At 37.5% G+C, this 72089-nt stretch overlaps 3 protein-coding genes, 1 long non-coding RNA gene and 3 other non-coding genes across 10 annotated transcripts; 3 read left to right on the top strand and 4 right to left on the bottom strand.

The window, feature by feature from the left end:
• Nucleotides 1-17978: 17978 nt before the first annotated feature.
• Nucleotides 17979-20763, top strand: LOC109193554 (probable arabinosyltransferase ARAD1). Of its 2 annotated transcripts, none has more exons than XM_019344405.1 (3): nucleotides 17979-18220; nucleotides 18353-19619; nucleotides 20084-20763. In XM_019344405.1, the coding sequence occupies exons 2-3, from the start codon at nucleotides 18660-18662 to the stop codon at nucleotides 20603-20605; spliced, it is 1482 nt and encodes a 493-aa protein (XP_019199950.1). In that variant the 5' UTR covers nucleotides 17979-18220; nucleotides 18353-18659; the 3' UTR covers nucleotides 20606-20763. The 2 variants fall into 2 exon arrangements, with proteins under 2 accessions (XP_019199950.1, XP_019199951.1); XM_019344406.1 differs by having other exon boundaries at nucleotides 18319-19619.
• A 13433-nt stretch (nucleotides 20764-34196) lies between these two features.
• Nucleotides 34197-38193, top strand: LOC109193555. 3 transcript variants are annotated; one of them, XM_019344408.1, is made up of 8 exons: nucleotides 34197-34364; nucleotides 34848-35132; nucleotides 35441-35512; nucleotides 35643-35707; nucleotides 35881-36031; nucleotides 36175-36261; nucleotides 36348-36437; nucleotides 37825-38193. In XM_019344408.1, exons 2-8 carry the CDS (start codon nucleotides 34869-34871, stop codon nucleotides 37951-37953), a joined length of 858 nt encoding a protein of 285 aa, XP_019199953.1. In that variant the 5' UTR covers nucleotides 34197-34364; nucleotides 34848-34868; the 3' UTR covers nucleotides 37954-38193. The 3 variants fall into 3 exon arrangements, with proteins under 3 accessions (XP_019199953.1, XP_019199952.1, XP_019199954.1); XM_019344407.1 differs by having other exon boundaries at nucleotides 36348-36465; nucleotides 37828-38193; XM_019344409.1 differs by lacking the exon at nucleotides 37825-38193 and adding an exon at nucleotides 36651-36666 and having other exon boundaries at nucleotides 36348-36509.
• A 1493-nt stretch (nucleotides 38194-39686) lies between these two features.
• On the bottom strand, nucleotides 39687-64344 carry LOC109193558. Its single transcript, XR_002056305.1, has 3 exons — nucleotides 64264-64344; nucleotides 55940-55944; nucleotides 39687-39697 (listed from the first exon to the last, which is right to left on the bottom strand). It is a non-coding gene; the product is annotated as an uncharacterized LOC109193558 (long non-coding RNA).
• TRNAK-CUU lies at nucleotides 46904-46976 on the bottom strand. The gene has a single exon. It is a non-coding gene; the product is annotated as a tRNA-Lys (tRNA).
• LOC109193557 (protein DCL, chloroplastic-like) lies at nucleotides 57291-59716 on the top strand. Its single transcript, XM_019344410.1, has 2 exons — nucleotides 57291-57716; nucleotides 59009-59716. Exons 1-2 carry the CDS (start codon nucleotides 57363-57365, stop codon nucleotides 59369-59371), a joined length of 717 nt encoding a protein of 238 aa, XP_019199955.1. The 5' UTR covers nucleotides 57291-57362; the 3' UTR covers nucleotides 59372-59716.
• TRNAK-UUU lies at nucleotides 62267-62339 on the bottom strand. The gene has a single exon. It is a non-coding gene; the product is annotated as a tRNA-Lys (tRNA).
• Nucleotides 63952-64024, bottom strand: TRNAK-CUU. Its single transcript has one exon. It is a non-coding gene; the product is annotated as a tRNA-Lys (tRNA).
• Nucleotides 64345-72089: the final 7745 nt, after the last annotated feature.

Genomic DNA, 72089 nt, shown 5'->3' with positions numbered 1-72089 from the left:
AAGAATAATTATAAAATAATAAATACGGGGTGTCACAAAAACTCTCTTTTTCGTTTTTATTTATTTTGTATAAATAATTAATTCGAACCTACTAGTTTCGGAGTTGGGATTATTTTTGTAAAATTATAAATCTCTCTTTCTCTCTCTTTATATATATATATATATATATATATATATATATTTGTTTTATCGACATATTCACCACCAACATTTCTCGTCTTCCTCTTTACTTTACCCTATATTATTATGGCCCTGTTTCGTAAATGGATGTTAGTTGATAGTTGTTAGCTGTTAGCTAATTGGGTTAATTAGAGGGTATAATAACTAGTTGATAACATTAGCTGATGTAGAAAGGTGTTTGGTTGTTTGGTAAATTTGTTGTTAGCTGATTGTTGTTTGATATAATTTCTTTTATCAAAAAATTAATTGAAAAAGTTGCTTTGAACAGCTTTTTGAATTTTAGCATTTTGGAGTTACAAAAAACTAATTAACCAAACACTTATATTGATTTTTTAACCAAATCAAAAAGTTAATAATGGTCAAATATAATAAGCCAAAATTAACTTATAAGCTAACTATTTTACCAAATATGGCTGTCTATTACTTTCTTTAGATGGGAACTATCCATGATTCACACGCTACGTACGTAGGAATACGTCTCAATTTTTTTTAAGTATACCTAGAATTTTCACCGTTTGACTATTTCCATCGCTAGATTGTAGGCACCTCTTTTTAGTGGGACAGCTGGCCTGAAGAGAATACGTCTCAATTTACAAGGAGGCTCTATATCTCCTCTGCATCATGCAATTTCCCTTCTTATAAATTTAATAAGTGTACGTTTTCTAATGCGGGTTAATAGGTTGTTGCCCCTACGTACCGAGTTATATGAAAACCAAGTTGACATTAATAACAAAACAATTCCGTTTTAGAATGTCAAATGTCAATTTTTTTCCTTCTTAAATTCATCTCGCGGCTAGGGAATTTAAATTATGTTCAAAGTGGACAGATTCCTTGTACGAGACATTCAATTTTGTCGGATGAGCTATTGAATCACCGTTATTTATATCATTCTAAATGCTCTGCCTAATTAGGGTCTTGAGGTTGGAGATTCAACGTTTTGAAGAAGAAGAGTTCAAATTAAAACGTAATCTCATTGGATAAACTGAGAATATTTATATTTGTCAACACTTGTGTTCTGACACGATTTGTATACGTTTCTCTGCCGAAATTTAAATTTAGATTGACATTAATACATTTTGTTGAGATAGGAAAAGTACTACTTTTATCAATTTTATTATCAGCTCATCTAATGTATCTATTGTAGGAAAGATTTTATTTTCTCAGAAACATCACTCAACCAGTGATACACGACTGCGCATAGAGGAAAATTGAGCCGTATAGGGTTTATCTTTCTTCGTGATTTGTGAACTATTATACAAAAGTGAGATTTATCACATGTACATTATCAGATAATGGTTACAAGTTTTTCTCTTTACCCAAAAAAATGTATATATATGAATAGGTTCCAATCGTTATGCGTTGGACCCGTGTCCAGCATGCATGCTGGACACGGGTAACAATGTCGTTAGGCACTGTTATCTCCTCTTTTTTTTTTTTTTTCTTAATTTCAGACCGCTTCGTTATAGGAGTATATGTTCATAATTTTATTACTATATGTTAATAACTGTACATTCATAACTCCATAACTGTACGTTCATAACTCTATAACTGTACATTCATAACTCCATAACTGTACATTCATAACTCCATAATTGTACATTCATAATTTTCGAAGCTCTATGTTCACAATTTTAGAGCTCTATGTTCATAATTTTATCACTATATGTTCATAATTGTAAGTTCATAATGTCAGAGCTCTTTGTTCATAATTCGATCAATAACTGTACATTCATAATTCCATAACTGTAGATTCATAATCTCATAACTGTAGATTCATAACTCCATAATTGTAGATTCATAACTCTATAACTGTACATTCATAACTCCATAACTGTACATTCATAATCTTCAAAGCTCTATATTCACAATTTTAAAGCTCCATGGTCATAATTTTATCACTATATGTTCATAATTGTAAGTTCATAATGTTAGAGCTCTGTGTTCATAATTTCATAATTGCATAACTGTACATTCATAACAGCATAATTGTACATTCATAACGGCATAACTGTACATTCATAATCCATAAAAAAAAAAAAAATAACGCCGTTAACGGCAAAACACGCGCGAGTTTTTTTTTTTTTAACTAAATGACGCATTTTTTTTTTAAAAACGGCGTCGTTTTGTGCCCGTGTCCACAATGAATTGTGGACACGGGTCCAGGGCATAATTTGCCAATAGGTTCAACTGAGAATAAACTCTTTTATAAAAATTGCGGATTAATTAATTTCATCCATCTATATATTTATGATGATTAAAAGCTAAAAATTAAGAAAAAATGTAATATATTTTTTTGTAATTATTAATGTGCGTTTGGAATCGCTTGATAATGCATTTACAAATAATTGACAATGCACTCAAGATTAATAATAATGCACTCTCGTATGCACTATCAGTTATATATCAATGGATACACTATTAAGCATTTTTCAATACATTGTAATAATTACGAGATATTACCATATTTTTTCTTATTTTTTCCTTATTTTCCAATCGTTAATCAACCAAAATTGATGGATGTTATAATCCACATTTTTTATAGTTGGAATTTTTTTCTCATATGATTCTTCCTCTCTCTCAAGAGCTAAGAAAAAGGTCTAGAGTAATATTTCAATTCCTATACATTTTGGAACACGTAGCCATAATAATGCTTTTTTTATTTATATATAAATATTTTTCAAATTATACATATTTAACAAAAAGGTGAACAACATTTAAAACTCTCACTCAAAGTATTTTACCATTCACATGCATATATGCAATTTTGAGACACAAATATGTATTTGTGAATTACATATTTATTGTTTGAAAAAAGTCATATATCTATAACTGTTTCATCATTATCATCATGTGTTGCTATTTGCACCACCCTTTGGTCAAAAGTAAATATAAAGTATCTTGAAATTGTAAAAATGTGAAAACTTTCAATAATTACATAGGTGGTGTAGATGAGGATATAATATTTCTGAATAAATCAAATAATAAGTCTGTACAGGAATATATATAGTAGCGAATAGCAAACCTAATACAAGACTAATACTAGTAACAATAGGTAACGAATACTAATAATAATAGATCCTAATACTCCCCCTCAAGCACAAGGTGGACTAGCTACAACATTGAGCTTGCCGCACAGAGTAGAGAAACGCGGACCAGGGAGAGCTTTAGTGAACACGTCAGCCAGCTGATCCTTAGTAGAAATGAAGCTAACCTGCAACTCTTTCTTTGCCACTTTGTCACGAACAAAGTGATAGTCAATTTCCACATGTTTCGTACGAGCATGGAACACCGGGTTGGAACAGAGATAAGTTGCACCCAGATTATCACACCAGAGAGTGGGAGGAGCTGCCAACGGCAACCGAAGTTCATGCAATAGAGAAACCAACCAGGTGACCTCAGCAGACACGTCAGCTAGTGCCTTGTACTCGGCCTCTGTAGACGAACGAGCAACCGTACGTTGCTTCCGGCAAGACCAAGAGATCAGATTATCACCAAGAAAAACCGCAAAGCCGCTAGTAGACTTTCTGTCAGCGGGGTCCCCAGCCCAGTCCGAATCCGAAAAAGCATGCACTGCAACAGAGGAGGATGGGCGAATAAACAGACCAAAATGCAAAGTGCCTTTAACGTACCGCAGAACACGTTTGAGCATTGCCCAATGCTCAGTAGTCGGGGAATGCATATGCTGACAGACCCGATTCACAGCAAAAGATAAATCCGGGCGAGTAACAGTAAGATACTGTAGAGCCCCAACAAGACTGCGATACTGCGTGGGATCGGCATAAGGAACCACAAATTCAGAAACGGGTCGAGTCACAGGCACCGGAGTAGCCAACGGCTTGCAGTCCACCATACCTGCACGGCTCAAGATATCTCGCATGTATCGCTGCTGAGAAAGAAACAAACCATCACCACGAGATACCGTTTCAATGCCTAGAAAAAAAGACGGAGCACCCATGTCACGAATCTTGAACTCCGAGGCTAAGTCAGTCAGAAGCCGAGTAACACGCGAAGCATCAGATCCCATAACAAGGATATCATCCACATAAACAAGCACATATAAAGATACAGAGTCACGAGTGTATATGAATAAAGAGACATCAGTCTTTGAAGGTGAAAAACCAACCGACACCAAGAAAGCATGTAACCTGTTAAACCATGCGCGAGGAGCCTGCTTAAGACCATAGAGTGACCTCTGTAATAAGCATACATCATCCGGTCGTGACGAGTCCTCATAGCCAGGCGGCTGTCGCATGTAGACTGTCTCTGCAAGATTACCATTCAGAAAGGCGTTGTGAACATCCAACTGCCGAATAACCCAACCGCGAGAGACAGCCAAGGAGAGAAGAAGCCGCACGGTTGTGGGTTTTACAACAGGACTGAAGGTCTGAAAAAAGTCCTGTCCTGTGACTTGATTGAACCCCTTAGCCACCAACCGAGCCTTGTGCCGCTCAATCGTGCCATCAGCCTTGCGCTTCGTCCTGAACACCCATTTGCAGCCTACAACATTCATACCAGGTGTGCGACTAACCAGACGCCAAGTGTGATTATGAAGCAAGGCATTAAACTCAAGATCCATGGCCTCACGCCATTCCGGATACCGAACTGCCTGAGAATAACAGGTCGGCTCAGAAACAGTCATAAGAGCCACATGCTGCGTCGGCCCCAAAGAACGAGTCGCCATAGCATGAGACCGGGGTGGAGTCGGTTTTACCGTGCGCCGACCTCGCTTGGGCGCCTTAGGAGCACCCGAGACTGCCACATCTGGAGCCACGGCAGTCTCGGTGCGGGAATCAGAAGCAGCACCAGCAGCCCCAGAATCCGTGTCCATCTCCGGACGAGGATCCGGCCCAGCAGAACAAACACCGGAGCTCGCGTCAACCTGAACGGCGCCAACACCCCACGGCTCAATCGGGCGAGAGCTAGAGACCTGAGAGGGGACAGAAGAAGCAAATGGAAATATGGTTTCATCAAACCGCACATGACGGCAAATGAATACCTTGTTAGTAGCAGGATCAAAACAACGATAGCCACGAAATGAAGACGGATAACCAAGAAACACACACGGAGAAGACCGATACTGCAACTTGTTACGATTATACGGGCGTAACAGAGGATAACAGAGACAGCCAAACACACGCAAGAAAGAGTAAGAAGGACTAGAACGATGCAACCGAGAATGAGGACTATCATTATCCAAAACCCGAGTTGGCATCTTATTGATGAGATAGACCGCAGTCTCAAAGGCATAATCCCAATATCGTTGTGGAACCGAAGCCTGGGCCAAGAGAGCCAAACCCGTTTCCACAACGTGACGATGCCGACGCTCAACTCTACCATTCTGCTCATGGGTATATGCACAAGACTGCCTATGATTAATACCCAAAGAGACAAAAGTACGGTGCAACCGTTTATACTCTCCCCCTAAATCAGATTGAATAGAGACAATCTTACGACCATATGAACGCTCAACTAGTGACCGAAACTGCTCGAAGATAGCATACACATCAGTTTTCAAACGCATAGGATAAAACCATACATAGCGCGTATAGTCATCAACAAACAAAACAAAATAACGAAAGCCATTGACGGAAAGAAAAGGCGCTGGGCCCCAAATATCCGTATATATAAGTTCTAAAACATGAGACGTAGTAGTATTGACACGAGGCAAGGGAAACCGTGAGGATTTCCCAAGCATACAAGCACGACACAATTCCGAAGTATCACTGTGAGCATATATCCATTAATGTGTATCCAACTATGAGCTTAAGCTTTTACTTGAGATGGAGCACATACTTCAATTTGGTATCAGAGCCAGACCAAAGGTCATGGGTTCGAATCTCAACGCCACTCATAAGTGACTACGGTTTACCGGTCCACGTGTTGGTTGGAATCCACCGTACACGTGAGGGGGCGTGTGAGCATATATCCATTAATGTGTATCCAACTATGAGCTTAAGCTTTTAGTTGAGATGGAGCACATACTTCAACACATTAATGGATATATGCTCACAATCACTAAAACTAAACTGAATAGAACATGAATTTAAAATCTGCCGCAAGACACGCGGGTGAGGATGACCCAACCTGTTATGCCACACGTCAGAGGAGACTCGAGAGGCCACAAACGCAGCGGGATTTGAACGAGAGACAGGCCAAGAATAGAGACCCCCCGAAGCCGGCCCTTTATATAGAACTTCCCTGGTTGAACGATCCTTCACAAAGAAACAATCAGGGTGAAACTCAAAAAAGACATTATTATCACGAGCAAACCGTTGCACAGACAATAAAGACGCAGAAAGCCCAGGAACATGAAGAACATCAGACAATCGAAACAGTGTTTTAGATGCGGCTAACGAAGATGAACCAGTACTAACAATAGGTAAACACTTACCGTCACCAACACGAAGATGATCCGGACCATTATAAGGAACTGCCGAGGACATTAAAGACGGATCCGGAGTGGCATGATTCGACGCACCAGTGTCAGGAAACCACTGCTGAGGATTAACCGAGGCCGAATCACAACAGAATATGCAACATGTGCCCGCGGCCCCGGAGCGCCAACATAACGACGACAGCACGAAGCGGCCGAGTGGCCTTCGCCGGAGCAGATCTGGCACTGGACAGCCCCGGCGCCACCTCGACCGCGACCTCGGCCCTTGCCACGACCTCGGCCTCGATTGCCGCCGCCACGCTGCTGCCCGCCCGAGCGACCGCCACCTCGCTGAGCCGCCATGGCGACCGGAGCAGCAGCAACGTCACCACCATCATCAGCACATATAAAGGCCTGCGAAACAAGAAAATCGGATAACTCGGGTAAAGACACCGGAGCACCCCTCGTCAGCGACGCCACCAAAGGGCGATATTCGGACCGCAAGCCCCGGAATATATACATATTCTGATCTTCTAGTGTCACCGGACGGTCGGCAAGTGCCAAATCCTCAATAAGCACCTGAGCACGCCCAAGATAATCCGGGATCGAAGCATCCCCCTGCCGCAATCCTTGCAGTTCGCCCACCAACCGAAGAGCACGGGCCCGAGTCGTCGAACCAAGAACCTGTTCGATCGCCACCCACAAATGCCGAGAGGAGGTTTTATCGATGGCAAGATGTATCATCTCGTCGGACAAGGACGAGATCAACAGGGAGAGCACGACCTTATCTTGACGAAGCCATGCACTCCGAGCGGCGGACGATACGGCCGACGAAGACACGGCAGCAACAGCCTCCTCGGCAGAAGGTACCGTAATCGCAGTAAATGGGGGACACACAGACGTTCCATCGACAAAACCCAACAATCCTTGGCCATCCAGGAACGGAAGAAGCTGAGTGCGCCAAAACAAAAAATTACGGGATGTCAATTTGATGGAAACGAAGTGATGAGCCGAAGAAAACGACACCCCGGACTGCAGGGGTGCCACAAGCGCAGCCTCAGAAGCAGTCCGTTCAGAACCGCCATCAGAACTGAGGTGCGCCATAGAGAGAGAAAAAAAAAAACCTGCTGATACCAGATGAAGATATAATATTTCTGAATGAATCAAATAATAAGTCTGTACAGGAATATATATAGTAGCGAATAGCAAACCTAATACAAGACTAATACTAGTAACAATAGGTAACGAATACTAATAATAATAGAGTCCTAATAGTGTAAATAGCCAAATGGGGTTCATTTTGCTATTTGCACCACCTTGGTCAAACTTCATTTATGAGGTGTAATTAATAATTTTTTAATTCAAAATTTAATTAAAAGAAAATGGTACTTTTCCCCCTAAGTTATATACTTATAGCACTTTTTTCCACTGAATTATTCATGTTAACATATTAGCCCCTCAATTATTCTAAAAGTGACGATTCCCCACCCCCCGCGATATATTAAATTGACATTTCTACTCTTAAAATAAACATTTTATTTATTTTTCTTCTCTAACAAATTATTGTGTATACGTAGGGATGACCACGGTTCGGTTCTAACTAAAGCGAACACTATAGCAATCGAATTAAAAGTTTCCGGTTAAGGAAAAATTGTACACTTTTTCCCTCTGAGTTATATGATTATAGCACTTTTTTCCTCTCAGTTATTTGTTTATCCACATTTGCTCCATCAATTATATTAAAAGTGACAGGTTTTCTCCATTTTATGTTAGGTGAACATTTTTACCCTTAAAACTAAATATTTCATTTATTTTTTCTTCTCCAACAAATTATTGTTTATATGTACGGATGATTATGGTTCGGTTCGAACAATTTTTTATTTTATTGTCAATTCAAAATTTATTTATTTATTTATAAAGAGTGAATTTCATTTCTGGTCCTATTATTATAAGGGCTTTTACAATTTTAGTCCACTATAATTATTTTTGACATATTGCGTCCACCATTATTAAAAGTGTTCCAATTTTAGTCCACTTTAAGATTTTTCGTGGACTAAAATTGGAACACTTTTAATAATAGTGGACGCAATGTGGCAAAAATAATTATGGTGGATTAAAATTGAAATGACCCCTATAACAGTAGGACCAAAAATGGAATTCACTCTAATAAATTCTATTTCGTATTTTTAAAATAATATAAATTCAATAATTATTTTATTTTATTTTATTTCATTTTTTCGATTCTGAATCGTAAGTATAAGAAAATAAAGTTGTGTTGTGCCTTCACAATTAGTTATATTTGTTCTATATTTTCTTAAAACATTTTTAACCCTAAGAATCTAAGCTCCACTCCCAAAGTTCGGACCTATGACCATTTATTTGAAATGGTAATTGAAATGTCATCATATTACATGATAGTTGGCTTAATCATATTATATATAATAATCATATAAAACCAATTGTTGTTAAATCAAAGTAATTGTAGATTGTTTTAAAAAAAAAAAAAAGTAATTGTAGATTACTAGTATATATGTCCTATAATGAAGATGTGCATTCCCCAAAAAGAGAGAAATCAAATATAATCTTAGATATAAATCACACTCCAAAATGCCATTGGAACATATATAATGGATTGTCAACTTCAATATGACTGCGAAAGTCTAAGAAATCAATACTTTTTCCCCCTTTTAACTGGAATGAAGTTCGGAAGAGTAATATATAACATGTGTGATTGCAAATTAAAACAAACTCACTTTGGCTTTGCTTACGATTCAGAACCGAAAAAATAAAATACAATAAAATAATTATTAAATTTATTTTTTTAAAAAAATAAAATTTATAATAAATAAATAAATTTTGAATTGACAATAAAAAAATTTGTTTGAACTGAACCGTGACCATCCGTACATATAAACAATAATTTGTTGGAAAAGAAAAAATAAATGAAATATTTAGTTTCAAGGGTAAAAATGTCTATCAAACATAAAAGGAAGAAAACATGTCACTTTTAATATAACTAGGAGGCAACTGTGAATACATGAATAACTAAGAGAGAAAAAATGTTAAAAGCATATACCTAAGGGGAAAAAGTGTCATTTATAATAAATATTTGTTAAAAAAATAATGTTTGACTAAAATTAATGAAGGTGGTGTAAATAGCAATTAGGGTGATGGTGCAAATAGAATTCCCCTAAAATTTATATATTTAATTACAACATAATTCAGGAAAAATGATGATTTTTATTTTTGAATTATAACAAAATATCATATTCTGTTCATTAATTATACATGTAAGCACTTCTTAATTGCCCCTCAATTGCTGCGAATAGTATGAAGTGGATTCTTTCACCCAATGCTAACAAAATTCAATGATGAAAAAAATCACTTCGCAAACAATTAAGCAACAAAAAGTAATGACGGATATAATTGAGGAATGAGAAGGGTAAATTTTTTATAATTCAAGGACAAAATTTGTCATTTTCCCATTTACTTAATATTATAGATTATGATTTAAAAAAATGACATTTTTGGCTCTCAATTATCTACAAAGAGACTTTTTTAAACCTAACCCAAACAAACTCATAGACAACAACAATAACAACAACAACAACAACAACAACAACATACCATTTATATATAGGGAAGGGTTCAGGTGCGGAGAAGGGTTACCGTGCAGTTGTGCGAAGGACGCACCTTAAGCATTAAAATGACGCACTTTGAGTACACAAATCACGCACCTTAAGAACACAAATCACGCACCTTAAAACACAAACCACGCATCTTAAACACACAACAAAGCACATTAAGAACACAAATCATGCCCCTAAGGTTTTAAAATGATTCACCTTAAGTTTCACACAACTGACGCACCTCAAGCATACAAATCACGCACCTTAAGAAGGAAAACAACGCACCTTAAGAAGGAAACTCACGCACCTTAGGTTTCAACAACTACTTACATTAAGCACAAAATCCACACACCTTAAGCACAAAACCAACGCACCTTAAGCACAAAACTCACGCACCGTACCTTAAGTTTCAACAACTACTCACATTAAGTACACAACCCACACACCTTAAGTATAAAACTCATGCACCTTAAGCACAAAACTCACTCACCTTAAACACAAAACTCACTCACCTTAAGCACAAAAACCACGCACCTTAAATTTGAACTAGATGCAAAAATTACCAAATTACCACTGCATTTTTTTTTTAATTTTGGTAATCCTAAACGTTGATTTAATCAAAATTAATGGCTCTCCTCTCACCGCACAACCGCACATGGGCGCACCAATCGCAACAGAACCTAATATTATATATATATATATATATATATATATATATATATATATATATATATATATATATATATATATATATATATATATATATATATATATATATATATCTACAAATTTAATAAGAGCCAATAATGTTAGGCCCTAACTGGAACAAAAAAATATCGGTATAATTGTTTCTAGAAATGAATGGTTCATTTTATTTTGATTTTAGTATTTTTTTAATGATTTTCCTTATTTACCCTCTATTATATTATTTTCTTCTCTTAAATAACCATAAATTCCGTTAGTATAAACTTTAGTAACGGAATATTTCGTTAGCTGTTTATTATCCTTAACTTACTCATTAATTTATATAAGAAATGTCTTAGGTTCGAACCTCATCCCAATTAGAATTGACATAATTGTTAAACATATACTACGAATATGTTAAAATATATTAAAAAATATATATAATATAAAATTTAACATAAACTTTGGTTAAATAATTAGCCCGACTAAATGCATAGTATTCAAAATTGAGCATCAAGGATTATAAATCAGAAACTTTAAAAATCATTTGATTTTCTTGTTTAAAAAAAAAAACAAATTTAGGTTAAATTTTTTTTCGTTTAATTAATCTTCTTTTGATTATTTAGAACAAAACTTAATATTTCAATTATGCTTTTGAATTATTTGAATAATTTAGATAATTATGGTATTAATATTTTTGTGGTACAATTGTACATTGCTTTACAAATATTATACTATTTTTTTTATCGGACAAAATTGTTCTTACATCATTGTCAGACCTGTGTGACCAAACTACAAAGTTGTTGATCATCAATACAATTACACCTTGATTCTAAAACGGTAGGACCATTATTCAACGAATTGACAATGTTGACATCCCACTGGCTCTGATTGAACAACTTTACACATCATAATTTTATCAAAACTTGTAAAAAATTTGTAAGTTAATTTTTACTATATCATTATAACAATATCTATTATAATTCCATATATTTTGAATTATTTATTATCATTCTCTATTGACAGCTGTAGCAATTGTCATTGACAAACTCTCAAAACAATTTGTCTCAACAACGAATGGGAAATTTAAAAAATCAATGATTTCATTATTGTTGATGAAAAAATATGTACACCACTTTATTACTCTTATTAAATTAACTAGTTTTTTACGCGCATTGCGCGATCGGGATAATGTCCAATATTTTTTTTTTTAAATAAGTACTTTAAAGTGTATCAAGGCAATATTAAATTAGAATTTTTCATGCATAAATAATTTAATGTTGAATTTGCATATTTAAATAGGTAATTCTAAGTTTACAAATGCAAGATAATATAGTCAAGATTGATTATAATTGTCAATAAAATAATTGTATAGGTATGGTTGAAACCAAATACGGGACATAATGGAGAGGCTATAAAAATTAGGGTATAAAATATTAAATATATACTAATATTGAAGAGTTAAGTACTGATTACCAAACAAGGACATTGCGAGTTAGTTTCCCACTTCAATTTGTTGTGTGATTTGAATACTCTTCTTGTTAATAAATCTCCCAAGTAGTTAATATGATTGACTTAATTTTATTTTTTTATTTTTTTATTTTTTAAAACAATTATTATTATTATTATTATTATTATTATTATTATTATTATTATTATTATTATTATTATTATTATTATTATTATTATTATTATTATTATGTATACCCTTCGGTCATTTTACATGTTAATCTAAACAGCTAATTTTTTCAAATATCTTTTTACCAACCGTTAATATAATTCGCTTTTCAAATCCACTAATATAATCCGCTAACGTTAACCGCTAACTACTGATTGTCAAACAAGGACATTGCGAGATAGTTTTCACTTCAATTTGTTGTGTGATTTGAATACTCTCTTTGTCAACAAATCCCTCAAGTAGTCAATATGATTGGCTTTATTAATTATATATATATATATATATATATATATATATATATTTATTTATTTATTTATTTATTTATTTATTTATTTATTTATTTATTTATTTTTTCATGCTATTAATAAAATACTTGGTAAATAAATATATAACATTATTTTGTATTATTATAACTTTGATATTTAATTAAAAAAATAGTGCACAAAAAAAAATAATAGACAATGTAGTGAATATAATCAATTGATCAATTTTTTTTGAATGCAATTGATGAATTTGAATGTAAAGAATTTTTTACATTGGAGAAAAATAAAGACAATATAACTAATAAGATTACTTATCTTAATAATTTATTGATAATGAATAAAGACAATATAACTAATGAATTTATTTCTGTTATTTAATTTATTTATAATGAATAATTTTTTTTATGAATAAAGACATTATAGACGCATAATTATAAATTAAAGAATTGCATATGTATTATTTTTTGTTGTAGTTACTAAATTATTATTTAATTTAATAAGAGAAAAATAGAGTACTAATTATGCCAACTTTGATTGGGATGGGGTTCGAACCTAAGACCTTTCTTATTGAAATCAATCAATGAGTAAGTTAAATAGTTAACGGTGAAACAACAGAAATTAACGGAAAAGATAATATTTAACGGAAAAGTTAACAGATTATCATATTCATTAAGGATAAATTAGTAAATCTCAAGAAAAAATTATAATCTGATCAATCTGAGCCATTCATTTGATTAAAAAATTTGACCGCCATTTTTTCTACCCATTATAGGTCTAATTCTCTTGGGCTCTTATTAGTATAGTAGATAGTAGATAGAAAATAAATAAATTAGTAGCTACAACAAAAAAATAATGCATATACATTTAATTAATTTAGAATTAGATGTCTATAATGCATTTATTTAAAAAGAGATATAATTTCATTAATTATATTATCTTTATTTTCTACAATTCAAAGATTCCTTACGTTCAAATTTATTAATTTATTATATTCACTACATTGTCCATTATCTTCTTTTTACATTATCTTGTAATTAAATATCACATTATTTCTTCAAAAAAGATATCAAATTTATAATACAAAATATGTTATATTTATTTATTTACCAAGTATTTTACACAAATATAATATTAATATTTTGTTGAATACTTTCACATGATAACCTACAACACACATCTCATAACACATGAAACATGTAGGGGAAAAACTATCACTACCAAACATCAGTAGGTGCTTGTAAGATAAAGAGTTTATAGTACAACTAAAAATCTAAGATCTCAACCATATACGCAACAAGACAAATCTAAAATTTTCTACACCATAATCTAGTTGCATGATGAATCTCTCTATGCTACCACCAGTAACACAATTGGACATGACACAGTACTAATAAAATTTTTAAAAAAAAAAAAAAAAGGACATGTATTGAAGATGAAGACAATGCCAATGGTACCCAAAAGAGAATTAAGAAGAATTAGAAAAATTTAAATTAAAAGTAGTATTTATTTAGACTATCGCTTTTAGGCTAGCGTTATTATACAGTTGCAAACATTTATTTTAGTGACAATTATAATCAATCTCTCATATATTATCTTGTATTTATATACTTTAAATTACCGATTTAATTAAACAAACTTAATATTTATTTGTCTATGCATGAACATTTCCTATATAATATTACATTGATATATACTTTGTAATACTTATTTAAAAATAATCATTGAACATTATCTCATTCGTGTAAAAAGACTAGTTATTATATATATACACACAGAGACACGCGGAAGTTCAAACTTGTTTATGGGGGAAAAGTAAGAAAACATGCAATAAGACACCAATACTACAAAGATAATTAGAGATGAGGAACTAATACATGGAACAATCTACACCAATCACTCTCACACGTTTTTGATGTACCATTCACGAAACAAATTGATCTTTGGCAATATGTGTGTGAAACCGGCCTTTTAAAAAAAATTAAAAATTAAAAATTGCAGTATGACTATATCATTTTTATACTTATAATCAAGGTTGAAAAAATCGCTAGCGCCCTCTAGGCGTCTGAGAACCGTCTTGAGCGCCTAGAGCGATTAATCGGCGCTTAAAGCGCCTAGGTCGTCGACCGCCTAGCGTCTAGGTCGCCGACCGCCTAACGCCTAGGCCCGATTTTTACAAAAGTACTTATAATAATATTGTAATATTCTATCTATATTGCAAATATTTGATCACCACAATATTTAGTAAGTAAATTTTCTCTCTTAATCTTAACTTCTTTCAACCTGATTTTTTCCTCTCATATTTCTTTTCTCTGATGAAGAACATTATTTTTCTTCCTAAATTTAACTTCTAATATTCATTTATGTTGTTTTAATAACAAACTAGTATTTGTCCCGTGCGATGCACGGAAAATATGTTATCAAAATATACCCTATATGAGGTTTATTCATATATAAAATTTTTGTTATTTAATAATTATTATGTGTGAATTCCTATGATAAAATTATGAACATAAATATATTTACAATTAAAATAATATTTAAGGTGGGTGATTACTACAAATCTTAAATTATATTAAAAATTTAGTACATTGTATTTAATATTACAAAATTTTAAGAACTTAGTAAACTACAATAATAATTGAATTACAATTTTAGAGTCACCACGGATCAAAATTTTTAGACCTTTGAGATTTCTAACTCTAGATGTAGCAACATACAATTGACCTTTAAAGACCAAAATCACAATCTTAGTTCGAACATTGATTTTTTCTTCCAAATACTATCGATTTAAGTGTGTAATCAATAAAAGATGAGAACTAATAATTCGAGAATATAATCTTAATGTTACTAAGCCTACTTCATGTCAATTAACTTGGAGAGTGTTGTTGGATAAAATGGATAGTATCCGATGAATCCACGAATAACGCATCCTTGTCTCGGTAGTCCTCAATACGCACATCAACAATCTTAAATATTAGGTCACTTAGCTATGTTATATATTAATTTCAAACTTATGGACTTTGGGGTTGCATGCATGCTTCTTAAAGCCATATGATCTTGTGAAAATTAAATATTGGTATTAACAACATTTAATTTTCACAAGACCATATGGCTTTATTATATATAGGATTTTATGTGTCCATATAAATAAAACTACTAAAATATTATTCATTATGTAATTAAATTAAATAAATGACAAACGAGATCAATACATCATGAATATTGAATAAATGTAAAATTAAAAAGAATTTATGAGTGTACACGAAAATAAATATAATGTCTAAATTATTTTATTTAATCGTATTAGCAATTTACAAGGGAACAGGAAAAGAAGAAAACAAAATTAAAAAAAAAAAAAACAATTATAAATATACAAGATATAAGTACATACAAGTTATCACTACAATTAATTATATTAACACATTTTCTATTCATTTTAAAGCGTAATCATTATTGACCTTCATGTAATTTTTATATAATTTATTTTGTTAAAAACAAAAAGTCTATAAACTAACTATAGTGATATAGAATTTTTTTTGGTTTAAAATAATTATTCCGTTTTTTTTTTTTTTTTTGGAGAAATAGGATTCTCATTAATATCATTATTATATTAACTTATCAAATAAGGTAATAGATCAAATTAATTTGTGCACTACATTCACCTAAATTTACCAACAATTTACCACCCAAGAACTAATTGTTCCACTTGTTCACCTAAAACTTAGGGGGCGTTAGTTATGTCCGAGTGATACCCAAATTTTATTTTTGATATCCAAAAACTTAGGGTGATGTTTTTGACCCCGATATCCGAACCAAATTTAATTCACATATGTTCAGTTCTGTGGAATTATTTCCGGTTAGTTTGGATATACCCAAAATTTTATTTTTATCAATGTTGAGTTTTTTTTTTTTTTCTAATATTTTTACTATTTTTGTATTTATATTTTTTCATATACTATCAAATTAAAAATAACACAACATACTAATAATTAACTAAGAGACTTTTGAAAATTAATATATTATTAATTATGAAATACATGTAAAACTAAATATATAATTTATATTATTATATTTATAATAAAATTTTGGTTAATTTGGGTTTCGGGTGGGATTAAAATTTTAACACCAGATATCCAAACCGAAATTATAATTGAATATACCAAAATTTAAAATATCTAAACAAATAACTATTCGGATTTACCCGAAATTTAAAATTCAATTTGAATTTCTGGTGTTAATTTGGATCATTTGAATTATACCAACCCCTACCTAAACGGTAAATTATGTTATAGACCGCGGGTCCACAATGCATTGTGGTTCAGGCATCAACACGGTGTCGTTTCTTTTAATGAAAAGAAACGGTACATGTTCTGCGCCGTCCGCAAAAAGTAACTTTGATTGTAGAACATATTTAGTTTCATTTTGTATACACTGCAGTTTCATTTTAACACAATTGTAGTTTCATTTCGATATAACTACAGTTCGATTTGATATTATACACTCAAATATGTGAAATTGTTATTCAGTTTTATTTTATATACGCTATAATTTCATTACAACACAACTACATTATCATTTCGATATAACTACAGTTTCATTGCACAATATACACTCGTTATTCAATTTTATTATTATATATACACACTGCAGCTTCATTTCAATACAACTACAATATCATTTTGATATAACTACAGTTTCGCTGGACAATATACACTCAAATATGTGAAATTGTTATTCTGTTTCATTTTGTATACATTGCAGTTTCATTTCAATACAATTACAGTTTCATTTCAATTTAATTGCAATTTCATTTGATAATATAAGAATAATACGTGAGGCAGTGTCAGTTTAGATACACTGTAATTTCATTTGGTAATTAATATACAAAAAATACGCGTTCCGTTAAACTGTAACGGCTACCGTATTTTTACTTTAAAAAATTGAGTCGTTTTTGGACCATGATTCACGATATAATTATTGTACCTAAACTTCTATTAAAATATTGAATCTCCAATTCTAAGTGCCCACACTCGGATCCGATTGAGAACCCAACCTAAACTTAGGTTTATGAGTGCTTGATTTGATTTACCAAATAAGTTAAACCCGTTGCCTAAAACAATGGGGTGGAATTGCTTTCGTGGTACGATAAGGTTCGTATCGTAAAAGAATTGTGAACAGTCAATTCAATACTTAAAGAAAAGAGGTCAAGTTGTCATTCACAGAGTGGGTTTAACAGTACAGCACTTCAGCAGGAGTATACTTCAGTCAGAAAACAGAATAATGGCTCCAAATCAACTCTGAGTTTTCAGACCGACAAATTTCTCTGTAATGCCCGACGTGCTGGAAAAATTGAACCTTTCTCACCGGGAGAACTTCAGGGCGGCATGGGAGTGTACTAGATCCTTCTGGTCAGGTATTTGTCTTCAATCTTTCTTTTTGAATATCAATATGAACCCAATAAATAAATCTTGAAAACCAAGATTAGAAAGAACTGATTTTGAATTTCTCCAGATCCTGTTCTGTATTTCCCTATTTGATTTTGCAGGATGATTTCTGGGTTTTGAGGAGCAGAAGTTTGGGTTCAAAAAAAACACAAACTTTTACTGGGGTTAAGAGCTGAAATTGTGGTAAAATTAGCAGCTTTCCCAGTTTTGATTCTCAGGAATCCTTCTAAGTGAGATAATTTATGCTGTGAGTGATGGGTGTGGCTTTGTGGAGATTGCTGTCTCACTGATGTCCCATTGTAGAAAACATATAGAATTGAAGCTTACATACTTGGTCTTTGTTCATTTTATTTGTCCATAAGTTTAGCTTTCCTTAGCTGAATCCCATTTGGATGTGAGGAATTAACTATGTCTGTAATTTCAGAAAAGAGTATGGTTCCATCAAGATTTCTTTCATGCCTAATAGCCCTATCTTTGTTTCTTTTAATCATCTCTTCTTTGTCCCTCCTTCAATTCAGTACCAGTTCTTTCCTACCCAGTTCGGTTTTCCAGTTTATTCTCGTTAACAATAGCACTTCGGGTTTTTGGAATTCAAACATTAGTGGTGGGGAAATTGGAACGCCTTTCTTTCCTTCTGAAAATGTTAAAAACTCAGAGGCGGTTCTCTCGACCCCCTCTCCCAGTAACAGCCTGGGTAGTCAAGAACCTAACAGAAAGTGTGAAGTGAATCGGGCTCTTCTTCGAGTTTATATGTATGACCTGCCTCCTGAATTTCACTTTGGGCTGTTAGGTTGGAAGGGAAGTAAGGACGAAATGTGGCCTAATGTGAATGAACCAAGCCAAATTCCACGATATCCTGGTGGCTTAAACTTACAGCATAGCATAGAATATTGGCTCACACTTGACCTATTATCATCGAATATCCCGACTATTGCTAGGCCATGCACAGCTGTCAGAGTGCGAAATTCAACTGAAGCGAACGTCATATTTGTGCCATTTTTCGCTTCTCTGAGTTACAACCGACATTCTAAGATTCAAGAAAAGGAAAAGATCAGTACTGACAGACTGCTGCAGAACAAACTGGTTGAATTCTTGAAAAGTCGGGATGAATGGAAGCGATTTGGTGGTAGGGATCATCTCGTTGTGGCTCACCATCCCAATAGTATGTTGGTCGCGAGGAAGAATCTGGGTTCTGCCATGTTTGTACTTGCGGATTTTGGAAGATATCCAGTCGAGATAGCAAATATTGAAAAGGATGTCATTGCTCCTTACAAACATATGGTAAAGACTATAGATGCTGGGAATTCACGCCCGTTTAACGAGCGCCCTATACTCATCTATTTTCAAGGAGAGATATACAGAAAAGATGTAAGTTGCTTAATCTCTTTCTTCTTTCGTATATAACGTTTTTGTGTGATATTGACATTGTTAATGTGTTATTGACATAGCGATATTGCCAATCGAGAGTTTTGTTAAGCTTTGAACTGACTTTGATGGCCATCTTAGTGTGAAGTTCCCATCATTTTAGATAGAGATTTGGGATTTTCGTGCTCTGGGTTTTTCATTTTATGTTACGAGGGGCAGTTTTGCATGACTGAATTGAAGCATGTTACGAGGGGCAGTTTTGCATGACTGAATTGAAGCATGTGCTCCATCTCAACTAAAAGTTATATGCTCAACAGGCCCCCTCACGTGTGCGAGATTCGAACCCATGGCTCTGATACCAAATTGAAGCATGTGCTCCATCTCAACTAAAAGTCTAAGCTGATAGTTGGATTGCACATTAATGGTTATATGCTCAACACTGCACATATCGTTTTTCTTATTGCCAGGGTGGAGCTATTCGTCAAGATTTATACTACCTTCTCAAAGATGAAAAAGGCGTGCACTTCAAGTTTGGAAGCACTCAATCAAATGGTGTCGTCTCGGCTAGCCAAGGAATGTCTTCATCGAAATTCTGTCTGAACATTGCCGGGGACACTCCCTCCTCGAATCGACTCTTTGATGCCATTGCTAGTCACTGTGTCCCAGTGATAATTAGCGATGAGATCGAGCTGCCATATGAAGACGTCCTTGATTACTCTGAATTCTGCATTTTCGTCCGAGCTTCGGATGCTGTAAGGAAGGATTACCTTCTGAATCTTCTTGGAGGAATCCGAGAAGACAAGTGGACCAAAATGTGGAAAAGGCTAAAAGAGCTCACCGTACATTTTGAATACCAGTACCCATCCCAACATAACGATGCTGTGGATATGATTTGGCAGGCAGTTTCGAGAAAGATATATTCTATACAACTGAAGGCTCATCATGATAACAGATACCATAGATCAGAGCTCTTTTTAAAGAAACAATGATGAATGTTCCAAAGATTGTATTATCTATGACAGATATCAGCTCCAGGTTAGGCTTTACCTTATAGAACACTATCATCTGTACTTTTATTACCATTACTCGACTCTAGTAAAAAAAAAAAAATTAAATAAAAGTTAAAATTCTTATTATGAAGCTCAAATATGACTTTTCTGCTTTAACATATATCAGCTTTTCTTTTACTGCTAATATAGTAGGTAAAAAACCACTGTGTGTAGTGTACCCTTAAATCCTATTGAGTTAGATGGTAAAACTGCTTTATTTGCTTGAGTCTTCATCAACTTTCTTTTGGAAATATTTTGCCTTAAAAACAACCAGACACTAATAATGTATTTGTGTTGGCGGGAGGCTAATAAAGGGCCAAGTCTAGCAATTGGTGGTTAGGAGGATTGTTGGGCGGAGGTCAGTGAAGGGTTAAGTCTAGCAATTGGTGGCTAGGGGATTGTTGGACAGATGCCAGTGAAGGGCCAAGTCCAGTGCCCTGCGTTTCAAAAATGTGGTGGGGACACTAATAATGTATTTGTGTTGGGCGGAGGCTAATAAAGGGCCAAGTCCAGCAATTGGTGGTTAGGAGGATTGTTGGGCGGAGGTCGGTGAAGGGTCAAGTCTAGCAATTGGTGGCTAGGGGATTGTTGGACAGATGCCGGTGAAGGGTCAAGTCCAAGTGTCCAACACCCTGCGTCTCAAAATGTGGTGGCGGTATAAGGAAAAATGTTGCGTCTTCGCTACAAGCTATAGTTTTTGACGTAGTGGTAAGGGTTTGATCCTAACAAGCGGTATTAGAGTCAGGTCAAGCATACTGATAAGCACTTGATCCTAACAATTTGCTGGTCGGTAAATAAATATGAGAAAGGTAGAAAGCAAAATGTAGCACTACCAGAAACAGGACCAGGAAATTAAACATAACATAGGAAATGAAATATTTGTGTAGAAATGTAGACTATAGTGAGTATGGCTATCCTAGTTTATGAACTCGAGTGTCTAACTTTACACACAAGGAAGGTATTGCTAGGCATTAGCATGCACTACACTTTTAGATTGAACGAGATTCATTCTTTTTCCTGCTTTAAAACGAAGACCTTCAACTAAGAAACAAATTCTAATAATATATCAACTTACCTACAACAAAAACGTTTTCGAGGAAGCAGAAATTGCCCAAACTTAGTTTCCGGATTACTGAAGATAATGCACCCACCTCCTTTGTTTTGCTCTTGAACTTGTTCTTGTTTTATCCATCATAATATCAGCATTTATTGTGGATGGGGTTGGGTCCTCTTCGTACTCTTCTTTTGTCTGATTGATTTGGATCGAAGGCCATTGAAGATGCCGGGGATGTATTCACCTGCATATGCAGGTCTTTCATGGCCTTTAAACCCCGGGAATTCCTCTCAAACCTTGATTTACTTTCTTCCCATCTGATACCAGAAACCTTTTCTGGGTGGATGAATAAGAACCCAACACAAAGAACTAGAATGATCAGCCTACAAGAAGGGTGGCACATTTTTTTTTTTTGCACCAGAAGAACAAGAAATGCTATGACTCTTGTCTGCTATAACCAGAGGACAAGTGAAAGGGTATGTGGAGGCAATCTCTGTTTGTTCTTTGCCTTGGCATCTTTTATGGGATTTTTGCAGGACTGGAAGAATAAAGAACACAGTGGGGCCCAAAACATCCACAGAAGTTTTAAGATTCACATCAATCATTTGCCTGCAATATAAGGCTGCTTGACAGACAGGTTTGAATGAAAAGTAAGTTGGTAACTTGTTATGCCATTCTTAGGAAGCCAAGAATCTTTAGATGGGTTCCCCACATCCCTTTCAGTTCCCTTGGTATGTTGAACCCTTTGCCAATTAGCATGTATCACTACGTCAAAAGTTATAATCCCTGGCCTGGTTCTCGTACCACTTATTAGGGTCAAACGTTTACCACTATACTGATACTACTCGTTAAGATCAAACGCTAGTGAAGATGCAACTTTTATTTCTATATACTGTCACATTTTTGAGAGGCAAATTGTTGGACTTGGCTCTTCAGGCCTCCGCCCAACTACCAATTGCTATACATGGCCCTTCACCAGCCTTTGTGTTGTTGTACTTGGCCCTTCACCAACCTCTGTGTACTTGGCCCTTCAAGCCTCCGCCTAACTACCAATTACTGTACTTGGCCCTTCACCATCCTATGTTCAACACAGATTATGCTTTCCTGTTTTCCAACACTTAGCAATCAAACTTATAACATATGGGTTTCGCTAAAGAAAAAAAAATTGCATTAAACTACACGAAATTGTATTTATGTATGTATAAGGACAAGAAATAAGGCAGGCAAAGATGAGATAGGTACAGATGCAAGAAAGACAGATAAAGAAGAGATGTTGAGCAACGGGAGGAATAGGAAACCTTTTCAAAAGAAAATCCAAGAATTTGCTTTACTCTTTGGAATTCCAACCTCTTTTCTCCATGCAACAAATTAAAAACCCAAATAATTTGTTTTCTTATGCTTTAGTGCTTTTTCTTGCTCTCTTTAGCTGCACTTCTTGCAGCCTATATATACAAATTTTCACTACCAAAACTCTTTGATTAGGCTTAGGCAGACCTAGAATTAGGTAAGCTTAGCTTACTTGGTGATTGATCAAAAATTTGCAGTTGACAACATTGTAGCAGAATGGCCATCATCCTCCTTTCATGCATAGTATCATCAACCGTATAGAGCTTTCCAACTTCCAAGGGATAAGCCATTTTAAATTCTAACACAGTCATGGATTAGTGAAGCTGCTATTTTTGTATTTAATTTAAATTTCAAGCTTTGAAACTTTGAAATTGGCTCCAATTTCGAATGGTAACTGCCTGAAAATTCAAATGTTAACTACCGCTAACCAAAATACTCTAGTGATCTGGTCGTGGATTAGTGTATACTTTGGATTAAGGTGATTTAAGACGTACTTCATGAGAAGTTATAAGAATTATCATTTACAATTTTCATGGTTTGAGTTTTCAAAAATTCGAAAGATATCAAGATAACACACACTATCATGTTTAGAGGTTAATTTTATAGTACTTGAATTTATAATGAATCCTGAAATGAGAGCTTGTGTTTAATTGTTATCTTTTACTTTATACAATTTTTTATCTTTTAATTTAATTGTGTGCTATCATTGTTCTTAAATTAATTTTTTTTTTTTTTTGAAAATTACGGACTCTATTACATACTTTCTCAACCTGTTCCACTGAGACTCGATCTCATGACCTTCCATATGGGAGAATCACTACGGCTTTGTTTGGCAAACCTAGCTGAAAAGCTATAAGCTAGGAGCTGATAGCTGAAAAGGAATTGAAAGCTGAAAAGCTATAAGTTCGGAGTTGAAAATTGAAGAGCTGTTAAGCTAGCTATTATGATTGAAAGTGTTTGGTAAAATTAGCTTTTTGATAAGCTGATAAATGTAAAAAGACTAAAAAGGACATCTTCATAAAATTTAAATTAGTTTGTTTACATATTAAAATTTAACATTTCGTCTTCCAAAAAAAGTAAACACTTTTTAAAATAAAACTATTAGCATGATCATGATCTAGCATCCCATAATGAAGTAGCAATATTGTTGCGAATCTCCTTCATTTCCATAGAGGTGTGACTTAAATTTTCGTTGATGGAGATATTACTACTTGAATGGGCGGTATGTAATCTGGATGCTGCTCAAGCACATTAAACATCATGTCATCTTGTGAATTCTTCCGAATATAATTATGTAGTGCAAATGTGGCCATAATAACATCAATTTGTGTCTCCTCACTAAACTGCAGCATTTTAGCAAGTATCTTCCATCTCTTATTCAATACTCCAAACGACTTCTCAATACAACTTCGAAGAGAAGAATGTGCACGATTGAATGCTTCTTGAGCATTAGTTGGGGGGCTCTTGTTCAATTTGAGATTGAAGCCATATTGCTAATTTTAAAATATCATTAATAACAATAATAATAATAATAATAATAATAATAATAATAATAATAATAATAATTAAATTTCTACCCTTCTAATCTTCTATCGCTTCCCCAACTCCCCATTCCCCACGCCCTAGCTCAGGCACTCAGCCGACAGAAGACGAGACACGAAGACAGTCAAGTAGTCTCCGGTCTCTTTCAATTTACTTAGCCGACAACTATCAATTATGTATGGATAAAACAAAGTAGTTTATTTTTAATTGGAACATTAATTTAAAATCAAACAGGTCAAATTTGAAGTCAAAATCAAGCCCGAATTTGAACCCAAAATCGAGCAAGAACTCGAGTTCAAGATCGAGCTCGACAATCGAGCTGCCTGAAAATTATCGAGCTCGAGCTCGAGCATCACTTGTTGAGCTCGATCGAGCTCGAGCTCGAACTCGAGCCGAGCCTTCCTTAACGACCTCAAGCTCAAGCCAACCCAAGCTCGAGCTCGGCTCGACTCGTTTACACCCCTAATCTCTCTAAGAAAAAAAAAAAGAAAAAAAGAGTATTGACACGTAATCCAATATGTTATGGTTTGTTAGAGCATCCACAATGGTTGGGAAGAATTGGGGGATAATGTAAGAGTGATTAGGAGAGAGAATATGGGAATGGGAGAAAAAAAAACAAAATAAAAACCAAAAAAAAAAGGGTCCGGCGCGCCTGACGCGCCCGTGTGGGTTGCTGCTGTGTGCAAAACGCGCACAACAGCCCATGTTTTTTTTTTTTTTCCTTCTTCTTTTCTGCCATTATCCTCAATTTTGCAGATGAATTCTTCCCAAATTTATTCTCCCCCACATTAGCTATAAACTTGAATTGAGTGAATTAATGCTGCATTCTCCCCACATTATTTACTGATGTAGATGCTCTTAGGTTGATGGTATAAAGTCTTTAGGCTGAAATTATCCATGCAAATCTCTCCCACTTTTTAAAATGGGTCTCACTTCCATATTATTAATTTTATAAATTCTTCACTATTTATTCTACATCCCTGCAAATCTCTATCACTTTTTAAAATGAGTCTCACTTTCATATTATATTATTATAAATATAATAATAAAATAATATGAAAAAATAAAAATAGAAAAGAAATCAAGGCTGTCATTTTCAGTTTTACAAGCTTTTTCTCATTTACAAATTCTCTCTCTTATGTTAATTTAGCTAACTCTCTCCATTGTGAATACACAAACATAAAACACATAAAAATAATTTTCTCTATCTTAGCATGTCACATTGACGGTGTTCAGCCTTAGAAAGTTTGGTCATTGCAATCCACTGTGAAGTCTTTTTTCATTATTATTATTAATATAAAAGGTTATGTCTTACAATTCTGAAAAGTAGAATTGCAAATTTTGGACTTCTGTTGTCAGAATTGCAAGTGTAATAATAATAATAATAATTATTATTATTGATAAATAAATAAATAAATAAATAAATATATATATATATATATATATATATATATATGTGTGTGTGTGTGTGTGTGTGTGTGTTTTATAATGAAATGTGAAAGTAGTACCACTTTTGAAAGAAGATATAGAATTACTATATATGGATAGAGAGTGAATATTGATTAATTATAAATTTAATGATATGACATTTTGAAAGTAAGAGAATATTTCATGGGTGCAGATAGTCTAACTTGCAAAAATAAGAATAAAAAAGTAGGTGCTTGTTGTACTTATTAGATAAACATCTCGCTTAACATTAACAGTAATTGTTGAAATTTTTTCTTGTTGCTTGACATAGCTCAATTAATTAAACAATTTACAATAAGTTTTGCTTTGTTAGCGGTCGTAGCGTACAAAATTCGAATGCATTTAGGGTGTGTTTGGAAACCTGGTAAATGAGTTCTGGAAATCATTTTCCAAGTTTCCATTGTTTGGATGTGCTTGGAAAATCAAGTCAACGGAAATCATTTTCCGTTGACTTTGGAAAATAGGCTTGTTTTGGAGGAAAATGACTTCTCCTTTTTTGGGAGAAGTCATATTCTAACTTTTACACCAACATCACACCACCACCAACATCATCAACACCATACCACCACCACCTCACTACCACCATCACCATCACTACTGCCGCCACCACCACCACTATACCACCGCCACCACACCACCACCACTGTAACCACCGCCGCCACTACCACCACCATACCACCGCAACCACCGTCGCTGCCACCACCACCGCCGCCGCCGCCACCACCACCATACCACCACCAACATACCACCGCCGCCGCCACCACCACCATACCACCACCACCGACGCTGCCACCACTACCACCGCAACCACCGTCGCCACCACCACCACCGCAACCACCGTCACCACCACCACCATACTACCGCAACCACCGCCACCACACCACCACCACCACTACTGCTACCACCGTCATACCACCACCAGTTATTATTATTATTATTATTATTATTATTATTATTATTATTATTATTATTATTATTATTATATAACAAATAACACCACTATCACTACACCACCACCACCACCACCATAATATTTTTGATATATTATTAGTTTTTTTTATTATATTTAAAATTATTATTATATTATTATACATGTTGTAATATTCTAAATAAAATAATTAAAATGTTTAATTATACAATTCTACTCATTTTCCAGAAAATGAACCAAACACACAAAAACTGTTTTCCAAAATGCAACCAAACACTGGAAAAGAAAATGTTTTCCGAAAAATGACTCATTTTCCAAAAAATATTTTCCCAAAGTCATTTTCCTGCTTTCCAAACGGACCCTTAGGGTCTTATAAATCAGTAAAGACACACCCATCAATTAATCTCCATATTAAGAACAATGAATGATCTTCAAGTTTGAGGTTGAAACTTATTACAATATATAACTCAACAAAATGATGTCTCCCCAATAGCGCATGCAGTATGTCTTGCTTGTGAAACAGTATTTTTCAGAATATAATAAAAGGAAAAATTCCTAACCATACATTAATGGGCGTTTGGTTGAAATATTGGAATGTATTTGGAATTGAAATATATTATTTTAACACATAAAGTATATTATTCGAATTCATTAAATATATTATTTTATCTCAAAAATTATACTATTTTAATACATATAAAGTACATTATATTCTAATACACGCATAGAATAAGAAATTTATTTTTTTTTGACATAAAATTGACGTTATTTTGGATTGTCGGTCCACACAATAATTTACTACAATTTCAGTCTATATTATTAATATATATATATATATATATATATATATATATATATATATATATATGGCAAGGGCAGGTTGGGACCTTGCCCAGGGCCCACGCTTGGAAGGGGCCCACCGGACTACACTTACCCTTTTATATATACTATAGATATAGTATAAGAGCTTCATGTTAATAGAGTGGAAGTTAGTTGAGTTGGTAAGATGTGTGGTTTGTATGTTATGGATCCAAGGATCAAATCTGCTCCTATTATTATGTACATATATTTAAATATATATACTGTTACACGTATCTCTATTTCAAACATACATTAATGTTTTAATAAAAAAAAAATAGTTCTATACATTAAACTTTTCATTTCTTACTCTTTAAGATATTATTATATAGTATTAAAATGTTCTATACATTAAACTTTTCCTCAATTACTCTTTAAGATATTATTATATAGTATTAAAATTGTAACTTAAGAAATTTATTTATATTTTAAATTTGTATTATTTAAAATTTAATTTGTAATTTTGTGGTTTTTTTTTTTTTACCTTTTTATAATTATAGTGAGATTTATAATATAGATTTATTTGTGATTCGTATCAAATTTTGAATCTATTTATATTTGAGTAATTTACTACTTATATTTAAAATATGTGCCATTTTGTGAATTATATAATGAGTTATGTATCTGTAAAATATTTTGTGATTTAGTTATGAAAAATAATTTAGTTTATTATTATTATTATTATTATTATTATTATTATTATTATTATTATTATGAATTATCTAGGCAATGTAGTTTAGAAGTCCTATTGTGCATCATCGTATTCAAATTAATTTAGAAAAACTTGAAATTGATTTAATTAAAAGGAAAAATATTTATAAATACGATAGTAATATAGAAGATGTGTTATTGATTATGTGTTTTTTATTTGAACTATTTTATCCAATTAATTATGTATTATATTTTATTTCATTATGATATCTTTTATCACGTTTAGCGTATTTTGATTTATTTATTGCTTCCAATAATTAAGATTTTATGCTATGCTCCTATTGTAAGTTTTTTTTTTAATATAATTTTTTATTAAAAATTACTTATTATTTATTATAGTAATAATAATCTGATTCTATATAAGCTCATTTGATTTTAAATTATTTATTCATTTTTATAAAGTGAGTATGACTAACACTTAGGGACGAAATATACAATTATCTTAAAATTTAGGGAAGAAAAGTACAATTTTTTCAATTCTTTATTTAAAAAGCACTAATGCGGTTATTGCTTATTTTGGATTTAGGAATGCATCTAGAATTGTTTTCATGTGTATTTATAATTGTTAAAAACTTGTGAATCTTCAAGTTATTTGACATTAGTATTTTCCCTTATTTAATTTAAATTTTAATTATAAAAATATATATTAATTTAATATAAGGTCCATTTTTGTTGCTCGCCCAGGGCCTATGAAATGATAGGACCGGACCTATATATATATATATATATATATATATATATATATATATATATATATATATATATATATTTTTTTTTTTTAATCCGGTGCAACCCCCAAATTAGGTGAGCTCGTGAGCACTAATCTTCACCGTCTATTTAGATTTTATTAACGTGTCGGATTAGCCTTTTTTATTTTATAAATCGCGTGCGTTTAAGAGGGTTAGGGGCACAATTGTATTTTTAACGTTGTTTAAATTGGGTTAATATTGTTGATTGCGGATTTGTTGGTATATGTTTAGTGTTTTTAGGAATCTTTTTCCCGTTTCACCATTCACGTCGATTCACATACCACATCGCCATTTCGTTCGCCGAGAGGGAGTTCTGCTATCCGTCTAGCCTCGCCTTCTGGTCAGGAGTTTTGTGTTGTCTGTCCTGTAGTAGGGGTTACGGCGGCCTCTCTTTGCATTTCTTATGACGGGTTCGAGCTCTAGGGCGTCTAAAAGACTGAGAGGCAGCTCTTCCACTTCTACACCAGGTATCCCGTCGTCCGATTATTGTTCTTTGATTTTTGTTTTCTTAGTTTTAAGTATTGTAGGTTTCTGGTTTTGCATGTGCGGTTTGGGTTTGTTTTCTCCGGTGCCGGGTGTGGTTTTGCGGGGTGGGTTTGTGGATGGTGTTTTCGGCGGTGGTGGGGCGGTAGGGTTGGAATTGTCGGCGGTTTAGTTCTTTTATAGGTTTATTTATTTATTTATTTATTTTTTTAAATTTTCCTATAGTGTTTCAGTGTCTGTGGGGGCTGTGGGGTTTCGGGTTAGTGATTTCGGTGTGATCGGGATGTGCTCTGGTTCGCAATTCCTTTTTTTTTTTTTTTTTGCGGATATTGCATGTGTGTTTTTGGGCTGTGTTGTCGTCAGCCGGGGTTGGGTTTTTACTGGGGGGTTGTGGTTGGTGAGTTCGGCCGGGGTGGGGGTGGCCGATTTGTACCTCATTGAGTGTTGATAGGGTAGTGCCTGAATTTTGTGTTCATAAGATGAGTTTCTTTGTCAATTGATGTCATTGACAAAATATCAATGGTGAGTCCATGTATAATTTCCTTTCTCACTTATCAATGAAATTCCCTCAAATAAGAATTACATTTGTGTATAGGCTTAGAGTTGAGTTTTTGTACAGAGTACAATAGCTATGGATACTGTATCCTTAATTGTTGAATGGAGCTTGAATTCTGCTCTTTGATTTTTCTTTACTCAAGTGCTTATTTGTTTGTGATGATTGTTTTCTTTCTCTCGAGCTTTGGATTTCAAGTAAATTTTGATTGTTGGGTTTCATTTTCTGTTTTTCTCTGTGACTAGCTAATATTTGTTATGCACATTTGTTTTGTTCCTTGATTGAGATGATGCAAAGAATCTCAACTTAGAAAATCGGAAGTATTACAGGTATTGGGAGGGTGGTTTTTTTTTGGTTTTTTAGTGGGCTGTTTTTTTCTGTTCGAAATATTTTATTCGTGTGGCGTTGTTTTCTCAATCTGGTATGTTAATTGTCCATGTTTAGGCATGTGCGTCATGGGGTTATAGTATGTGCATTGACATTATATTTGGCTCGTGTATCGGGGTAGGTTTGGTGACAGATTTAGGTGTGGGCGTAACAGGTTTATAGTCCGTGCGTCGGGTTTTTTAATTTGTTACATGGTGTCCTGTAATTGAGTTCTATGTGTTGCGGTGTGATTCTTTTTCGTTATATTATTTTAGGTCGAAAACCGTATGTGGGTGTTTGTTTCCATTTTTTTTGTTTCGGGGATGGGGTAGTAAGTTATTGTGATTGGATTTTTTGGATGGTTTGATGTGATGCTTAAAGTTTATGTGTGTGCGTCATGGATTTAGAGTATGTGCGTAGGAATTATGATTGGCATCTTCATGGGGCTGCTATGTTGTCTATAGTTAGGAGTGTCCGGCATGGCTGTATACTTTGTGCATAGGGATGTCGTAATTGTTGATGTTGTCTTTGAATTTGAATTCGTTGTGTTATGGTGTTTTTCATTTTTGTTCTATTATTTTGGGTGGGAAAGCGTGTGTCGGTGGTTTTTACCTTCTTTGTTATTTCGGAGTTGGGGTTGTAATGTTATTATGCTTGGATTTGTTAGCTGTATTGTTGTTTTGATTACGGATTATTTGCGTGTGTCATGGGTCTAGGGTTTGTGATTAGGTTTTAACTATTCTCGGGTTTTTATTTATTGTGTTGTGTTCTTTTTTTGTTATTTCTGTTAATGGTTGTAGGTACCAGGTGACGTTGTTGTTGAGTCGGCAGGTGGTGAAGATGTTGTACCACCCTTGCCCCGACCAACATGTGTCGGATTCTGAGGACTCGGATGATGATGTTGACGCAATCAACGATGCATTATTTCCCCCCTTAAGATTCGGACGGCTCCGAAACACATGGTGAATCCCATTAAGCGATTTAATGCTTTGCAAAAGAGAGCTATCCTTGAAGCCTTTAATTTAATACACGCATTTAAAATTTCTCTCCTTCAGTTAATCAATGCACATTGAATTTCTCTCCCATATTTGCAAACATTTTTAGGTTGTCTCTTGCTATGCACACTATTGTTTCCATATTTCATGTTACTCATAGTTACATGCCCGTCTACCAATGTTTATTTCATTGATTTTTGTTGCCTGAATAATATGCGAAGATTCTTGGAAAATGTCAACCATTATTATTTCAATTTATTCACAAGCTTTGTGTGTATAGCTTGCCAAGCTTGTGCGTATGTCTGCCAGTTGGTATTAATTTCAAACTACATTTGCTTTGTATTAATTGGCTGCCAGTTTTTGGCTTCCATTGTGAATTAACAAAAAGTAAAATCAAACCACAGATATGCACAGTTGTGTGCTTCACCCCCATTCAAATTCGGTCTACGTTGAATCACTTTTTCGTTTAATCAATTACTGCATGGGGGTTTCCTTCCTTACGGAAAAACGCACAATTGCACAGACCAGACCACACTAATGCACAAACCGGAATAGTTACAAGACCCTCCCGTTCTTGAACTCCGACGCGGCTGCCACGATAACTATCACTCTACTATCAATGTGGTTTTTTCTTCAGCCCTTACCCACGCAACTAAAAAGGTACATGCACCCGCCGACACAAATACACGGACATACCATACCAAACCCCCACCCCCCAATATTCCAGTTGACATTTAGTTCGAACAGCAACAACAACGAAATAACAAAAATCCAACCATCACTTACATTCGCACACGCCGTGAGACTAGTATGCACCTACCCATGCTCGTATTATTATCCACCGTCAAAATTTACAGTTTAGACTACAACTACCTCCATTACCATTCCGTGCCCTTACGCCCTCGAACAATTCGGATACACACATTTGCACACACGCACCACTCTATATTGTTTGTATGTCGTTCCATTTTAATTAAACAACTGAACCCAAGATGATGCACAGACCGGTACATAGTTATGCACTTACCGGCGATGCTAGAAGCCATTCTCGTTTCTTGAACTGTGCTGCTGCCTCCAGGATCAGTCCAACTCTACCGTCGATGCGTTTTGTTTTCACGGCCTTCCTCACGCAATTTCAAGGTTCAATGGATGTGGTAAAATAATTCTAAAAATCTTTTTCCATTCAAATTCTCCTTAATATAATCCAAAAGATTCCAATTCAAATCTATCCATAATTAAACAAATATCTACAATTACTATTTAATCCTTTTGCTTTCAATATATACTTATTCACTTTAATATTATCTTCTAATCTCCACCATTCATGGATAATGAATCAATGGTTATTAGGAGAATCTCATGATCTCATATATAATAGGGGGTGCACCGGATTCGAAGCCTATATATATATATATATATATATATATATATATATATATATATATATATATATATATACACGGAGTAATTAAGTCGCATGTCAAGTAAATTCTCTCACCAATCAAGACATTTAATATGATTTGATTTGTAGGTATGAACAAATTAACCCAACTTTAGTGAGTAGTGACCACCTTGCGTTGGACTTACTTTCGTCACGGCAAAATGGAGAAATATAACAAATAAAATAAAATTAGCAATTTCTTTTTGCTTTTTTTTTTTTTTTTTTTTGGGATAATCGGTGCATTTGATTTTTTTTTTCTTATTTACTTAGTTAAAAAAAAAAAAAAAAAAACTTAAATGACAATTTCCAAGGATGCCATCGTCTCTTTAACATCACACGTTATCTACGTGCCATGATTGCAATTTTGCCACGTGTCCATAAAATACTATCTCTAGACACAATTTATATCATGGACTAGAGGTCTAGAGTCCACGTAACATTATAAATTATGAACTAAAAGAACAAGGTACAGAGTTAATACTTGTAAAGTATAGAATTTCATAACATAAAAAAATCACAACACAACACATATAACATAACATTATGGACCTAGTTAGATTGAAAAGATCAGATACAAAATTCATAATTGTAAGTTGTAACTTGTAAGATATAAAATTTTATAACACAAGACACATACACATGTTATATATTTACTTATTAGTTATTTTTTTAAATAAAATTTAAGTACATAATTTGTATTCATAGGCACAAAATTTTACAACATAAGACACATAAATTCATAACATAAAATACAATTAGTAATTTACTACATATACAAAATTCATATTCATAATGTACATAATTTCATAACGCTTGACACAAAAAATTATAACACAAAATACAAAATCCATAAATTAAGATTCATAGTGCAATGTGATCTCTGATCCAGGATGGTACCACGGTGATTAAACGCCGTGAAATGGGCCCCGACATTTGATACAACGCCGTTGAATTTTGGCGTTAAAATAACGTTACCGGGGCTAAAAAAGTAAAACCCGCCTGAGAGGTTCGAACAAACCACATTCAACCTATGTTGGTATAAAATCCTAAATAATTCTCGATGATGTCCAGAAATCATCACACTATTGAAAAACGTTAAAAGTAGTCTATTAGCTGTATTCATTATTCAATCACGCCTTCTATTTCAAAGCAGAGTTTGCTGCGACTTTCGTTTCTCATTCACAGCAACAATCGCGTTTCTACAGGTAAATTCAGCTCCCCGTCACTCAACTTTCTTGGATTTTTAGTTATTTCAATTTCTTGTTCTTGTTCTTCAATTTTTATGTTTTGTTATTTTAATACTTTTTTGGTTCTTGAAAGTAGTATTTTTGGACTTTTAGCTGCAAATTTCTGTTCTTGAGTTTGTTCAATGGTGTTTGGTGTCCGAGAATGGAGATAAAAGAGGAAAAGAAAAAATGAAATTGAAGAAATTGTTGCTCGTTATTTTTGGGGGTTTTATCAGTATCCTTATCATATTGTTTCCATAACGCTAGCCGGTGCTTTATTTTGTTTTTGTTGAGGATAAATATGAATTAACTTACTAAAAGTTTAAATTTTAGTTGAGGTAGAATACATATTTTTATATGGTACAATAACACAAAGAAAATGCGGAAAAATCTGTAAATGGGAGAGTGAATTTGTTGAAATTGATGGGAATATATCATATATGTGGTTTGTGGTATTTTCAGGATTTTTTTGATAAAGAAGTAATGGGAGAGCACTTAGTTTTGTGCGTTGACCGACTCATTACCCCTGAATCGGTTCAAACACTGCAATGGTCAGAATCTGCAGGAGCTTCAGGAGGTAGTTCTTGCTCTCCCAAGGACCATAAGGTTGATATTGAGGATTTGAAAGTAGAGGATGCTGGTGAAGATAAGCCGCTGCTGCTTCAGAGTGTTGAATGCCGCATTTGCCAAGAGGAAGATGATCTTAGCAATTTGGAGGTTCCTTGCGCTTGCAGTGGCAGCTTGAAGGTACTTTTGTTTTTTGTTCAGATAGGGAATTCGGGAAAGTATTATGTATTTCTGAAAATTTGGAAAAATCATTGTAAAATAGGTATTAGTTTTTCCAATGGAAGATTTTAAGAGTCCCACATTGATAAAATAAGAGAGAACATATGAGTTTATAAGGCCATGTGTTAGATTAGCTAATTGGTTGAATTCAATCTTTTAGTGTGGTTTGGCCCATGTGCATTATAGCCCACTTGAGTGATCCTAGCACAATTTGTGCCTTGAGTTTAGAAAATGCCAGTTAACGTTTCGTCTGATTTCAAAAATGCCAGTTTGCGCACAGGAAATGTGTCCAGCGATGGTGCAATGAGAAAGGGGATATAACTTGTGAGATTTGCCACCAGGTTTATTGCTGCACTATGTCTTCTAGAAATATATTCTGTATTCCAAATTTCCAGTATCACTTTAGTGATTAATCAATACTCGAAATGCTTTCATTGTCACTTCTTCATAGACATTCTCCTGTTTGTGTAGCCTTACCAACCGGGCTATACTGCTCCGCCACCCCCTCCATCTGACGATACTGACACTGATATCAGGCGAGTTTCTTTAATTTCTTGGTCTTTTGACCTTTGATGCCCGGGTCATTGGATGTGACGAAATAAAAGCTCCAAGAAATGATTCTTTGTCTCTGGGAAACTTTAATCCTCTAAATTGTTCTTGCTATAAATTTTTGTGCTAATAGCTGAATTGGCTTGGGATTCTATTGCAGCCCGCGATGGACAATGGCTGGAGCTCAACTTGACATAAATGACCCTAGGCTTCTGGCCATGGTTGAGCGCCGTCTTCTGGAGACTGATAATGATGAGTATGCTGATTCAAGTGCGAGTGGAGCTGCATTTTGTCGCTCAGCTGCTTTAATTGTAAGCAATTTGCACTAAATATGAATTCTTTTGAAGTAGTTATTGCTAGATACTTGTGACATTTCTGCTCAAGTGATTGTTTATTCTGATTATTTGATCTTCCTTTCCATTCCCTCTGAATCTTGTAAGTTATTTCGTTGCAGTTAATGGCTCTTCTACTTCTGAGGCATGCTATGACCCTTGGTAACGGTGATGGGGATGCTGACGATGAAGTTTCTACCTTTTTCTCTGTAAGTCGGGCCTGTCCATGGATGTGTGTAACAATTCGTTTGTTTCCCCATATCGGAGAATTAATTCTGAGGTTGGTATTTCACAGCTTTTTCTGCTACGGGCTGCGGGTTTTCTTCTTCCATGCTACATCGTGGCTTGGGCTATTAGCATATTACAACGCCGAAGGCAAAGACAGGTTAGAGAGACTTCAGCCCACAATTGGCTTCTTCTGTTCATGTTTCCTAGTATTTAGGAAGGCCTTTACATATAACTTTACATGCATTTTCTACATTCTTGTTGCTTTTTCTTGTCTTTGATATTTGTTGTGTTATAATCACATTGATGGTTTTGTTGGGATCGGGCGCACCATAAACCAGGTATAGAAGTACAGAACAGGGTTGGAAAGTAGTAACTTTATTACCCGGGGTGCTAGGCCCAAAGTGTATGCGTACAAAGCCCGAGATAATAGCCCAAAACGACGGTCCAAATAATAAATAAATAATATAAGCCTGAGATACTAGCCCAAAATGGTGGTCCAAATAATAAATAAATAATATACGCTGTAGCCCCAAATAGTGGGCTAGAAAGGTTGGGGCCTCAAGCCACTAAACTAGGGGGGATTGAGTGAACTTAGGGATGATGATGTAAGAGGTGGCAAGGGTGCCTTATATAGTGTAGAGGGCCTTCCAGAAAGTTGACAAATGTACGGCATTAGCTTGTCTTTAATCTTGGCCGTACACGTGTCTCCCCATTACTTGGATGTCAATGATCTCTACATGGATAAATAGAGCGTCCTACCTTCTTGTACATAAGATGCATGGTAGCTTGGTGGTTTGGAACTTGTGTTGTTATGCTTGAGGTCTTGGGTTTGATTTCCCATGGTAGCTCTCCTTTCAATTATTTTGCTCCATGCTTCCTTCTTTCCTTTGCAATAAAAATGGACCCCCATTGGGTCAAGATCTATCCAGTAAAATGGCCTTATTACCTTAATTCCTTTTCAAGATTCATTTGGTCATTTTGATTGCTCTGTGTTGTTTTTCTAACAAACTAAAATGGAGACCTAATTCTTCAGAGCTACCCTTTTTATGGTTGCTTAGGATAGATCATTAGTTCATATATGGTTTCTTTGTTACTATTAGTGACACGAATATGGATGTTGCGGTTCCTCACTTCTTAGCTATAGATTGGGCCTTGATAGGAGAATACGATGGTAATGAAGCATATATAGTTTCGGTGCAACTAGTGTTGTCATCAAGATTGACACTACCTATAGTTTCGGGCCTTGAACAAATAATTGACGGTATAGTTTCAACAAAACTGCCCTTTATCTCCTGATGATGGAATTGAAGCATGTGCTCTATCTCAACTAAAAGCCTGAACTGATAGTTTGATTGCACATATATGTATATATATTATATGCCCCACGCCCCTTCACGTGACAGGCTCCCAGCAACACATGAACCTGATACCAATTTGGTAATCATCATGACACTTAGGGTTTCAATTTGGTTACTGAAGTTACTTGCCTTCCCCATAATGCATTTTTGTGACTTAGTTGCTTGACTCGAACAAAAAATTACCAGGAGGCAGCAGAAGTTACTTTTGTGCTGCCGGCAGGGCAACGCAGGGGTTTACACGTCACAATCACGCCCGGGCCTCCGGTGCCTGCAGCCGTGCCAGAAGCGCCAACTCCTCATCAGCAACTCCTATAAGTCGTTTCGTCTGGGACCGAGATGTCTAAGCTCGAAGGGAAGGTGTAACTGCTATATTATGTAACTCTTGTTGTATTGTTGAATGAATATTCTTGCAATGCCATCCAGTTGCATTTTTGCACTGTGATGTTTGAACTTTAAATCTGTGGTTGTGTATAGGATTCGGTTCCAGTCTGTTTCTCTTGTCTGATGAGAGTTGGAATAATAATGAATTATAAATTTGATTGTTGCAGCTCGCAATGGTTATGCAATTCATTCTAAAATCTAAATGAAATGTTCCTGTTTAATAACATATATTTTAATATTTGAAAGTTAAATTACATATAAAGAGAAAAATATAAATGTCAAAAGATTTACAAGTTTTTAACAATTTTTACAATAATAATTATAAAAAAATTAGGTGCTTTTCTAAATGTGAAATAATCTTCATAAGTGTTTTCATAAATAAATAATTATAATTTATAAAAATAAATAAACACTTTAAAATCAGATAAGCTTACAGACAATCAAGTTGTTATTATAATAACTAATAAATTAATTATTAATAAAAAAAAATTATAAAACAAAACTTACAAATAAGGATGGAGCCAAAAATCTTTTATAAATGGCGAAAGAAAATTGTAAAGAAAATATTTCTAATAAAATATGAAACATAATTAATAGACTAAAATTTTTGAATAAGAATATATTATAAATTATAAATATTTTATTAATATAATACTTATAAATATTTTTTCTTTTAACTATTAATTTTAAGTTTTTCTAGAATAACTTGAATACAGTGATATACAATAAGAAAATTTAGATTACATTGAATATATAATTCATAAAAAGTAAACTATTTTTTATAATATTTTTCATAACTAAATTATAAAATATATTTTATATAAATTAATTAATCAAGTTAAATAGTTTTTACAATACATAACTCATTATAAAGGTCACAAAATAACACATATTACAAATATAAAAAAAAAAAAGAAAAAACAAAAAAAAAAATTATAACTTGGAGGTTTGGATGAGTGAACGAAACTTATTCATTTTTAACTAAATATCAAAGATTCGATTCTTGATTTTGAATGTGGAGCATGACCTTAGGAGATTATTCAGTGTGTTCCTAAAACTTGATTTCAAAATTTATTAAAGGTGTAAGGTGTAACCATGAGGTTTATTTTACCCATGTACCAAATAGAAAATATAGAAAATGTTAAAATGTATAATATAATAATAACAATCGACCTAGTGGCTATTTTTTTCTCTCTAGGGTTTGCTAGAGTTTTCTCCTCCCCTAGGGTTTGCTAGGTTTCCGACGGTTTCCTACGTTTTTTTCAGTGATCATCACTGTTTGGCGACGCTAATGAGTACGCTGAGTTGGAACTGCCGTGGCTTGGGTAATCCACGGACAGTTCGAGAGGTGGTGGACATGGTGTCCAAAAAACAACCCGACTTTGTATTTCTAATAGAAACTAAGGTAGCGCGAGATCATGCTGAGCGTCTTCGTGTTACGATCGGTTTCGAAGGCTTATTTTATGTTGACAATGATGGTTTGAGTGGTGGATTAGCGTTATTGTGGAAGAAGAATAATACGGCGAGACTCCTTAGTTACTCAAGGAACTACGTTGATATTGAGGTAACTATGACAGGTAATCCGGCCTGGAGAATGACGTGTTACTATGGTTATTCGGACCGTAATAGGCGTGCTGAATCATGGGATTTGTTGAGAATGTTGGCGGCAAAATCGAATCTCCCGTGGGTGGTGGTGGGGGATTTTAATGATTTGCTATACCAGTATGAGAAGAGAGGGGGAAATCCACATCCGAATAGCCTTCTTCGAGGTTTTGGGGAGACGATTGAGGATTGTGGATTGGCCCAGTTGCCAATGATTGGATACCCATATACCTGGGAGAAGGGGAAAGGGACTGCAAACTGGATTGAGGAGAGACTTGATAAGGTCCTAGTAACGAACGAGTGGCGCAATATAATTCCCCATGTAAAGGTTATGAATTTGAGAACCAGGAAGTCAGATCATTCAGCCATTTTTTTCACAGTTCAGGAGGAGGTAGGGAGGGATGGGGTTAGAAGAAGGGGTTTTAGGTTTGAGATGGCATGGTTATATGATGAGGGATGTAGGGGTGTGGTGGAGCAGGCGTGGCAGGAAGGGAGAGGGCAGGGTTTACAGGGTTGTGTTCAATACTGTGGAAACCGGTTAACACGATGGGGTGGGGATCGGTTCCATAAGTATGGGAAACAGATTGTGCAGCTGAAACGGGATCAACAACGTTTGAGAGGATGCACTGACTCGGCCTCTCTTGTCGAGTTTCAGCGAATAGAGCAACTTCTGAGTCGCACTGAGGCCCAGGAGGATGCATACTGGAGGCAGAGAGCCAAGCAGCACTGGCTCAAGGAAGCTGACGCCAATACCAAATTCTTTCACAGGTATGCCTCTCACCGAAAGAAAAAGAATACTTTACTTAGATTAATGAATGACAATGGGGATTGGTTGGAGGGGGATCCCATGAGAGATATCATTCTGGACTATTTTAAGAATATTTTCAGCTCTGGGGGTCCGGGAACTGGAGATGATTTTTTTGGGGGGATAGAACCCAGGGTATCACAGGCGCAGAATGACTCACTATTACGGCCATTTAATCTGGAGGAAGTAAAGGATGCATTGTTTGCAATGTATCCGGATAAAGCACCGGGACCGGATGGAATGAATCCGGGTTTTTATCAGCATTTCTGGGATGTGGTAGGAGGGGATGTTGCGAGTTTTGTGCTAAACTGTCTTGAATCAGGTGACCTCCCGTCTGGCTTGAATGAGACAGATATTGTGTTGATCCCTAAAAAGAGTAATCCAGAGTTAGTAACTGATTTGCGCCCTATAGCACTTAGCAATGTCATTTACAGAATAATAGCTAAAATGATGGCTAATAGAATGAAGCCTTTGATGGAAGGAATAATATCTGAGACACAGAGTGCTTTTATCCCAGATAGATTGATAACAGATAATATTCTATTAGCTGCAGAAGTGGGGCACTTTCTGAATCGAAAACAGTGTGGATTGAGGGGCTGGGGTGCACTTAAGCTGGATATGGCTAAGGCGTATGATCGAATGGAGTGGCCTTTTCTCCGTAATATGATGATGGCATTGGGTTTCCATGATAGATGAGTTGATTTGATTATGAAATGTGTGACCACAGTCTCCTATAGTATTCTGATAAATGGCTCAAGGAGTGACCCAATAATACCCACGCGTGGTTTGAGACAGGGAGACCCGCTATCCCCATATTTGTTTATTATCTGTGCAGAGGGACTCTCGTTGTTACTACAACAGGCTAACAGAGCGGGATTAATTCATGGATGTAGGGTAGCAAGAGGTGCCCCTCAGATTTCTCATTTGTTTTTTGCGGACGATAGCCTTTTATTCTTTAAGGCTAATGTGGAAGAGGCTAATGAGATAAAGAAATGCCTGACTGTATATGAGGATCTATCGGGACAGGTGGTTAACTACCACAAGTCGAGTATTTGTTATAGCAGGAATACGAGTAATGTGGATAGGGAAAGTGTGGCCCAAGTTTTGGGGGTGGAGCAGGCACCAAACTTTGGCAAGTACTTGGGTCTACCTTCGTTTGTTGGTAGGAATAAAAAGGCAGCTTTTGCATATATTGAGGATAAAATACGCCAAAGAATTGGGTCGTGGAATAAAAGGTTATTGTCTCAGGCAGGGAAAGAAATACTGTTGAAAAGTGTGGCACAATCTATGCCTACCTTCTCAATGAGTGTTTTTTTGCTACCTATATCAGTATGCACGGCTATAGAAAGAACGATGAATAGATATTGGTGGGGTTCTGGGACGGACAACCGAGTTCACTGGAAGGCTTGGGACAAGCTATGTGTTCCTAAGAAGTATGGTGGATTGGGTTTTAAGGACCTACGTGCATTTAATCTAGCTATGTTGGGGAAACAGGCATGGCGAATGCTCACTAAGCCTGATTCCTTAGTAGCTCGTGTTTACAAAAGCCGATATTTTCCCAGGGATACTTTCTTTGATGCGCAGGTAGGAAATAATCCCAGTTTTTGTTGGCGGAGTATAATGGCATCAAAGAGCATAATTTGTAGTGGGGTCAGACGAAGAATTGGGAATGGGGAAACTACATCTATATGGACCCATCCATGGTTACTGGATGACCAGGACCCTATGATACAAACAGAGATGCCTATACAGTTACGAGAGGCCAGAGTAGTGGGGCTAATAGATCAACAAACTGGTACATGGGATAATGAAATTTTAGCAGATTTATTTCAACCTACGGATTTCGAGAGAATTATGAGAGTACCTGTATCCCGGGATTATAATGATGCATGGTATTGGTACGGGGACCCGAGAGGATTATATTCTGTGAAAAGCGGGTACAGACGATTGGTGGGAGATTATGAGAATAATCAAGGCCCCTTTACTAATTGGTTAGCTTTATGGAGACTAAAAATTCCACCAAAGTGGAAAATGTTCCTCTGGAGAGCTATTTGTGATATTTTGCCTACAACTACGAACTTGCTTTTAAAGAGGGTGGAGGTGAACCCATATTGTGCTATGTGTGGGATATCACATGAGAATACAATGCATGCATTAGTCTTGTGTGATTTTGCAAGAAACATTTGGGATCAATCCAACCTTACAATCCCCAATATTGTCACGGATATTTTTCATGTTTGGTTTGGGGAACTTCTAAATATTTTAGATTCTGATGGAATGTTATATGCAGCATCAATTCTATACAATATTTAGAAAGCTCGAAATGGTGCAGTTTGGGAGGCGTTTTTACCACGCCCGGGGTCCCTACTCAGAGCCGCAGCGGCAGCCAAGACCGCATGGACTCAGTCCCGCCCAGCCGTGGCTGCCACTGCCACTGCTACGCTGCCGACAGAAAACCGCCACGCTGCCCAGGCGAGTCCCACCGCCGGCCGCGGTGCTGCCGACGCCGCCGGATCCTCTGTGCCGCCAGTGAGAAGATGCAGGGTCGATGCGGGATATCTACACGAGACAGGGAATGCAACTGTAGGGGCCGTTTTATTAGATGGAGATGGAGCCTATATCTCGGCACTAACCGCGCCGCTACCGGCCTGTACGTCACCACTTATGGCTGAGGCTTTGGCGTGTAAGGAAGTTTTATCATGGCTAAAGGATCGAGGTGAACAGAATATTGAGATCTACATGGATTGTTTGACACTATAACGCTACCTTACATCATCAACCACTGCGTTTCGCTCTTACGTTGGCTATGCCATTGATAGCTGCAGACAAATTGCCGTTTATTTTCACTCATGTTCTTTTAATTATATTTCTAGATCGGACAATTATTTAGCTCATGCTTTAGCCACTACGGCTTATCAGCAACCTGATACTATGTACTGGGATACTCACCCACCAGACATTATTTCAGCATTTTTCTAATGAAGCACCGCAGAAAATTTTCAAAAAAAAAAAGTATAATATAATAATATAATTAGACTTCATATATTTGGTTAAGCATCTATTTTTATAGCAAATAAAATTAAAATTTTGTAGGGTTATTATAGTCCATAATCATGTACATGTTTAGATATATTTTGGAGAAGGTTTACATAATTAAAATTCATTTATTTTTAATTATATTTCATATATATTATATTTCTAAAGAATAATAATTAAGAGAATTATATTTAGAAATTTAAAAATATATAAATTTTAAATTCTGTAGTAGTAAATTTAAATTCTAATATGATGTATTTTATTATATGCATGGTTGTATAATACATTGTATACGCATATACTATTTATTAATATGTTTTTAAGCTAATTCTATAATATAATTTTCCTAATTATAACTTATGTTCTAGATTTATAATTAAGATAATTAATTTAGAAATTTAAAAAATTAGTATTTTAATTTTGTATGAATAATATAGTACATAAGTATATGTATGTATTTAAGCAAATTTTTAAATATTTATGAATGCACATTTATATAATTTTATAATTTAATTTTCTTAATTATATTTTATATTTTATATTTTATTAATTATTTTTTTCATCAGAAGGAGGGGGTTACCCAGAGACAAACTAAGCCTACTGTCTTCTCATGTACGACACACCAAGCCGATCCCGACTGACATCTCTTTCAAGCTCGGGCGGTATCTCTTCGTGTACTCGCCAACCGATTGGGTGGTTAAGTGCCATCGATGCTAAAACATCAGCTGCCTTATTCTGCTCCCTGTACACATGGTGAAAAACTACCTCGTTTAGAAGCGCCACCTCCTGCTCACACCATCTCAAGATGTTGAAACTGCAATTTCTCCAAGCAAACTCGGTTCTCAAATTTTCTATTGTTTTCTTCGAATCGCTTTCGACCACGACTTTGGTGGCACCAAAGTCCCTCGCCATACGGAGTCCCTGAAGGACAGCCCACGCTTCAGCTTCATCTATCGAGCATCGTTCGATGTTATACGTAAAGCTCCGGCACCAGCTGCCATGCGAGTCCCGTAGTAGACCACCGCAGCCTGCGCGCCCGTCTCCTTTCCAACAACCATCAACGTTCAACTTGAGTCATCCATCCTCTGGTTTCTCCCATCGCACTTGAATTCTTCCAGTGTCGCCTCTTCCATTCTCGCCCATCTGGTTCGTCTTGAACGCCGTACTGACCTCCACGTCATACCGTCCGAGCCAAGTCAACTTTTGCTCAATCGGCATGTTCTGTGCTTCGAAGACCATAGCATTCCTCCAGCGCCAAATCCACCAAATTCTGGTACTAAAACGTTCCGGCCAGCCCTTCTCAAAGCCATGTTTAGGGTCGCCCTTGATATTTATCGATAGCCACGCATTCCAGTAAAGCCTCGCTGTATATTCCAGGGTGCGCCTACTCAGAGCTGCGTCCCACACTCCCTTCGCCGCTGGACACCTTCGGAATAGATGGTCGAGATCTTCCACCGTTCCTGCACACAAGCCACAGAAAGCATTAGTTGTTAAGTGTCTCCTTACTCTCTCGGCATTAGTCAAAATTCTCCCATGCTTCACAAGCCAAAGGAACGTGCACACCCATCCCGGAACGTGAAGTTTCCAAATGGCGCTCCAGTCACTGTCATTGTCTCTCGGCTCACTTCCCCCTACCATCTCGTAGGCAGTCGCGATCGAGAAGGTTCCTGTTTTGTCTGGTCCCCATCCAACAGCATCAGCCGCCCCCTCCATCAGGACGTAACTCGCCAGGCGCGCCAAAGTGTCCTGCGGCAGTAGCAAGTTGAGATGTTCCCATTTCCAGCCTGAGTTCGCGTCCCAATAGTCAGCAACATTCGCATACAGATCGGGCAGACTCAAGGGAACGCTGAGTTGCTCCCTTAAGGGCTCTGGTGTTAGCCATTTATCCATCCAAAACCTTGTTGTTTCCCCATTGCGTACGATACGTATGAGACCCTTCTCTAGAGTGTCTGTCGCCGCACATATGCCTCGCCAAGCGTTCGAAACTTTGCGCCTACCCAGTGTAGCCACCTGCCTCGTTCCCATACTACTGTATTTTGTGGAAAGGGTTCGAACCCATAAGCTGCTCGGTTCAGTTTCGATCCGCCACCCTAACTTCATCATGTATGCCGTGTTCAAATTGTGTAGCTGCCGGAGGCCCAAACCGCCTACATCCTTAGCCGTGGTTACGGTCTGCCAGTTTAACAGGTTCAGCATGTTCTTCCCATCCGTAGTATTGCCGCCCCAGATAAACTTCTGAATGCGCTTTTCCATTTCTAGGCAAATTCCTATTGGAAGTGCCACAGTTTGCATTGTGTAAGTCGGTATTGCATTCAAAACCGACTTTGCCAGAACAGCTCGCCCAGCAAAAGATAGAGTCTTGGACTTCCAACCTTCCAGCCGCGTAGAAATCCTATCAAGAAGGGCCGAGTAGGTATTACAAGTGACCCGTCCGTGTAGCGCTGGCACGCCCAAGTACCTGCCCAAGTCCGTGGTTTGCTCGATAGATAGTCTCTGAGTGATGGCCTCCGCTGTTCTTGTGTCAGTATTTTTCGAGAAAAACACCTGAGACTTGTTAAGGCTTATCTTCTGCCCCGACAGCGCACAGAACTTGTCTAAACATTTCTTGATGACATCCACCTGTGTTAAAGAAGCCTCCGAAAAAAGGATCATGTCATCTGCAAAAAAAAGGTGGGTTAGTGTTGGACCTGCAGTAGCTAACTTGATACCTTTCCAATTCGCTGCCTCCTCTTCTGAGATTATCAATTGACTGAGCCTCTCCATACACAGAACGAAAATGGCTGGGGACATGGCATCGCCCTGGCGAATTCCCCGTTGTGGACTAAAGGGGGGCAGGCGCTGCCCATTCCAGATGATGGACAACTGGGAAGTCTTAATGCAGCTCATCATCACTCTTCTCCATTGCTCGGCGAAACCGGCCTGCCCAAGCGTGTCGATGAAATCCCATGACAATCTGTCATAGGCCTTTTCGAGATCCAGCTTAATGGCCATAAGACCCTTGGCTCCCCTTTTCTCTTTCATTGTATGCATAACTTCTTGGAAGATCAAAATATTGTCCGTTATCTGTCTCCCGGGAACAAAGGAGCTCTGAAACGGTCCCACCAGCTTCGGGAATAGCATTTACAAATTAAAAAATTATTTAGGCGTTGATGTATTAAATTATTAACATTGCGTATTAAATTTGAGAGTGTATTTGATCATTTTCCTTAAATTTAATTATACTTCTTTTATTCTATAAAAATGACACTTATTTTCCTTAAATTTAATTATACTTCTTTTATTCTATAAGAATGACACTTTTTGCTCTACCAACTGAGCTAGACGGGCAAGTGTTTTCCAACAAATGTATCAACGGTTTGACACAGTTTCAAATAATTATGAATATGGTTCCACAGCATAACGACCCTATGTATTACTTAATGGACTCAATCCCTAATCATTTGCCCACCCTGGGGCTTGAACCCAAAACCACAAGGTTAAGAGCCTTGCGCTCTACCAACTGAGCTAAACAGGCAAGTGTTTTTCAATAAATGTATTGCTTATATGTGTATCTGACAACGGTTCGACACAGTTCCAAAATTGTTCATAATTATGAATAGACTCAATCCCTGATCATTCACCCACCGAGCTAGACGAGCAAGTATTTTTTAACAAATGTATGGGACTGTTCATAATTATGGAATTATATGTATGGGACTGTTCATAATTATGAATGATACAATTCCATAGCATAACAATTTAAGACTCAATCCCTGATCATTCGCCCACCTTAGGATTTGAACCTAGGACCACAAGATTAAAAGCCTTGCACTCTACCAACTAAGCTAGACAAACATATGTTTTTTAACAAAAGTATTGCTTATATGTATGGATGACAACGGTTCGATTTGAACTTAGCCGAACACTGCAGCAATCTAACCAAAACTGTAGGGGACGGCTCTGGTTACGATTCAGAATCTGAAAAAAATAAAATAAAATAATTGTCGAACCAAACCGATGCTAGAACCTGCCGCATATACTCAACTTTTATCAGTTTGGCCGTCAAGAAATGACCGACGACCAAATACACGGTCGCATCATCATCCGGAGCTAGCTAGTACGCCTCGTCGGCCTCGACGCCTTCTTCCTCATCCTCGAGGACCATATCGGCCCATCTCTCCGTCAATGTTGCCACACCATCATCACGTCGCTGTTGTGTTGAACTAGCTATCGTCTTCGTCGTCAAAATCTGCCTCCGTAGCCTAGTCACCGATTGGAAAAAGAAAACCCTAGAAGGGAGAGAAGTAGAGAAAACCCTAGAAAGGAGAGAAGAAGCCCTGGAAAATATCTATCTACTATACTAATAAGAGCCCAAGAGAGTTAGACCTATGGTTAAGTATCTATTTTAATATGTAATAAAATTCGAATTTTGTATGGTTATTATAATCCATAATCATGTACATGTTTAGATATTTATGAAGAAAATTTACATAATTAAAATTCATTTATTCTTAATTATACTCCATATTTCATATATACAGAGTATTATATTTCTAACAATATAAATAATAATTAAGAGAATTGTATTTAGAAATTAAAAAATATATAAATTTTAAATTTTGTATTAATTAATAAATTTAAACTCTAATATGATGCATTTCAATATATGCATGGTTGTATAATACATTGTATATGCATATATTGTTTATTAATATGTTTTTAAGCTAATTCTATAATATAATTTTTCTAATTATAACTTATGTTCTAGATTTATAATTAAGATAATTACATTTAGAAATTTAAAAAATTAGTATTTTAATTTTGTATGAATAATATAGTACGTAAGTATATGTATATGTTTAAGCCAAAAATTTAAATATTTATGAATGCACATTTATTTAATTTTATAAATTTATTTTCTTAATTATATTTCATATTTTATTAATTATAACTAAGAGAATAGCATTTACAAATTAAAAGCATTAAATTGACATGGTTACATGCTTGATTACAATTTTAAAAAATTTGAAAACTTAATTAACTTCTTGTATTAATTCTTTATTTATATATATATATATATATATATATATATATATATATATATATATATATATTTGAATGGAGGGGAAAACCCGAAGAGACACACTATTACAAATTGCTAGGTTGGCCATGCACATTGCGCCATCTGGGAATGCCCGAAAAGTCATCTTCTAATACTCCTCTGGCCAGGTCCGGAGCTTCTGAAAACACGTGAAGACCCACTGGGAGGTTACTAGAGAGTTTTGCTAGACAATCAGCTGCTCGATTTTGCTCTCGGAGTACTGCTACCACTTGCTGAACCTCCAACCTGCTAAGTTCCTTTTTGCAGGCCTCCAGTATGTTATGAGCCGCAATCCGTGGGGGGTTTGTTCCACGCATGTAGTTTACCACCTCGACTGAATCAGACTCGAAAATAGCTTTGGGAAAGCCTTTGTCAATGGTTAATTGGATACCTTTTAAAAGAGCCCAAGCTTCCGCTTCTAGGGGGAGCAATTTCCAATAGAGAAGGAGAAGCCTGCACACTATTCACCATTGTGGTTTCTGATCACTCCTCCGCTACTGGCTTTGTTGGAAGGTGTTACCGAGCCATCAACGTTGATCTTGACATATTCTTCTGGAGGCTTTTCCCAGCAGAGAAGTTTCTAGGAGGACGTATCGGATGCACTGAGGGACCTGCATGCTTTGGAGAAGGCCTTCTCGGTTTCTTCAACTTGTGCACGGATCCAGTTCACTTTATGGTAGAGTGGTTTGGCCGTGCCTTCGAAAATATATTCATTTCTCCACTTCCATATCCACCAACACGTTGTGGCGAACAGAGTGTTGGGTTTGTAGGGAGTCCGACCATTGCCTTCATCTGATATGCCTTTCTCTAACCATGTTAGGAACGAAAAGATAGCAAATCTGTCATATTGTGATGCTAATACCTCTTTCCATACCATGTCCACCGCAAGGCAACAACGAAGAACGTGCTCTGTGTCTTCTACCTTATCCGTGCACAGAGGGCATTTGTCATTGTCTGAAATCCCACGCTTAAATCTATTACTGTTAGTCATAATTTTATCATGGTTCGCAAGCCATAAGAATGTGCGAATACGATTTGGAAACCTTAAGCCTCCATACGCTATTCCATTAGCCACTGTCACTGTCTCAGCTGCGTTTGTGGTTAGGTCATAAGCAGAAGTAATGGAAAATTTCCCAGACAGCTCATTCTTCCAACTAATAGTGTCGCTCGTTTCCGAGTTGTCTAGAATGATAAATGCTGCCAATTTGTCACATATCTCAGGTGGTAGTACCGGTTCCAGTTGATTCCATTTCCAGCCAGAATTAATGTCCCAATAACTAGCAACTGACTTATTTAGATTGCCGGTTGGTATCAGATTTGTTGCAACCTCGATAAGGGGTTTGTTTTCCAACCAACATTCACGCCAAAATGCAGTGCTTTGGCCATTTCTTACTTGTTTCTTAATACCTTTTTGTAGGATAGGAACGGACTTGAGGATTCCTCTCCAGGCATTAGACATATTTCCTTTTGGTTTCCAAGACAAACAATCAGTAGAGGAGATATTGTATTTAGCTTTGAATATTTACGACCATAGACTGTCTTCATCTTGAATAAGCTTCCAACCTAGCTTGGCTAGGAATGCTTGGTTCATTGGCTCTAGTCTCTTGGTGCCCAGGCCGCCGCATGACTTATTCTGAGTAAGCACATCCCATCTCACAAGGTGGCATTTCCGATCTCCTACCCTGCTGCCCCATATGAAATCACGGATGAGCCTTTCAACACTGTTGACAACTCCGGAGGGTAGCAGGACAAACTGCATCGTGTAATATAGGACGGAAGAGAGTACGGATTGGGCCAGCGTGTACCTCCTAGCTAAAGATAAGGTTTTGGACTTCCAACCAGACAACCGGTCTTGAACTTTGTCGATGATTCCTGCAAAGGACTCAACTTTGACTCAACCATGCAATGAAGGGATGCCCAGATAGTTTCCCAAGTTCGCAACACTGGCTACTCCTGCAATCTCCTCAATACTTTGCTGCAATGATGTATCCGTGTTCTTCGAAAAAAATATGGAAGATTTGCTTAGGCTTATCTTTTGACCCGAGCTTGCGCAGAACCGATCCAAGCAGCTTCTCATCTCCATGGCTTGTTCTACTGACGCCTCTCCAAAGAGTACTAGGTCATCTGCAAAAAACAAATGGGAAACATTAGGAGCATACCTTGAAACTTTTATACCTTTCCAGCGCCCTTTTGAGACAGATTCCTGAATGATATGGCTCAGTCTCTCCATACACAGAACAAACAATAACAGTGAGATCGAGTCCCCTTGTCTTATTCCCCTTCCTAGCTTGAACCACTCGAATCTTTGGCCATTCCATATTAAGGCTAGACGCGAAGATGTAACGCAGTTCATGATGTTCCTTCTCCAACTTTGGTTTAGTCCGATTGTTAGGAGCGTGTCCTCGATAAAACTCCAATCAAACATATCATAGGCTTTTTCTAAGTCCACTTTCATGATAAACCAGCCGGAATTGCCTTTCTTGCTCTTCATTGAGTTAAGAACTTCTTGATACGTCAGAATATTGTCCACAATTTGCCTTCCCGGCACAAAGCTTGATTGGTGTGTACCGATAAGCTTCCTCGAGATGCTTTTGAGTCTAAGCGACATGACTTTGGTTAATAGCTTGTATGTCACATTGCATAGGCCAATCGGCCTTAGTTGTTTCACATTGTTTGGATTCGACACCTTAGGAATTAGTGAAATCAGCGTATCGTTGCAACCCGAGGGTAGGATACCATCTGCAAGAAATTTAGAAACAAACTTGGTCAGTGTCTCTCCCAGAATTGCCCAGGTCTTTTGGTAGAAGCCAGCAGTGTATCCATCTGGTCTGGGTGCCTTAGATGGTGACATCTCGAACAGGGCATGCTTCACATCCTCTTCGGTGATCGGAGTGTACACCTGTGCCCAGTCAAGATTACTCAAAATGGGAAAATTCACAGTTGAATTATTAAGATGAACTGCAGTAGGTCCTGCTGTAAAAAGGTTGAAAAAATATGTGCGAACGTGTTGAGTGGCTTGCTCCTCAGACGCGAATGGGTTTCCCTGATCATCCTTAAGCGATGTGATTTTTGTATGATTCCTTTTCACCGAAATCGCAGCATGATAGAACCTTGTGTTACGGTCCCCGGATGTAATCCAATTCTCTTTGGAACGTTGGAACCAAACGAGTTCCTCCTGGAACAATGTCTCCTCTAGTTCCAATCTTAGCTTCTTATCCAGTTTCGCTAGTGCCGGATTGAAACTAATGGATGATCTTTTCTGGATGCCCTCTAGCCTTGCCATGAGACGTTTCTTCCTATAGAAAATATTCCCAAAAGTCGATTTAGTCCAATCAGAAAATGCTTTTGTCATGGCCTCTCTATTTGCCTCCAAATCCAGCTCTTTGTCCCAAACAGAGCTCACCAGGCTGTTGAAACTAGCATGCGTTGTCCATGCTAAGTTGAACCTAAACCATCTCGGGCTGTTTCCAGGTATCAAACGGCACGTATATATGAGTAACGGAGCATGGTCCGAGCAAACAATTGGGAGGTGTTTAATCACTGTATCCGGGTAATTCATCTTCCACGCTATGTTGCCTAACGCGCGGTCGAGTCTAGCTCCTCTAAAAGCCTCCGAATCGTGGCCCCTCCTCCAGGTATATTTGGCTCCTTCGAATCCTAAATCCACCAAGCCTTCCCTGAAAATCCAGCGATTGAACGTGACACATCTACTAGTGGAGAAGCCTTCCTTGTTGCTAACCTCATCTTGGCAGGTAACAGAGTTGAAATCGCCAGCCACAAGTCATGGCTGGTTGTGATCTGGAAAATTATCTGTTAGATCCGAGAACAGGAGATGTCTGAGATGTTGGTTGGGACTGCCATACACCACCGAGAGGGTCCAAGGCATATCAGCTCTCTCACTAACCTGCAGAGATATGAACTGTGGGTGAGTATGCAAGACAGTTACATTCATACAAACTTTCCACATAACCCAAATTCCCCCAGAGAACCCCACGGCCTCCATTCTTACCCACTCATCAAACCCAAAACTAGAACAGATTTTATTAGCTTGATTCCCCGAGACCTTGGGTTCAAGCAAACATACAATTACCGGCTTATGCAAACGTAAGAAATTATTCAAGGTGCGCCTAAAAGAATTGGAGGCCGCGTCCTGACAATTCCAAACTAAAACAGACATAAAAAATAATGAAAAGGGAGTGATGGTCCCAAAAGAGGTAAGGTGAAAGTTTAGAGGGGGGGGGGGGGGGGTGAATAGACTTTCTCATTTTTCGCACAGCACAACAATTGCTAAGCCAGAGATAAACCAAAACTCTTAACTAGATCGTTAGAGTATGGTGCACAGCGGAAATAAATAAAAATAAAGTGTGTGTGAGATTGTGTGAGCAGTATATCTCGTGTAGAGCGAATATGTAAAGAGCAGTATGTAAAGAAAGCAGTAAAGAACACAAGACAATTATAGTGGTTCGCGAGGTGGTGTAATCCTCCTACTCCACTTGCTCTTATCTCCAAGAGCAATTCACTATATCTACCACTCCTTGGTTCCAAGATACAATGAATTTCCGTGATCTAGTGCTTTGATCACAAAGCCCGCACTAATCACGCCCAGTGACACCACACTGCTGCTTCGGGTTTCACGTTGCCGCGCTACTATCCCAGGATTTCACAACTCCGCGTTACTTTCCCCCCGTCTTCCACACTCCGGTAGAAACGTATCCCGTGATCTAGTGCTTTGATCACAAAGCCCGCACTAATCACGCCCAGTGCCTCCGACACTGCTGCTTCGGATCTCACAGCTTCGTGCTACTTTCCTCCCTTCTCTTGTTTTGCTCCAAAACAAGTGTTGTCTTGCTTCCAACTTCTGAGACTCTGTAGATGATCTTCAATGATGCGCAGGTCTCTTTGATGAAGATAAACACTCTGGAATGATAGCTCTGAGTGTTTTCTCTCTTTGAATGTATCAAGTAAAGCACTTGATATTTTTGCTCTGCTTTTTGAACTCTCTGAATATTTTCTTTGAAGCTCTCTGAGTTCTTTTTCTTTTCTCACTTCTCACTTGAAGATTTTTGGTATGCTCTGTACCAAAATGATATTTTTGCTCTATGCTCTTTTAAGCTTAATTGCTCTATTCGATCTCCTTGATGTATTTTCTGCTCTCTTGTTGGTGAGTTCGTTATCTTCAAGTCTTCATATCTTCATCATTTTATAGCTGGTAATGAGAATCTGTCCGTTGGAAAGAGACGCTCTCATTTTTGAAATCTTGTATCTTTTTGTCAGAGATCTTATCTTATCTTCTGCAAAGATGTCAGAAAGGATAAGCTAGCCGTTTGATGGATCTTCATCTCCATGTAAATAAGCTCCCAAACTTCATCTGATATTCCTCTAGTTTAACGTTGAGTGGGAATATCTGGGTCTCTGTTTTGGTGTAGAATGGCTTCTTTGATCAGCTCTGAAGTGGTCTTTGTATCTTTGGGATTCAAAAAAATATTCATTAATTTAATCCCATACTAGTTAGACTAGTATTTTTCCTTGTGAGAATATTTTCACTGTAACAGCACGTTTGGTTCACGGAATGAATTTTGAGGTAATAGTAATGCTATTCCATAAGGAATGGAATAGGCCAGGAATAGAATAAGAATTATATTCTATTGTTTGGTTCGCATAAGGAATAGACTTTAGGAATTATATTACAGTGTTTGGTTGATTTAAGGAATAGAAATGAAATATGTTTTAAAAGACATAAATACCCTTATAAAAATATGTGATGGTGGTGGTGGTGGCGGTGGTGGTGGGGTGGTAGTGGTGGTTGTGGTGGCGATGGTGGTGGCGGTGGTGGTGGTGGTGCTGGGGTGGTAGTGGTGGTGGTGGCGGTGGCAGTGGTGGGGGCGGCGGTGGTGGTGGGGGCGGCGACGGTTTTGGCGATGGTGGTGGTGGTGGCAGTGGTGATGGTGCTGTGGTGGCAGTGGTGGTGGGGGCGGCGATAGTTGTGGCGGTGGTGGTGGTGGTGGCGGCGGTGGTAGTTCTGGTGGCGGTGGTGGTGGTGGTGGCGGCGGCGGCGACAATGGTGGTGGTGGTAGTGGTGATGGTGGTGGTGGCGGTGGTGGTGGTGGGGCAGCGGCGACGATGGTGGTGGCGGTGGTGGTGCTAGGGTGGTAGTGGTGGTGGTGGCGGTGGCAGTGGTGGGGGCGATGGTGGTGGTGGGGGCGGTGACGGTTGTGGCGATAGTGGTGGTGGCGGCGGCGGTGGCGATGGTGGTGGTGGCGGCGACGACGACGGTGGTGGTGAAATAGGATAAATTTATATATAGGATAAAAAAATTAGGTTAAAGAAAGGGGTAAAAAAGGAAATAGATTCTAAAATCTATTCCTGAGCGTTCAGTAATAGGCTAATACCAGGGGGGCTCCTAGTAATAGCTATTACCTTATTTGAGGTAATAGGCTATTACTAGGAATATTATTCCTGGTAATAGAAATGGTTACCAAACAAAGGAATAGACCTATTACTGGGAATGCTATGCCATTCCCGGCCTATTCCGTGAACCAAACGGGCCATAAGTTCTTCTTCTTCTTCTTCATTCTCACGTCTGGGTGTTCTCAGACTTCAAATTGGTTTTGAACTTCCACCCAATTTGAATTTCTCCTTTGCAATGGACACCCAATTTCAATTGGCTTGTAATTGGCACCCAATTTGAATTTCTCCATTGTAATTGGCTCCCAATTGACTTTGACTTGCAATTGGCTTGGGCTTCTCCTGGTGCTTTCAATTGCTTCCCAATCTGGTATTGAATTTCATCTCAATTCAATTTGATCTCCATGTCTTCTTTGAATTGGTCCTCAATTTGAATTTTTTCATCTCAATTCAATTTGATCTCCATGTCTTCTTTGAATTGGTCCTCAATTTAGAATTGGTCCTCAATTTGAATTTGCATCCCATATTGGTCCTCAATTTAGAATTGGTCCTCAATTTGAATTTTCATCCCATACTACAATTCTACATTGGCTCCCATCTTGGAATATCTTGAATTGATTCCCATTGGCTCCCATCTTGAATTAATTCCCATGTGAAACTTGCTCCCAATTTCAATTGCTTCGAACTAGCTCCCAATTTCAATTGCTATGAAATCGGCTCCCAATTCCAATTGCATCTCAATTGCCACCCAAGTAAGTGAAATCCGCTCCCAATTCCATCTCAATTGCCACCCAAGTAAGTGAAATCCGATCCCAATTCCTTTGAATTGGCTCAAGCCGCCCAAAGCCATTGCTTCCCAAATTCCACTTGTAATTGCATAGTTGCCGTTTCAGCTCTTGGTCGCGTGCCGTTTCAGCTTCGTTTAAGCCATCCAAAGTTGCAAACCTTGATTGCATAGTTGCATCATAAAACACAGATTGGTTAGTATTCACTGGAACTTGTTGTCTGGCTCTGGGTTGGTTTGCGGTATGGCGGTTGTGATTTCTGCCACTGTTGCGGCTGTCCCTCCGTGTCACCAGCATCCATGGCCCATATTTCTCCGTCGGCTTAGAGTTGGGGGCAACATTTCGCTCGGTTGTGGCAGCATCTCCCCCGTCTTCCATAGCTTGTCTTTCCTCAACATCCTTACCACAAGTTTCTTGACGGTGACCATAGATGCCGCACTTGAAGCACACGAGGTGGATACCTTCATACTCTATAGGCCAATCCACCCCATGTAACACAAACTTAGACACCAGAGGCTTCATAATGTCCACCTCCACACACACTCTAGCGAATTTCCCTTTAGATGCTACGCTTGTGGTGGTGTCAATTTTGACCGGCCGGCCAATCGTCTTTCCCATCTTTTTCAGAAAGTCATCGTCGAAATATTCAATTGGTATGGCCGGAAAACGAATCCACGCAAGGACCTTGCTTGTCTTTCTATTTCTTGTGTCAAACTTAGGCTCCCATTCTTGGACTGTGACATAGTGGTCAAGGACCATCCATGGTCCGCCGAGTTTCACGTTATCGTAGTCTTTAATGGATTCGAATTTCGCAATATAATAGTCGTTGTTGAGAGCAATTAATTCGAACCCAGACTCTGTTTTCCACAATCTAGTCAGACGCTGTAGAAGGTAAGAATAGATCACCGTTTTGCCCAGAAGGTGAAGAATAAGGGAACGCCGCCAAGGACGAAGTAGCCGTTCTTTCTCTTCTTTCGTCACTCTGATCACCGAGAATCCTTCAGCGCTCACCTCATTCTCCATACCTTCGTCATCTGAAGCCTCTTCTTCAGGGATGTCCATTTCATTTGCCTGACTCAGTCTAGATCGGCCCCATGCAATATGCGGTGTGACACCGGGAGTCCCCCACTGGTTCGAATCCAGTGATCTTGATTCCTCCGCCATCGGAGTTCCGCGAGATTCCGATTCCGGTGTTGGCGAGACCACCGCTTCCAACTCCGTCCGTCCCTTTTTTGATCTTCTGGTGCTTCTCTCAAGCAGGTCTTGGTCTTCCGGTGAACGGTGAGTCACCGATGGGCATGCTCCTTCAGTAATGTTCATCGGAGAGTTCTCCATTCACAGTTCTTGACTTTCTTGGAGGAGACCATGATATCTCACTTTTAAAAATGAAAAGATATATCAAAAAAAAAAAAATCTATTCTTAATTTCAAATAATCTAACTTGTCGTATTAAATTTAAGAGTGTATTTGATCATTTTCTTAAATTTAATTATACTTCTTTTATTATTCTAAAAAAATTGAAAAGCCCAACACGTCAAATTCGGGTAGAAAACCCCGCTCTTTAAAAACGGTTTGTATAGCCAGAAGTAGCAAAGTAGGGCTTATCAAACCTCAGTTTTCACAGCGTAGCCATGTCAGAATCTGCACCGGAAGTCGCCAAACCCTTATCCGAGGACATGGATATTGAATCCAACGTCGCTGAGGACTCTGGGACTGAGAACGGCGGCGCAAAGCGGCCGAGGGAGGAGGGAGGCGAGCCGGAGAACGGTGACAATGGTGACGCCTCGAAGAAAGTAAGGGTCGATAAGTCTGTTGAAGAACAAAGGCTGGAAATTTTGGAAGGAAGCCAAGTTGGGGAGGGAAAGAAGGATGATAAATCGGGTCCGGTTACTCTGGGTCCGAAAAGCTTTGGGTCGTCGGTAGAGATGTTTGAATACTGCTACAAATTACTTCATCACTGGGCTCCTAATCTCGACATCAACGAGGTAGGAAAGGTTCCATCTTTAAAATACATTATTGTCAATTCGGAGTATTGTCTTATCTCTGAAACAAGTTAGTTTTTGGCTTATTTTGCATGTGTGTTTGTGAAAAGAATTGATCTTTATAGTCAATTTTGGGTATCTTTTTAGAAGATGAATTTTTAAATATTTTGTAATCTCTTGCAGATGTTTATTTTTCCACAGTTATTTAAAAAAAAAAAAAAAAATTGGCATATTAAATGTAATGGATTTTGTTTTTGGCTTATTTCTTATAAGAATTTTGTAAAAAGAGTTGATATTAGAATGCTTTTAAGGCTTCTTGTTAAAAGATGAAATTTTGAATGATTAGCTGCATATTGGCAATTAGGCATTACTTTGTTGCAACTAGTTTAGCTGATTATTGTTTTAGCCTATTATATCTGCTTGACTGTTCCATGCTCTGTTTCACTTTGAAATAAACTATATTTTAGAACCTATGTCTTTCTAAAGGTTTAGGCCCTATTTGTTAACATAGTTAACTTATTAGCCAATTTTTGCTTATTTGACCATTATTAGCTGCTTGACTTGGTTAAATAATCGATATGAGTGTTTGATTAATTAGCTTTTTGTAACAGCTTATTGTTTCAAAATGCTAAAATTCAAAAAGCTTCTCAAAGTAGCTCTTTTTCTATCAGCTTTTTGAGAAAGTTATTTTGCATGTAATCAACTATCAGCTACTTTTCTACAATCAGCTAATGATATCAACTAATCAAACCCACTAACCTAATCAGCTAACAACTATTTACCAAACACTCCCTTAGTTTTGGCCTAACCTGCATGATTGAGTTTAGTACCGGTAATGCAATGTATGATATGGCTGTGAGAGAAGTGAATCCTTTTGTAGAGGACAATGACATTGGGGCAATGAATTGTTGATCTCTCAGCTTTATTACCTTTTCATTCCCTGAATTCCCTCACCCCTAGCATTTTTCTAATGTAGTTCCATATTTTTGGTAAGTTAATGCTGATAACTATTATTTCTGGACTACACTGTTGATATCCTCTTTACATCGGTATCAGTTGGTGAATCATTTTCTGTCTTCATAATCATATCTGGTCTTTAGTTATAGAGTTGCTGCAATTATCGTTTTTGAGTGTATTCTATTGTTACAATCTTTGGTCCTGTTTAAATTCCATATATGTTAAAAGGTGGTGGTACATAGTTTCCGGATATTAGTGATGTTTAACTTTTTCAATACTTTTCTTGATGTATTTGACGATTGTATTGATAGTTTGACTCATGGTGGTGTTAATTGCAGTACGAACATATGGTTTTGCTGGAGCTGATTAAGAAGGGTCATGCAGATCCACAGAAAAAAATAGGCCAGGGAATTGGTGCATTTCAAGTTCGAAACCACCCTATATTTAAAAGTCGCTGCTTCTTCATCGTAAGGGTGGATGGGTCCGCTGATGACTTCAGCTTCAGGAAGTGCGTGGATCGTATCCTTCCCTTGCCGGAGAGCATGCAAATAAAGCATAATGCTAATAAGGCCTTAAGGGAGGGCGGCAGCAAAGGCGGAAGAGGTGGAGGTCATGGCGGTGGAAAAGGCGGTAGAGGTGGAGGTCATGGCCGTGGTAGAGGTGGAGGTCATGGGCGTGGTAGAGGAAAGTCGAGAAACTGAGTGAGGTTCTGTGTTCGTGTTCGTGTTCAAATGAATTTTCAAGCATACATTTGGAAGAAGGAAGGATGCTTGCTAGCTTTATAGTATAATCCAGATTTTTTCTACCCCTTTTTCACCTTTCTCCTCTGATCTAGTTTTAGAATTGTCTTCTCCAAATTAATTGACTGTTACTATAGCCTCTTTGTTTTGGTTTTGTTTTCTTAAAAATCTCTTGTTACCTTTTTTTGGTGGATGGAAGTATAAAGTATTGATGTTATGAGAAAATGGGAGAAGACAAAACTTAACTTATATTCTTAAATGTATAGTATTTTGACATTATGCACAGTGCCCTTTTTCGTTGCAAAATGATGACAATGCAGTGAACTTGTTTTGCAATTAGCGGTTAGCTAACATGGTACATATTCAGGCAAGATTAGTTGGTCAAAAGAATTGTTTTACCTTCTTTGTGATCTTTGTATACAATACGTTTAAGAAAAGACCAACTTTGAATGGGATAAAATGAAACATAAAAACAAGGTAGATTAAATGAGAAGTAGGTGAGATTTTTATATACTATGTAATTGATTAACTTTATTTGACTATTATGTTCAATTATTATTAACGACTTATATTTATTCTTTTTATTTTTTACTTTTAGAATGACTTATGTTTATTCTAATTTTATTTAAATTGACATTTTTAATATTTAATTATTATTAACTACGGAGTATTAATCTATAATTATAATATTATTAATAATTAAAAAATTATAATTAATAATAATAATAATAACAACGAATAATAATTATAATATAATAAAATAAATAAATAAATAAATTATAAAAGTTATTTAAGAGTTAAAAAATTAGCACAATAGCCCTATATGTTATTTCACATACAATTAGCTAAAAGTAAATAATTAATTTACTAAATATTTTTCTATCTATACCAATTAATCCAATATCAACTAAACCAACTAATTCAATCAGTTATCAACTAATTGCCAAACACTACGTACTCACAAGACTGTGTTATTCAACTTTCAAAAACTATTTTAAATTCTTCCCATTTTAGTAAATTCCCCTTAATTGCAAACATGACTTGACCCCTTGTCCAAGTCAGCCCCCTTAGTATATTAGGATGCTGCAATTCTTCATTCCTTTGGACTCCGCAGTGTAAGAGAAGGTTTGAGAACTCAAACCCTTCCTTTTCTTTCACAGATACTTATAATTCTTCCTCATCTTGTATTTCTAGATTATCTCCTGCTTATTCGATTAATTCTTGCGTATTCTTGTATCAGGTATTCAATTCGCAGGCTTTGATTTCATTGCTGTCCTTTGCAATTTTCCCCAGGTAAATTCACGCCCATCCCCTTTTTTTCCTTTGAATTGATATGAATCAGTTCTCTAATGTATTACTTTATGCTATTTTGCCCTGTTTTATCATGTGTGGAGTGGATTTTCTTCAAGTTTGTTCCCAAACCCTTGAAGTTGTATATTAAAGAAAGCATTCATATTAAAGTACTGATGTAGGCACAAATTTAGCTTTGTCAACAATTAATTTTGCTCTAAGGAAACAACCCAATGCACAATACCATTTATTTTTTTTTGTCAGGTGTTTTGAGCAGACTCTAACTAACTGTAGGAAGCACCTTTAAACCTGTACAATACTCAGACTAATTCACGTTCACACCGGATCGGCCCAATTAAGGGGTAAAGTGCTGGCCAGGCTTTTTCATACGAGAGGGGATTCTAACTCCCGACCTCTCTTGAGGGGGACAAGAGTGCACGGCCACTCACGCCAACCAAGCTTGTTGCACAATAGCATTTATGAGAGAACATAATTATGTCAAAAAATTGAGCTCAAATCTGCTTTAGTAATCCTCCAATATTCCACTCTTAGAAGTCATGGAATATGAATTGGGTAACCTTTGTCGTGCTTAATCTTAGGTTACGTATCGATTTATTTTGTAATCAGAGTGAATGGCTACTGAAGGAGGTAAACCTGAGGCACAAACCTCAGCTGCAGCTGTTAATATGGCAACGGCTTCATGCCGGAAGAAGAAGTCTGAAAGTGCCACTTTTTTAGAAGATGTGAAAGATCATATTGACGAGTTCATACATGCTTCAATGGATGAACATAAAACGTGCTTCAAGAAAACTATCCAGAAGGTTTGTTTTGAATTGCTAATTTATGTGAGACTGTTGCTATAATTAATATTTGAATCTAGAACAGTTTTCCATTGTTATTGATCCTGGATAACAATTCCTCTCAGATGTTTGGAATGTCGAAAGTTGTTGCTGAAAGAAATGCGGAAGTGAAGGAGGTTGAAAGCAAACTTCCACTCCGGACAGTCATATCTGAATAGTAAATCCAGAGATGCAATTGCAAAAGAAAATCTTTAATAAAAGCATCAACTAAATCTTTTCTATATGTATAATGGTTTGTGAATTCTGTGTGAGTTTACTTGCTGCCTGTTCTTCAATTGAACACAAACTATCTGCTTGAGATTTGGCATATGCGTAAAACAATGGAGGAGTTATAAGTCTTGATATTGGAAAAGATTTGTCCTTAGAATAGAAATTTTAGAGATGGTTCTGGATATTAAATCTCATTGAAGCCAGAATTTCTGTTTGTAGTTATAGAAACAGAAATGAACCTAGGAACACAAGGTTAAGAGTTTCCATAGCATAATGATTGGTTATATGTATGGCAACATAACAATTGGAAACTCAAACCCTGAGGGTTGTATTGCTATGTATTGCTTAGGCAGGTTAAGAGCGAGGGTTGTATTGCTATGGCAGGTTAAGAGCCTTGCGCTCTACCAACTGAGCTAGACGAGCAAGTGTTTTTCAATAAATGTATTGCTTATACGGTTCTACAGCATAACAATTGTAAACTCAATCCCTAATCATTCGCCCACCCTGGGGCTTGAAGCCAGGACCACAAGGTTAAAAGCCTTGCGCTCTACCAACTGAGCTAGACAGGCAAGTGTCTTCCAACAAATGTATTGCTTATATGTATGGATGACAACGGTTCGACATAGTTCCAAAACTGTTTATAATTATGAATACAGTTCCATAGCATAATGATTGGAGACTCAATCCCGATCATTCGCCCACGCTGATACTTGAATCTAGGAACACAAGGTTAAGAGCCTTGCGCTCTACCAAGTGAGCTAGACGGGCAAGTGTTTTCCAACAAATGTATTGCTTATATGTATGGATGACAACGGTTCGACACAGTTCCAAAACTATTCATAATTATGAATACGTTTCCACAGCATAAGAATTGGAGGCTCAATTCCTAATCATAGGGCTTGAACCCAGGACCACAAGGTTAAGAGCCTTGCACTCTACCAACTGAGCTAAACAGGCAAGTGTTTTCCAACAAATGTATTGCTTATATATATGGATGACAACGGTATGACACAGTTCCAAAACTGTTCATAATTATGAATACGATTCCACAGCATAACGATTGGAGACTCAATACCTAATCATTCCTGCACCTTGGAGCTTGAACCCAAGACCAAAAGGTTAAGAGCTTTGCACTCTACCAACTGAGCTAAACGAGCAAGTGTTTTTCAACAAATGTATTGCTTATATGTATGGATGACAACGGTTCGACACAGTTCCAAAACTGTTCATAATTATGAATACGGTTCTACAGCATAACAATTTAAGATCAATCCTTGATCATTCACCCACCTTAGGGCATGAACCCAGGACCACAAGATTAAGAGCCTTGCGCTCTACCAACTGAGCTAGACGGGCAAGTGTTTTCCAATAAATGTATTGCTTATATGTATGGATGACAACGGTTCGACATAGTTCCAAAACTATAACGATTGGAGACTCAATCCTGATCATTCACCCACCCTAAGACTTGAACCTAGGAACACAAGGTTAAAAACCTTACGCTCTACCAACTAAGCTAGACAAACAACAAATGTATTGCTTATATGTATGGATGACAACATTTCGACACAGTTCCAAAACTATTCATAATTATGAATACGATTCCACAGCATAACGATTGGAGGCTTAATCCCTAATCATTCGACCAACTGAGCTAGACAGGCAAGTGTTTTCCAACAAATGTATCGCTTAATCCCTAATCATTCACCCACCCTAGGACTTAAACCCAAGACCACAAGGTTAAGAGCCTTGCGCTCTACCAACTGAGCTAGACGGACAAGTGTTTTCTAACAAATGTATTGCTTATATGTATGGATGACATGACAACAGTACGACACAGTTCCAAAACTGTTCATAATTATAGTTCCACAGCATAACGATTGGAGATTCAATACCTAATCATTCACCCACCCTGAGGCTTGAACCCAAAACCACAAGGTTAAGAGCCTTGCACTCTACCAACTGAGCTAGACAGGCAAGTGTTTTCCAACAAATGTATTGCTTATATGTATGGATGACAACAGTACGACACAGTTCCAAAACTGTTCATAATTACAGTTCCACAGCATAACGATTGGAGACTATGTATGGATGACAACGGTTCGACACAGTTCCAAACCTATTCATAATTATGAATACGGTTCTACAGCATAACAATTGGAAACTCAATCCCTGATCATTCGCCCACCCTGGGTCTTGAACCCAGAACCACAAGGTTAAGAGCCTTGCGCTCTACCAACTGAGCTAGACGGGAAAATGTTTTCCAACAAATGTATTGCTTATATGTATGGATGACAACGGTTCGATTTGAACTTAGCCGAATACTGTAGCAATCGAACCAAAACTGTTGGGGACGGCTCTGGTTACGATTTAGAATCTGAAAAAAAATAAAATAAAATAATTTTTGAATTTAGACTATTTTTAAAGTAAGAAATAGAATTTACAAAAATTATTAAATAAAAAAATTTTAAATCTGCGATTCAAAATCAAAACTAGAACCGAACCGATTTATCATTTACCAATAGTGTTTGATCATTTTCACATTTATTCTAATTCCACATATAAGTAGACATGACTGCGCTTCGGTTCCACTTCAAGGTTTCAATTTCGGTTTGAATCGCCAGTTCAAAATTTATTTATTTTTGTAAATTCTATTTCTTATTTTTAAAATAGTCTAAATTCAACAATTATTTTATTTTATTTTATTTTTTCAGGTTCTGAATAGTAACCAGAACCGTCCCTACAGTTTTGGTTCGATTGCTACAGTGTCCGGTTAAGTTCGAACCGAACCGTGATCATCTATACATATAAGTAATAATTTGTTTGATAAGAAAAATACATGAAATACTTATTTTTAAAGGTAAAAATGTCCATTTAACATAAAAGAGGGAAATACCGTCACTTTTAACACAATTGAAGGGACAAATGTGAATACATGAATAACTTAAGGGGGAAAATGCTATAAACATATAACACAGGAAAAAAAATGTTATTTTCTTTTTTACCAATAAATAGTAAGTAGGATAGATAAAATGAGGCAGATGGAGCATATAGTTTTTCTTTTGAATAACACTTTTGTTTTGTTATCCAAATGTAAAATAGAATTCCTACTAGCTACCTATGTAATACTTCTACCACCTACCTCATTCTCCAATCGTTATACCGTGCACTAGGGCGCACATAGCAATGTGTGTCCTGCGCCTTTCAAAACCACACCGTTTTGTATTATGTTAAAAATTATGTGTTTTCAGGTATAAAATTCTGTGTTTTCTATTATATAATTCTGTACATTCGAAACATGGGAATTTTCAGTCATAAAATTATGTGTTTTCAAGTATAAAATTCTGTATTTTCATGTATAAAATTATGTAATTTCTATTATTTAATTCTGTACATTCGAAACATGGAAATTTTTTTAATGAATTTACAGCAGACACGCAAAAAAGGTACAAAACGACGTCGTTTTGGCCCAGAGCGCACTCTTGTGCACGGTATAATTTGCCCTCATTCTCACTCTTGTTTACTTGCACATATATCAATTGTTATGAACTTATGACTACATTTATAAGTATCTTCTTTTAGTGAAAAAAATTGTACTTTTTGTCTCTAAGTTATAGGGTAATTGTAGGATTCGTTTTTACTTATTGGTCGTGTTCACTTCTCGTCCCTAAGTTATAACTAACGTTGTGAATTTTGTTCTTTTTCTAATAGGTTGTACTCGTTTTTCATCCCTAAGTTATAATTGATGTTACAAATTTTGTCCATAATGTTTTGTTAGAAAAAGAACAAAATTTACAATGTTAGTTATAACTTAAGGACTAGAAGTGAGCACGACCAACAAGTACAGACGGATATTATAATTACCTTATAATTATAACTTAGACATTCTTTATATTGATTTAGATATTTTTAATTATGTTGTATTCAGATATAAATTTAGATATAATATTTTAATGTTAAAATTTCAAGAAAACTTTTGATATTGTGCTATTTTAATAAGGTTATAGTTCTAAAAAATATAACTTAAAAATAGGCAAATTATATAATAGGTCAACATCCTCACTTAACAATATTATGTATTCTCGCAAATTATACCCTGGAACGTGTTCACAATGAATGGTGAACACGGGTCCAAACGGCGTCGTTTTTACGTTAAAAAAAAAAACAAAAAAACAAAAAAAAAATCGCGGATGTGGTGTTAACGGTGCGCGTTTGGTCAGATTATGAATTTTCTGTTATGAGATTATGAATGTACTGTAAATTCATAATCTCATAACAGAAAATTCATAATCGCATAAAAGAAAAATATTTATTAAATTATGGCGGCGACGACGTGAAGAAGGAGGATCCAACGTAACGTTCTGTGATGGTTTTCTTCTCCTCCTTACTGTTTTTGTGCAACAAAGGTGCTGAACTGCCATCGCCTCCACCTCCGCTAATTCCTTCTTCAGAGGACTTTCCGCCTGACTGCCACAGTGCCACCCTTCAACGGGTCACACGGATGAAGACCCCAACGCCGCCGCCCGCCATTGAAAATTTTTGAATTTTCAAGAGATAAACAAGCACGTCGTCCCAGTTTACAATTAGAAAAGAGAGTTCTGTAATGATAGCGAGTGTAGTATATGGGAAAATCTGATAAACGAGAGCAGAGATTATATAGAAAAAAAAAAAAAACAAAAAAAAAAAAAAAACAAAACAAAAAAAAGGTTATGACGGGATGCATGCAAGCGGATTGGAGCTATCAGCTATAGTGTGTTTTCCTAATTTGACTGTGAAAAGCACTACTATTATTTTCCTTTTCCAAACAGGATTTATTTATTTCTTTCTTTCTTTCTAATCTAAATCTAATTTTAAAAGGGAAAATTACATCTTTGGTCCTTGAGTTATACCTAAGTTTCGATTCAATCCTTGAGTTATGACTGTATTCATTTTTAGTCCCTCAGTTATGAACGAAGTAAAGCAATTGGTCCTCGACCGTGACGAAAAAAGTTAAAAATATTTAAAATTTGAGGGATAAAGTAGGAAATTCACATTTTATTCTCCTTCTTATATCAAAACCACTTTTACAACATTATTTTTCACTTCTTAGCCTCTTATTTCAAGATTGTTCAATTATAAAAGCATTTCGATAACTTTAGTATGACTTGTTAGGAACCTGGCTCTCGTATAACAAACTTAAGACTTAGCACAAACAAAGAAACACTTGATCATTGTCTTCAGACATGTGAAACACACTATCCTATCAATTTTCAATTTTCTTTACTAAGCAACAAAGGTAATCAAACCAGAACTTTTGAGATATAAAATGATATCAAATTTTTCAGGTTGCTTTTATGAGAAATTCACCAACGAAATAACTTGAGATTTTTAGTATGTAAAATTTTTTCATATGCAACAGTCAAAAATCATTTTTAGAAGTTACAAAAGTTTTTTGAATTTTCATAACTGAGTCTTAGGTTCCTCATTCATTATTCTGGTTGTTAAGAAGACATGGGAGGTGATGAGTATATATAAAATATAATTTTCATATATTGTCAGGATATGCGATTTTTGATTAAGTTACTGCAGAGCTTACGAAAGAATTTTATGTACTAAAAATTTTAAGTTACTCCCTTGGTGAATTTGTCATAAAAATAATTGAGAAATTTGATATCTTCTTGTATTTCAAAAGTTATGGTTTGATTACCATTATGTTTAGTAAGGGAAATCAGAAACTTTTAGGATGATTTGTTTTACATGCTTGAAGACAATGATCAAGTGTTCTCTTGTTTGTACTTAGTCACATGTTCCTTATATGAGACTCAGATTACTAACAAGTCATACGAAGATTATTGAATTGCTTTTGGAATTGAAGAACCTTGAAATATAATGCTAAGAAGTTGAAAATAATGTTGCAAAAGTGGTTTCAATATAAGAAAGTGAATAAAATGTGAATTTCTTACTTTACCCCAAAATTTTAAATATTTTTTAATTTTTCCGTCAGTTTTAACGATCATGGACCAAATGCGCCACTTTGCTCATAACTGAGGGACTAAAAATGGATAAGATATAACTAAGGGACTGAATCGTCACTACCATTATAACTCAGGGACCAAACTCGCCATTTTCCCATTTAAAAACTTTTAAGTGAATTTAGGTTAATACATAGACATGGCAACACCACTCATTAACATGACACAAAACCTGACACGAAAATAACGAGTTAGTGTTTACTATTAACAGGTTGACCCGTTACGTTTTGTATTTTAATGGGTCAACTCGTTAAAATTATTAAGAACTTGTTTAATTTATTAAGGAATAAGGGTCAAATAGGCCATCGAACGACAAATTATTGTGTGGACCATGGTCCACACATTGTTATGTGGACTATAACTGATGGGGTGAGTACCCCGGCCCAAGAAAAAAGGCCCAGAAAGAACGTATGGGCCGAGTCCAGGACTCGGCCCAGGTCCAAAGAGGGAGGCCCAGCTCAGAGCCCGGAAGGACGGCCCAATGTCAAACGGGGACGAGGAGTCGGTCCAGGCCCGGCCCAGGGGAAGACTCGGTCCGGAAAGCCGTTGAGGGAGCTTTCAGAGCAGTCAATGCCAGGAGCCGTTGAGGCATTAAAAGTCGGACTCGGTCCGCCAGTTACTAGCCAGAGAGAGCCGTTGGCAGAGTCCGTAACGTCGCCCAACGGCTCGGCACATTGAATGTAATCTTCAAGTCGGCCATCATGAGCCTTTAAGTCAGTAGAGGAGGAGCCACTATAAAGAGGGCTCCTCCACCCTTGTAAGAGGCAGATTGGAGAACCCGGAGAGGGAAATAGAAAGCACTATTGAGCATCATACTTCACTAAAAATCTAGACTTTTTGTGAAAGGTGTATCCTCCAGCTTAAGGTTGTGTTGGACCTCCTTGGGCCCGAAAACCCAAAAATCATCACTGGCGCCGTCTGTGGGGATCGAAACGAAGAGTCACGTGTCCTCTTGAGTAAGGCGAGTCCTAGGAACAACAGTTGAATCAGGCAAACTCCAGACATGGCTGGAAGCGAGGAACAGTCGAGCCGTCAAGACAACGGACGAGAGGCCGACTTGAGAAACCAGCTGAATAGGAGAAATGCCCGAAGCCATGAAAACGAGACGACACCGCCGCTGACGCCGCTGAGAAACCCGCAATTACCTCAAGTGCTGCTCACCCCGGAGCAGTTGCGTGCAATCGGACGCGCCTGCGCGGAAGCAAGCCTAGGAGTGAGAGAACAGTCCATCACTCGCCAGCTGCAACACGAGCTGCAACCGCCTCAGAGGCCAGACAACCGGCAATCGAGCCGACGGGCTGAAAGCCAACCAGTGCAATCTGTTCATTCTCGGCTAGGTCCCAGCGTCGGACGTCGGTCGGCAAGAGAACGATTAGGCCGGAAGGAGCCCAGTCGTGCCCCGTTAGTCGCTCGCGACCGACAGGTTGCACGAGAGAAAAGCCGGACCAAAAGAGCCAGGACTGAGGCTCGTCGCGTGGAGCAACCTCCCCGCGACCCCGTCCAACCGGCTGAGTCTGAAGTCGGCGAAAGCACGGAATCCATGGGAAATCGCACCCGGGAGAGGGTCGAAGTGGCTAACCTAGTGCAGGAGGTGCGAAATTTGAAAGAACGGATGGAGGGAAAATCCAAATCCCCAGGACGTACGTTGCTGACCGCCTTACCCTTCTCAGACGAGGTTATGGCTTTTAAGATACCCAGCGACTTCAAGTTCCCGGAGCAGGCCACGTTCGATGGAACCGGCGATCCCCGCGAACATTTGCTGAGCTATCAGGCCAAGATGCAGGTTTTGGGGGTACGAGACCCGGTCATGTGTCGTGCTTTCTTACCCACGTTGAAGGGGCCAGCACAAAGGTGGCTGGTGGCGCAGCCCTCAGGGTCGATTCACAACTTTGAAGAGCTGGCAGACCGCTTCATGAGCCACTATGCCGCTAACATCAAGCCACAGAAGGATCTGACACACTTAGGCGACATCCATCAGGATGAAGGCGAGTCCTTAAAAGCCTATCTTGCTCGCTGGCAAAAGGAGATCCAGTCAATAGAAGAGGTGGAGGACCAAACAGCGCTCACCTTCTTCATTGAATCTTTACGATCCGGACAGCTGTATCGAGACCTGAGGGACAACCGCCCGGCGACATACGCGGAGGCTATCCAGATGGCCAACAGGAGGGCCAACACAGAGCAAGCTATGAAGCATAAACGGCAGCGCGAGGTCGGTGGGTCCGCCAGTGGAAAAAGGACGCGGGCGGAGACGAGAGAAAGGCACTCGGATGCAGCCCGGCGACCCGAGGTCAGGCGACCGTATGACCGCCCCGTCGTTCACACCTATCGACCGGTTCCAGAGCGACCGGTCCACGAAGTACAGGCGGTTGCCCCGCCTCCGCCTCCGCCGATTGATGACCGTGCAGCAGATGAAGATACTGGTAAGACTTCTAAATATTGTCGCTATCACAAATCTTATACTCACAGCACGGAAGAATGCTACTATCTAAAGAAGATCATGGAGGGGATCATCCAGCAAGGGACACCGCCCCCTAACCAATGGAAGCGAAGGACGACCAGTCGAGGAGGCGAGGGACCCGCCGCCGACGCAGAAAACAGCCGAGGCAAGCAGCCGGCTTCCGAAGAGGACGAAGCCCAGTGGCGCCAGAAGCCAGTCATTAACATGATAGTCGGCGGGCCAGAAGGCGGCGATTCCGCGAACACCCGAAAAGCCTGGGCTCGGCAACTATATGTCGGAACAGTCTATGGCCGAGAGGAGAGCTCCAAAAAGATATGCCGGGAGCCCATCGTGTTCACCGATAAGGATCTGCCAGCCGGGGAAACCCCGCATCGAGACACGTTGGTCATCGCCATGGACATCAACGGCGTGGTCGTTCGTCGAATCCTGGTCGACACCGGGAGCAGCGTCAACGTATTGTACCTGGAGACCTTTACCAAGATGGGGCTGACCCGAGAACAGCTCAGACCCGTGAACACCCCTCTCGCCGGTTTCACCGGGGACTCGGTGGAGGCGGAAGGGTCCATCACTCTTCCTGTGGAAATCGGCAGCTATCCGGACGTACAACAATTGAGCATGAAGTTTATCGTGGTCGATCTAACCTGCTCACACAACGCCATACTCGGCCGCCCGGGTTTGGAAGACCTCGGGGCCCTGATCTCAATCGAACATCTATGCCTGAAGTTTCGCACGCCGAGCGGAATAGGAACGGTGCGTTGTGACCGCAAGGTCGCCCGCGACTGATATCTGCAAGCATGTAGAGAAATGGGCAAGCGTGGGATGCAGGTCCATGAGATCACCGAGAGGCCCCCTAAGAAAACAGTGATACCTCGCCCAGAGCCGGCCGTCGAGCTAGAGGAAATTGTGATTGACCCAGCACAGCCGAGCAGGCGAGTGAGAATTGGAGTCGGCCTTTCGGAGAAGTTAAAGGGGGAAATCACGAAAGTACTCCAAGAGCACCGGCTGGTTTTCGCCTGGGGCCCAGAAGACATGCCCGGCGTAGATCGATCGATCATATCGCACCGACTCGCCGTAGACCCAGAGCACCGGCCGGTCGTACAAAAGAAACGGTACTTGGCCAACGACCGGAGGGAGTTTGTGAAGAAAGAGGTCAGCACGCTGTTAACAGCCGGGCACGTCCGTGAGGTTAAGTATCCGGAATGGTTGGCTAACGTGGTCCTCGTGCCCAAGCCCCCGACGTGGCGAATGTGTGTAGACTACACTGATCTTAACAAAGCATGCCCAAAAGATCCGTTTCCTCTGCCCCGAATCGACCAGTTAGTCGACGAGACGGCCGGGTCGGCGCTGCTCAGTTTTATGGACGCCTTCAGAGGGTACCATCAAATATTTATGCATTCGGCGGACGAGGAAAAGACCGCCTTCCTAACTCCAGATGGAGTTTATTGCTATCGAGTCATGCCATTCGGACTCAAAAATGCCGGGGCTACGTACACCCGAATGGTCGCCCGGTTATTCCACCACCTGCTAGGAAAATCGATGGCCGCATACGTCGACGACATGCTCGTCAAGAGTCGAGAGGAGGACAAGCACGCGGAAGATTTAGCCGACTGCTTTAAAGTAATGATAAAGTACAACCTCCGATTGAACCCCAAGAAGTGTGCGTTCGCCGTCCAGGGCGGTAAGTTTTTGGGCTACATGGTCACCAAGCGAGGCATTGAGCCTAACCCAGAGAAAGTACAAGCCATCCTCGACATGCAGCCTCCTGCTACCATCAAGGACCTACAACGCTTGACCGGACGACTGGCTGCTCTCAGCCGTTTTCTGAGCAAATCGGCGGATAAAACTGTGCC

Source organism: Ipomoea nil, unplaced genomic scaffold, assembly GCF_001879475.1.
Source record: "Ipomoea nil cultivar Tokyo-kokei standard unplaced genomic scaffold, Asagao_1.1 scaffold1895, whole genome shotgun sequence".
Classification (NCBI taxonomy): domain Eukaryota; kingdom Viridiplantae; phylum Streptophyta; class Magnoliopsida; order Solanales; family Convolvulaceae; genus Ipomoea; species Ipomoea nil.
The sequence above is the reverse complement of the archived record's forward strand: the minus strand, read 5'-3'. Positions and strand labels throughout refer to the sequence as shown.

Excerpts from the sequence above, each read along its gene's own strand:
- LOC109193554 (XM_019344405.1), top strand. The coding sequence starts at position 18,660 with ATGTCTGTAATTTCAGAAAAGAGTATGGTTCCATCAAGATTTCTTTCA. Across the intron at positions 19,620-20,083 it reads GAGAGATATACAGAAAAGAT|GGTGGAGCTATTCGTCAAGA; the intron begins GTAAGTTGCTTA and ends TCTTATTGCCAG.
- LOC109193555 (XM_019344407.1), top strand. The coding sequence starts at position 34,869 with ATGGGAGAGCACTTAGTTTTGTGCGTTGACCGACTCATTACCCCTGAA. Across the intron at positions 35,708-35,880 it reads GATACTGACACTGATATCAG|CCCGCGATGGACAATGGCTG; the intron begins GCGAGTTTCTTT and ends ATTCTATTGCAG. Across the intron at positions 36,032-36,174 it reads GTCGCTCAGCTGCTTTAATT|TTAATGGCTCTTCTACTTCT; the intron begins GTAAGCAATTTG and ends ATTTCGTTGCAG.
- LOC109193557 (XM_019344410.1), top strand. The coding sequence starts at position 57,363 with ATGTCAGAATCTGCACCGGAAGTCGCCAAACCCTTATCCGAGGACATG. Across the intron at positions 57,717-59,008 it reads CTAATCTCGACATCAACGAG|TACGAACATATGGTTTTGCT; the intron begins GTAGGAAAGGTT and ends TGTTAATTGCAG.